At 37.1% G+C, this 72089-nt stretch overlaps 1 long non-coding RNA gene across 1 annotated transcript; it reads right to left on the bottom strand.

Moving 5' to 3' along the window:
* Window positions 1–25114: 25114 nt before the first annotated feature.
* Window positions 25115–57126, bottom strand: LOC119622200 (uncharacterized). Its single transcript, XR_005238851.2, has 3 exons — window positions 57079–57126; window positions 26037–26186; window positions 25115–25434 (listed from the first exon to the last, which is right to left on the bottom strand). It is a non-coding gene; the product is annotated as an uncharacterized lncRNA (long non-coding RNA).
* Window positions 57127–72089: the final 14963 nt, after the last annotated feature.

Here is a 72089-nt window from a genome sequence, read left to right as displayed (position 1 = left end):
ATCGCTGATGTTAGATTTTTAAATTTGAAAACACAATTTTATCATTATGTTGTCCCAAATGATGCCTCCTCCCTTTTAATCAGATAAGATGAGAAAAGTCGAATTTAACATTTTAGTAAGCTTGTTACCCACAACTTTAATGGAACTTAGCCTAGATGAGAGCTCACACTGGATTCTTATCTAGTTCTTACTCTATGAATCATGTTTAAAGAACAATTTCTGGACGGGCGTGGTGACTCATGCCTGTAATCCCAGCACTTTGGGAGGCCAAGGCCGGTGGATTTCCTGAGGTCGGGAGTTTGAGACCAGCCTGACCAACAGGGAGAAACCCCATCTCTACTAAAAAATACAAAATTAGCCAGACGTGGTGGCACATGCCTGTAATCCCAGCTACTTGGGAGACTGAGGCAGGAGAATTGCTTGAACCCAGGAGACAGAGGTTACTGTGAGTCGAGATCGTGCCATTGCACTCCAGTCTGGACAACAAGAGTGAAACTCCATCTCAAACAAAAACAAAAACAAAAACAAGCAAACAAACAAAAACTTCCATAATGCAAAAGCTGCTCTTACAGATAGACTGAAATTACTTTTATATGCAGCGATGATAAAGAGAAAAGATTATGTTATGGCCCCAATACACGCATAATTTTCTTATCTCAAAATTTTAATTATTAAAGAGATATCTTGCTTTGGGAGCTACTCAGAAATAACGTTTATTATGTTCATTATATGTTATCATAATATGATTGTTTAAAGGTTATTAAATCACTCCGAAGAATGATTCAATCTCCTTTCTAATGAGATATAAAACGCAGCAGCTAGTCTTTTCTGTGAGCAAGAAGCAAAAGAGAAAGGAGATGGGAGAGGCTAAGAAAATCTAGGGCAGTACATAAGAAAGCCGCATCCATTCCTCATTCTCTATCTAGCTCCCTGCTAGGCGTTTCACTCCTGACTCCTTCTGTGGAATCACCTCACCTTTACCTGAGGCAGGTCCAATGACAGGTCCATTTGTTGGCAACTCATCCACCTTCCCAGCCCCATCCCTGGGCCTGTGGGAACTTCTTGGTGTTATCCAGACTATTTCTTAGGTGCAATCTACAGTAGCCCAAGAAAGCGTTTCATCAAGACTTTCTTCTGCCTGATTGCAAGGAGCCACCAAATTTACTTTGAGCTGGCCATGTTTCAGAGTGGCACAGGGCAGTCTAAAAGGCAATCTTTCCCCAGGAATTTGAATGGAAAACAGGAAAATGTACCTTTCTCTGTGTCTTAATATCCATACGTGCTCTTGAGAGATCAGTTAGAAGATAAAATAAGTTAACCACATTTTTTTTCTTTATGTCTAAGTTGTAGTGTTGATAAATTTGTGTAATTATAGTGTGAGTAAATTTACTGCAATAGTAATAGAGTTGGTCTTTGGGTCCGAGTGCAGAAACACATTGGAGTTTTCCCCTAAAGCCATCCTCATTCCCAGATAGATTCCAGGTGGCTCACACATCCTCCTTGGTGGCAATTTACCTCTTTATGCTGCTGCCCATGTCACTTATCTTCACTCAACCACTTGTCAGCCCTGATGGGTAGCTAATGTTACCCATCATCTCATCTAGATCCCCTTGGTGAGTGACACTATCTTCATCTCAATCCCAGGTGTAGGGACTGTGATTAGGAATGTCATGCTCAAACCTCAGGGCCAGCCCTATCGCAAGGGTGTGTAGCTAGGGCGGTCCCCCAGGCTCCCCTCTGCCCTTACAACTTGTTGTCAAAGTCCCAAAGTGCTTCCCAGTTGACTTCTCCCGCCCTGATTTTCAAGTCTCTTGGAAGAGCTATCTCTTTCTTTTGGTTTTCTAATGCCCCTCACTCAAGGAACTTGTCACAAGCTTTCCCAAGGCTGAGTCAGAGGACATTTCAGTGGTACCAAAAAAGCACTCACTTAACAGGGTAGTGCACTCTGCCTTCAACTCAATCAACAGCCTAGGATAAAACTGACATCTCATTATTTCTTATTGCTAAATGAACTTCCTGTCTATCTGAGATACTCCTGGAAAGCTCCTTCTGTCATCTTTTCAATCTTAATTCCTGCATTCCAGGGCCTGATCATTCCTTCCAAGATCCTCTTTGATCCTGTTCCCAGTGGGGTCATTTAGTCCTCATGCAAGTTAGACTCCTGTTTCTGCCCCCATGTTTTGAACACATGCTCTGTGCTAAGCATCATACTAGACATTTAGGATTTCATCTCTAACCTGAAGGACTTCATAGGTCCTAATGGGGGGCAAACACAGAACATTAAAACTCCTAAAGTAATTTATATTCCCACAGAGTTAATGTAAGAAACATAAATGAAATCTTAATCCAGTGATCATAGAACATCCTTAGTTAAATCTGACAATATTTTCCCTTATAGAAATTGGAATTATTACCCCAAATGTCTCACTGGTTCTGCTCAAAACTGTTAACAATTTATCCAGCTTTTAAAAATTCCGAGCTAAAGTTTAAGTTAGTGGTCTCGAAGCACACCTCAGATGTCTATATTCAGCCCATGTTCAGAACCACTGTGATGTGAAGGAATGATGAAATATGCATGGCATCTCTTGCCTCCGGGATTATCAACTAATGGTAGCATAGTTGACATAACAAAATTAATTTTACTTAAGGAATCAGAGGCAACCAAAACTGAGATCTGAGAGGTGAAAAATGAGTGTTTTATCTTCTACAGTACTCAGCAACAAACTCCCTTGCTTATTAAGTACAGTGTCATCAAAGTAATGAATTGCTATTTTTTGGTGTTACATTGCATGCCTACCCATCCTGTCATAATTAAAAATTCCTGAGCAACCTAAGAGCTGTTTAATGGTCATCCCAATGCTTGTAAAATGAAACATACCCAACAAAGTAGATTCTTGAGAATCTCTCAAAGGACTAAATGTGACATGGATATCACATATATGGGCTTAAAAGATGAAATGGTAGAGGATAATCTTCAATGATTAGTGCACTTGAGTTTTCTTCTGTTGTTTTTGATGTTTAGATAATTTAATCTTTGTTAAATTTGATTATATTTTAAATCGGGAGCTAAGATAATCAAACTTATATCTTTTACCCTTAAACCATGATTCATTTTGATATGTGATAGCATGATCTGATTACCAGCTGTTGTGTATAATTATTATAATCTATAACTTTAAGACCCTATGCTTGGGGGCTTTTAAATTTATGAGGCCTGAAATGCCCATGTCGAGCAAGAAATTAGCTTAACCAGCCTGTCATTGTAGCTAGAGAGCCAGCACACAACCAAGGCTCGGTCATTCAGACACATCCATGGAAGACATAGATTTAAAAGAGTAAGATGATATAATAAATATAGAAGCATCAAGTCAAAGGCAAAACTGTGGGATATTATGCTTTATGATAGCCTTTGCTTTTGTGGACCTTTAGAGTGACTTTGAGGAAATCCAGAACATGGTAACTTTTTGGTTCCACTTTACTTCTTTAGGAAATTAGAATACCCAGCACCTTTGTGTTTTTGACAGTTGTATAAAAAATTCCTAAAGTAGGCTTTGCAAATTAATATTTTATAATTTTATAAGCACTGAGAAAACATAGTTTTAGAAAAACAAGTAGATGTTCCTTTGGGGTAACCTTTAAAGAATATGGGAAATGAGTACAACTTTGACTTAAATATACTTTTAAAATGTATTACCTTATAATAGCATGTTCTAATTATTTCTTATCTGCTTACTGCCCTGGTTTTGCTGTAAGTTTAAGAATTGTTAGGCTTGTTATTTGTTCTGTTTTAAACTAACAATTCCCTCAGAGAAAATATGAAGTGTTTATATTTTTAAAGTCAAGCTATTCTCTTATAATGAAATGAGAAACACTTCATGTCAAGTTCCATTTTAATGGACACAGTAACTATCGTAAATATCAATTACCTGTAACCTTTAGGAATGTGTTTTCTCTGGAGCCATTCTATTTTGCTGGATTGCTGGATGAACTAGTGCTTCCATTCTATGAATACAATAGAGTGACTGCTGCTTGGAGGCCACTGAGGGTTCCCACCCCACCTACAAGCTTTGGCTCTAGGATCCCATGCACTCCCGTGGTCACTGCTTGAATCATTTTCAAATCAAGAATCAGGTGCATTTTTCTAAACTTATTTATGCTGGTTGTACTTGTTATTATATATATATAATTCAATTAGAAGTTATACAAATCAATGAAATAGCACAAAAAGATTTTTTTTTCTATGAAAAATAAAAGGAGTGCTTTGGAAAGAGTTAGTAAAGCAAGTCACTGAATTGACTGCTGTAGAATGTGATATAGGTAATACATCTTGAGAGGTTGGAAAAAACAAAATGTAGCCATGTTTTTAAAATCATATTGTTTTGGAATTGTTTTTAAGTTTTGAATTCACTTAAGGAAACACTTGGAATTGTAAATAGGGCTGTACTTGTGTGATTTACACAAAAAACGGATGATTTAGACCCCCCAGTAAATATATTCATGAAAGGAAATCTTGGAATTGGATTAAATATTGGTAAAGTCATGAACATTTATTATTTTCAAAATGACTAAAAATGTTTAAACTACATTTATGTATTATTTTTCTAATAAGTTCCCTTTTTAACTGACTCACTTATACAACCAAACACTAACATCTATTGTATCAGATAAGATATCTTCTCCTGTGTAATCAAATAAATTATAAAACTGTTTTTTCAAATCAAACAATTATCACTGAACTTTTCCACTAGATCTCACAGATCTAATGAGTCCTCAGGTTCTGTTTTTCCCTTTTAAATATGTACTATCATCTTCTTGGACCAGAATTCATCACCTTAAGCCTAACTCGTCCTAATTATCCTCTAAACTGTATAGCCAACTATAGTCCTTTTTGGTCCCACAAATATTTTTAAACACTGCCATCCTTATGACTCTTTAGTATTCATAAAATTCTGATATTATCTTCTTTGCTTATGTCACTAAGTCCAGACTCTCCAGCTGGAATTTCAAGCCTAGTCAATCTGGTCATCTCTCTACTTGTCACTATCAGGACACATTGTTAGTGCTGGGGAGCTTCCCTATCGTCAGCGGAATGCCCAGTACAGAGCTCCAACTCCAAGTTGGTGATAGCTTCTGCCTTCTTCTCATACAGTGCTGCTCATCCTTGGGACCTGGTTTGATTGCCTTTCCTCCAAGAGGTTTTCCATAGATGCATGCTGATCTAGTTTTCTTTACTCCTATTTGCCCTACTTATTTGGGCAAATAACCACATTCTGGTTTATAGAGTGACATGATTATTGAGGGGATGAATTGTGTGTCTTCTTTCTCCAATCAAATTATAAAATCTTTGAAGATGAGAATCCTATTTTTCACTTTTTTAAGTGCATGTCACAAGGCACTGTACACACTAAGCCCTTAATAAATCTAGATTTAAAAAATAATGATACTAAAAATAAGTAGCTTGCTTAAAATATTCATAAAGTATTTCTATATTAGAAAAGTGGAATATTTAGTTGCTTCATTCTAGAAAAAAATCTCATCTCTTACACACATAATGCATGACCTTAGATAATTCCTTTGTTTCCTTTCCTTAACAACTTAGTAACTCACTTACAGGCTTGTTGTAGGGTTTAAGTAAAATAATCCAAATAAAGAATAATACCTGATAAGTATTAGGTTATTTAAAAAATTATTTCCACTCTTATCATTTATTCCTATTTACATACTTTGTTAAGTTTGGTTTAAATATAACTGTTTAAATTGTGATTTATTAAAAACTCTAAACCTTTTCCAAAAACAATTTATATCAAATATTTTTGGGGGCAGGGTATCTCAAAGGAAGAAATGGTTAATTGGGTAAATGTAAGCATTATCATATTTATCTAAAAACTTCAAGCAGTTCACATTCCTTTAAAACACAGGAAGCGGGTGATGAGTTGCTAACGTGACTAGAGACTTCTAGCTGCGGGAAAACCAGTGCCTCAGCTTCAGGCTCTCCATGGCTCCCTAGGAACAGTGAAGGGGTATGAATTCATGAAACTGCTTCAACAGCAGGTTTTAGAAGAGCGAAGACACAGAAATAATTTTCTATCTAAGATGTAAAGCTGCAAGGACGTACTTTTTAAACTATCACGTAGACCCGAAGTAACCTAGGTCAAAGAGTATTTTTTACAAAAGAAAATTTCACTTTTGAGTTGATGAAAGATCTCTTTTTAAGCCTGCTGGAAATCAAGGTTACAGTGGCCATGATGCCAAATATTTCAGAATTAATAACCAAAAATGTTAATTTGGGAGTTAGTATTTCTTTAAATCTTGCTTAATTATGTTACTCAATTCATGCCTTTCTCTTCTTTTAACACCCGATAAGGCTGATTGTTCAGCCCCAGAATTCCAAATCCAGGCACTATTTATCTCTCTAAAGTGCATCATAATTGTAGAAAAAGAGCCTGCAAGAAAATAAACATTTTAATATAGTTTTTATGAACTCAAAGCAACTCCAATTATAAAACAAAATGATATAGCTATGTAAGAGTTTTTGGTAGGAGGGAAATAGAGCACTAACAAGTATGATAGGTATGTATATTCTATCACCCAAGAGAATAGATATTAAACATGGAGTCTATATCCTTTCAGGTTTAGTGCCCCACCTATCTCCAAGATTTCGGAGAGGCCAGATACTTGTCTATGATTATACTCTTAGAATAACAGCTTAAAATGAACCTTGAGGCAATTAGAGCCTGTTAGTGGGGCTGCAAGTTCTCATTTCCTGAAGAGTTTGAGCCCAAGATGCTCATGTCTTCTGAAAGAGACGGGAACACAGACCTGATCCTCTCTGTGGATAAACTAGTAAAGCCTGAAATTTATTAAACTATACATCTTTGCCATGTGCAGTATTAAGATGATCTGATCTGAATGTTTGTTATTTCACATGAAATAAATTTCATTTACACATAGAAATTGCATTCAAGGCCGTGTTGGAACAGAAATCTTCCGTCTGGCTATGCTGAGTTTCATTCCTTAATATTGATAGCAAATAAATACATGCACTTACTATGCATCGAGCACTGTTCTGAATGGCTTATTCCTGATTTGTAAATCGGGAATAATAATAGTATCTATCTCAATCTTGTAAGATAGAGTCCCAATTTACAAATGAGGAGACAGAGGCACAAATGCTTAGTAATTTATCCAAGGTCACACAGCTACCGTGTAGCGGAGGTGGGATTTAAACTCAATCTTCTAGTTGCAAATTGATGTTGTTGGCCTTTAAGCTAAGAGAAAAAGCTTCCTGTGCTATATATAAAAGATTTAAAATAAAATGTCTTTCCTGGAGAGCACAGAATCATGCTCAAGTATAGCTGCAGAACTGTCAGTCATACATAACTGCAAAGATTAAGTGAATTGTGTGTTTACGCTTCAGGTAGATAATGAGCGTCCATGAATATGCATGTGTGTGAGCACAGATGAGTGAGCATCTATTTGAACATATGCATGAGGAGTGTGTGACTGTATTCATGCATGCATGTGTGAATGTCTGTGTATGTGAATGCATACATGCATGCTTGAACTGTACCTATGTGTGAGTAAATGGCAGAGCCAGGATTTGAGACCAGATCTGTCCGATCCAAAGCATATATGATTATGCTATATTTTCTCAAACAAAAAAATATAATAGCAACTGATATTTCTGGCTGACTTTAAGATTTATAGATTTCTTTTGTGTACATTGCTTCAGTTGAAGAAAGAAAATATGCACCACAGAATCTTCCATCCGCAGTTCCCATAGTTTTCCCAGAAAGTGGATGTGAAGAGGGTTAGGAATTGCGGTAAATTTTACATTTATACCTAGGTCAAGAGGATGAGAAGGGATGGAAAGGAACACATTATAGAGTTAATAATTTTATGTATACCTAATCCTTTCATCAAAAAGTTTCAAAGCACATTATGGGTATTTCTATCCAATATTCTCATGCATCAGTGAAGTACGCAGCATTTCACTTATATTTTAAGGGAAATACATTGACATCAAGAGAGCATATATGATTCTCCAGAACAGACCACTTTTTTCTTATTTCCACTCTTATCATTTATTCCTATTTACATACTTTGTTAAGTTTGGTTTAAATATAACTGCTTAAATTGTGATTTATTAAAAACTCTAAACCTTTTCCAAAAACAATTTATATCAAATATTTTTGGGGGCAGGGTATCTCAAAGGAAGAAATGGTTAATTGGGTAAATATAAGCATTATCATATTTATCTAAAAACTTCAAGCAGTTCACATTCCTTTAAAACACAGGACGCGGGTGTGGGGGGCATCATGAAAAATTAGCCTTGAGGAAAATGGCTACTTTGCTTGCCAGGAGACCCCAAGGCATCCTCTAAACAAGTCAGTGATTTTACCACGTTTGTCTAGAAATGTCGTTGCACATCTGCATGCTTGACTTTTGATGCTGGCTGAGTTTCCTGTTGGTAGCTCATCTTCACCTATTACCAAACTCCATAAATAGCTTCAAAAGATTCTCTTGGAAAGAATCAAAGGCAATTCCAGCTGAAGCTTTCCAAAGGAAACTTGAAGCAAACACTCTTGCCTCCTGGTAACTCTGACACATTAATTTCCCTCAGTAACCTCCCTTAAAGTAGTAAGTCTGGCACCACTGTGGCGGGGAGTCCTAATCAGATACCAAACCAGCACTGGCTGTGTCAGAAATGATGTCAGATGAACAGCAGTCCCCGGACCACTGCCTCATTTGGAGCGAACACTGAAACACTTGTGTTTTAGGCTACTTTATGACTTGCTTGAAAAATGACTTTGTTCACCATGGAAGGCCACTAATGTATGAGGTGTTACCCCAGGATTTTAGCACTTCTACTATGTGCACAACATTCTTTTTATATGCAGAGCTACACAAACAGTGGAAGTATCATTGAACTACTTATATTATCAATGCCATATATCAGGGAGAAACTAAATGGCAAAAGGTGTGTTAATACTTTCCTGTATATAAAATCCAGTAAGAAACCATTTTGCCAAAGGTAGAGGGAGAAAATATATTCATTTTATACCATATGGTTTGGCTTATATCGGATTTACACATTTGGAGTTTCTTACTTATTTTTAACGGTGGTCCTTCACCTCAGGTACATAAATGTGGTTTTCACTTCTCTTCTTTGGGGACAGTGGCTCTATCGAATGGGGTCCTGGGAACTTGCTGGTTCATCAGTGGGTGGATCCTCATTGCCTCCTATCTCTTGTCAATAAACCTCTGTCCTCTGAGGAGCAGCCAGGAGCACTGCAATTTATCCTGTGACTAGCGCTGGGGGAGAGTGGCCTTTTTTCCTGACACTACTCGTGTTCTCACAATCAGTCACTAAGAACAGCACTCCTCCTTTCCAAACTCTTTTTCTCCCCTGCACAGCTACTGGAAAATCAGGCTCAAGCCTGGTCTCCTTCTGGAAATTATTTGGTAATAAGAAACAGGCCCAAGGCAGTGTTGTGAGGTGAGGCTGTGACCTTTCACCTCTAGAGACATGGGTTCCAGGCCCATCCAGAGGCTGGTGGTCTCTGCATAGTGCACAGCAGGTACCTTTTAATGCCACAGAACTGAATGACATTTGGGAGCAATATTACCTTGACCTCAAGAAGGCACAGGATTATGGGGAACGACTCATCATTTTCCTGCACCACCATGGTTTCAGATCTGTTGACTTTCCATTTTGACTTCAGTGACATTCACTTTTGTAGATAATAATTTGTAGAGGGCCAGGTGCCAGTGGACATGGTAGATCAACTTTTCTGTATAGGCCACGGTACTCTTGGATGCATGGTTTTCATTTAGAATATTTTTACATAGGCCGGGCGCGGTGGCTCAAGCCTGTAATCCCAGCACTTTGGGAGGCCGAGATGGGCGGATCACGAGGTCAGGAGATCGAGACCATCCTGGCTAACACGGTGAAACCCCGTCTCTACTAAAAAATACAAAAAAACTAGCCGGGCGAGGTAGCGGGCGCCTGTAGTCCCTGCTACTTGGGAGGCTGAGGCAGGAGAATGGCGTGAACCCGGGAGGCGGAGCTTGCAGTGAGCCGGGATCGCGCCACTGCACTCCAGCCTGGGTGACAGAGCGAGACTCCGTCTCAAAAAAAAAAAAATAAAAATAAAAAATAAAAAATAATAGAATATTTTTACATATTAAAATTAATTAGTCCAGATTCTAATTCATACTTCATTGTAATTAGTCCAGATTCTAATTCATACTTTCTAACACGAATATCATTCCTTTGATTCAGGCTTCCAAATCCTTATTTTGTCATTTTTTCAACTTAAATCTCAGAAACTTTAACTAATACAAAATACACTTGCTATGATGACACTATGATATATATTTTTCCACTTTATTTACCTTCAAGGAAACCTACAATATCAATTTTATTTATCAGAGACCTATATATATGTTGCTCGGTTTACTTTAGAAAGGAGTTCAGTCCATTATAGTAACTGAGAATGGCTTTGTACTATTACCACAGTGTCAAAATTAAACTCCAGACAATTGAAAGACAAAGCCCCAGGTCTTTCTGACCCCTCAGGGCATCAGCTCACAGAAGCTAATTATATATCTAACTCACTTTGAGTGGCTCTGAGACTAGTGGGAGCCACATTGCTTGGGTTGAAATCACAGTCCTGCCCCTAATTGTTTGTGTGATGCTGAGCCTGTTACTTCACCTCTAGGCATTGCAATTTTCTTATCTATAAAATGGGACTGATAACAGTATCCTTGTCACAGGGCTATTGTGGAGTGATCTATGCAAAGTGCTTAGGACTGTGTCTGTCACACAGAATAAGTGTTGTGTAAGGGTTTGTTATTATTTCATAAGACAAAAGTAACAACAAACTTCCTCTAATTTGAAAAGTATTTTCAGAAGGCCACAAGAGACTCTATTTGATAACGAAAAGTTCTGCACATGAAATGTAAAAATGAAAGACTTATATGAATCTTTTTCAAAGGACAATGAGGCAGGATCATGCATAGTTAGGTCAATTTCAGGACTACAGGCTTTCATGGACCTGACAGTACCCTAGAGCCAAAATTAAATATAGAGAAAACCGTAGACCACTACCTCTTCTCCTTTCTAAATCAGGTCTCACCCATTGGTATCTTCCAATGCTGATGCTCATTTTTATTCTAAAATAATAGTTCACAGATTCCTAAAGGCTCAAATAGCACACATTCTAGAAATGTACCTATTGAGGCTCAAGTCATCAAAATAAGTAAGGCAGCAACAACAACAACAAAAAGACAGAGTTATGTGGAGACATATGCATCTTGGACAGTGAATAGAACTTAGGAATTTCAGAAGATTCTAATTGTAGAGAAGTTTCCAGAGCTTTTGATTAAGGGATTGCACTGTTTTCAAAGACATCCAGAAAGAATAGAAATCTTTGCATGCCAGGCCCAGGGATTTTCTGAAGACAACTGAGCTGAGAAATTCCTTCTTTGGTACAAAAGCTTTATCTTTCTGATCCTAACCGTAGCATAGAACCACAAAGAAGTTCAGGCAGTAGATGAAATAGAGTCTTTCCTCTGTGTCCCTCTGTTTTCTGCATCCTATGGGGCCTCTTCCAAGAGAATGAAGAACACACACGTAGCAACAGAGAGGTGGGAGCTGTGCCCCATGTGCTGCATTTCTGATTGTAGGCAATAAATCTGGATTTCAAACTGTTTTTATACAAATGGATTTGATTTATCCAAATTGTAGCTAAAACCCTACTTCAAACTTACACCTGGGAGCTGAGCACTAAATTTGTCATCATAAAAACACTAGTGTAAGAAGAGCATATTCACAAATTATTTTTATAATTAAAAGTAAGAAAAAATAATCATATAATTAAAAACATCATTCCTCAAACTATATTGCACTTACATTTTGAGACTCATGGATGAGCACTGGTGTACATGGTTCCTGTTTCAGAAAACTGAAGTATTATTTTTTAAATAAAATTTGTAAAGACATAAGATGAAAACACTTGTGCATGCTATCCACACATTATGTAAAAATTTTAAGTTGTTACAGAGGTAACAGATTGGTTTGCTAAACTTCTAAAGTTCCATTTGAAGGTTCTACAATGTCTAGCATTTTCAAATACTTTGGGAAATTTGAAAAAAAAAAAAAGAGAGAATGATACTATGTGCCATGTTTATGCCCATGACTCAAGGGCAATATTTCTTAGAAAAGTCAAAATTTGGTGGTCAGATTTCCCACTAATAAGAACCAGGGTTTCTTAGAGAAATGGCTGATAGTAGGTCTAGGAAATATATACGATGAGGCTGGAAGAAACTAGAAATCTATTAAAAAGAAACTCAGTCATGTCAAAGGGACATGGGAGACAACTTGAAGAGGATTCCACTGGCCTAGAATGGGAGAGTTTTAGTATAAAAATAATAACTGCAATGGATTAAAACACATCACATATATAAAACTCTATGTACTCATTATGATAACTTTAAAACTCAAAACAAAAAACACTTGCAGCATCTTTAGGATTGGGGTTACTAGGACCATAACACATTATCTTGAGCATCAATAAACAAATAAAAACAGTTGTGACTGTCTCAGATGATCTGTATTTTAGAGTAACTAAATAATTAATAAGGTAAAATTCCTATTATAGAAAATTTCAGAAATGACAGAATTAGGGAATCATTATTTTGCAAACTCCAGTAAAATAATGGATATGTGTAGCCATAGTCAATATATGCTTAAAAAAAAAAAAAAAAAAATTAAGTGAAGGTGTGATGGGGATCATTATAATGGAGAATTGGGCTGACCTCATCTGACCCCACTGATCAATCTTAGCAATACTAAGAATACCAAGTACTCAACACCATGTTTGAATAATTGAAGCTGAATGTAATCAAGCTTCTTGACCTAAGTACCAGTATATAAGGAAAACCCCAAAACCAAAACCAATAGGAAGCAACTGGCCATACCCAGAACACAGGGAATTCTAATCTCTTTATCAAAACAATGATGCGAAACCAGTAGGGTGAAGAAGGACTATAACAAAATAAAAGAAACTTAATTGACTAACAATAAAGCATAGTGTATTGATCTTATATGAGTCCTTATTGGAACAAACTAGCTGTAGAAAGACAATTTTTAAGACAATCAGGGTAGTTTGACTACAGATTAGAAATATGAATATAAATCATACTTAGCAACTGTTAGTTTTGTTGGCATAGGAGCATGGTGGTTAATAGAAAAAAGTTCATAGCATTTAGAGTGTATGCTGAAAATATTTACAGGTGAAATGACATGTCTGGAATTTGTTTTAATACTCCTGAAAAAATGTTGTTGGAAAATGTCTAAGGATAAAATGGTTATCACCACTGAAACTCAGTAAGGGGTAAAGTAGTACGTTGTAGGATTGTCTGTATCATTATTTACACTTGAATTTTTAAAAATTGGTAGACAGGGTCACAGTGATGACCTCGAATGTCTTCATTCTGCATCTCAGAATATGTTTCACACCTCTGGATACCCATAATACTAAAAAGCATGCAAAATGGACCAATGAGTTTTCTAGAAAGATTTCCAGGTTATTTTTTTTACTGCCACAGTGTAATACAATATTGGGTCCTTATTAAGTATTCCTGAGGTTTTATGCACTTTTGGTACTTATTTATTAGGCAATGGTATGACTTAAGCTATACATATTTTAGGTATTTTATCACTAATATCCTTGGCAACAAATGAACACATATTCTGAGCAGTTTCCTTTAAAAATAAAGTTGATGGAAAGAGCATTAAGCTCTTGGTGAGGCATTCTGGGGCAGCATATAAATCCACAATAACAAATTTCAAAATCTCTGTCCAAACTTTGGGGTCAGAAGCAGTGACATCCTTAGACAAAACTCAGGAGTCAGGCGGTAAGAACACCACCTCTCACCTCAGATTCACAACTACGGGAGGACGACTTGTTTCTTACATTTTCTACTAAAACGGCAGCCTCTAGAAGCTCTCAGTTTCTCCTGGATGACAGCTGCCCAGACTTTTATCCGAGGAAGGGCTAGCTCCAAGTACTAAACCCATTCTCAGAAAGACGCAGTCTGTTAGTGAAACAGTCACAAGCTTGTCAACAGCAGTGACGTCTGGTGTCAGCACGTGGTACAATACTGATATCATTCATCATTTTGACACTTGTATTAGGATATATCTTTACTTGGCTGGTTTATAACTCAAACCCTAAAAGTGAACAAATGTTTCACTGAAATTTCCTGGAGTTTAGTAGTATACACCTGAGACAAACTAAATATATCTCTATCTCACACAAACACAAAGAGAAAATAATTTAACATTATTTTCTATAAAGTCATAGACTCCATTTAGAATCTTGATTATTTGAATTCAGGAATTATACTATTGTTGTCCAGCTTTAGTTTATCCAAACAGCTAAAACACAAATCCTGCTTTGTTGTGAAGCACCAAAGCTATTCAAGAATAAGTGGAAACAAATGCATCTTTCACTTTATGCTGGGCTAGCTAACTCTCTTAAAAATATATTGGGTGGGCCGGGTGCGGTGGCTCAAGCCTGTAATCCCAACACTTTGGGAGGCCGAGTCGGGCGGATCACGAGGTCAGGAGATAGAGACCATCCTGGCTAACACGGTGAAACCCCGTCTCTACTAAAAAATACAAAAAACTAGCCAGGCGAGGTGGTGGGCGCCTGTAGTCCCAGCTACTCGGGAGGCTGAGGCAGGAGAACTGCAAGAACCCGGGAGGCGGAGCTTGCAGTGAGCTGAGATCCGGCCACTGCACTCCAGCCTGGACGACAGAGCGAGACTCCATCTCAAAAAAAAAAAAACATATATATATGGTGACTTTTAACCTCCAGTTCACCCTGTGCCTTTGATAGCCTTTAGTTTGGCCATACACTGTCAGAGAGTGTGCGTTTTTTAAGAGGAGAGAAAGTCTCTGTGTCTGTGATGGGTCACTTTTTCCTTGTATGAGCTGAACCCACTGTTCAAAGTTCAAAGAGGGTAACAAATAGAGCGAAGGACAGCTATCACCCCTCTGAACCCCAAGAGAGTCGGGGGATGTCCACTGGGTGCATGAACGGAGCTTGGATAATCTCTGGACTCCCATAGGGCTTTTGGCTGCTGGTGACAAAAAGTTCCGGATTTCCTGCTCAGCCTGATCTCTGAGGTTCAATCCGGCTCCCATTTACCTGACACTCCCCCGACTGACTCCCTTCCCAAGTCCAGGAGTCTGACAGTATGAAAAACCCTAACCCTCAAATCCTTGCTCTCCTTCATGTGGGCCAAGGCTGAGTCTCCTAGTATTCTATATCGAAGCACTGAGTGACAGCCAAGCCAAGCCAAGCCAAGTGGAGATGAGAACCTCACCATCTATGTACATTGAAGGCAAAGCTTGGGGGACAGTGAAACCATTGCTATAATTATTACCTTAACATTTTATCCTATCATACATTTTATAAAAATAGAATACTTCCCACTCTAAAGTTTTTGTTGTCACAACTGCACCATGTGAAGTAGATATCTGGTCCTCAGGCCCTCCAGCCATCCCACCTCACCCCCAGTCTTCAATCTTAGCAACCTACTGGGTTTGGTCATCCTGGATATATCCTAACCCCTGAGGTTTTCCATCACCTTTCCCCCAGTTCTCTAAGAATGTACCAATCTTGACTCCAGGAAAGTCTTATGAACAGCTGGTGAAATGCAGTACATTACTAATTTCATGAATGTGAATGTGGTAATGCAGACCAAGAACACTCTGCCACTAAACAAAATCAGTGACTTTGAATAAAGTTACTTTTAAAAGTTTTTTATTTTATTTTATTTTTTATTTTTAAGACACCTAACCTCAGAGGGCTATGGAGGTTAAATTTAATGCATGGAACATCATAAGTGTTGCTCATATATAAAGTCAGCACCAAGCCTTTGCCTAATATGGACAGAAGATACTCAGTAAATGTTTGAAAAAAAAGATACCATTTGGTTGAGCCTGTGTTTGGCCACGTTCCACACAAATGAACTTTTGTCTTATTGTACTCAAGGCTCATATATCTTATTTCTCAGCACAATATTTTTAAGACATGGAAAACATTTTCAAAATAATTAACACCCTTTCTGATAAAGCCTCTTAACAGAGTACATGCAAAAATTATAAATCATACAGAGATTTAAGAATATTGATTCATTATATGTACTGTTTGTATTGTTATTCATGTTATAACTAACATAAAGTTAGTCCATGCCAACTGACTTGTGTGTTGTTGAGTATACGTGAATCCAGAAGACAGCATTTATACCTAAGATAATGCCATGGGCAGGGGATATCCTTGAATGAGGGAAAAGGAACTGCGTAACAAGATTATCTAATTATACTAATACAAACGTGAATAGATATAAAATGAATTTAAAATGAGGGTGCTAATCTGAGACAACATACTTACATAATCACGAAAAAATACAAAAAAGTAAAAAGGAAGACATACATTGGAAAAGACACAGCAAGATTTAAAGAAAAGGGAAAACGAAAAACAGCAACAAAACAAAATGATGATCTTATTTCTTAAAAGCATTGTTCAACCACCTATATATGAACTCAAGAAAAATATCTGATTGCTGCATTTCAGTAAAGGTTGGATGTCCCTGTCCTCTGATGACAGCACTATGCAGAGAATAATATTTTGTACACAGGACTTCCAGTGATGTCTCTTTTCCATGCTTAGTGCCAGGGATCATATGCCAGTGTGGCGATGAGAAAACAAGTATAAATATTTTTGTGTTGTGCTTTTAGTAGTTTTTTAAAATTGAGGTTAAAAAGTGGGAACATAAATAAAGTGAAAATGTTTTTATAGGGAAAATGAACTCTTTTATAGTCAATTGTACAGAAACAGGAAGCTTCAGAAGCTGAAGTTCCAGGAGCCCCAGTTCAACTCCTGGCCTACTTTTCTCAGCTGCCCAATGTGTAGAGTGAATACACTAAGGAATTTAAGAGCTTACAAGCTGATTTTTATTGAAGTCGTCAAAAGTGGAGAAGGCTGATTTAAAATCAACCACGATTTTAAACAGGGACTGAAAACTGTGGCTTATGAGGCAAGATTGCAAGTTTGTGAAAAGTTTGAGCCAAAGAAAGTATTCTTTATGAAGGCAAGTAATTCGATTTAAAAGGAAAATTTAAATGAGGCATTAAGAACTGAACGGCGAATTCAATTAGGCTGTATATTGGACTTTCAAAAGAAGCAGTGAAAAACTCTATAGCTTTTATTGAGGCAAAGAAAGGACATGCATTAAGGTAGATAATGACCCTCTGATGTAATTGATTATATATATATATGAAATAAATATTCAATATTTTCTTCAGCAAATATTTATTGATTGCTGACTGTATTCCAGGCATTAAGATACAAGATACTTCAATGAATAAAACAAAGACCTTTGCTTTCCTAAAACTTGAGAGCAAATGGAGGACACACAAAGACAACGCACCTACAAATCACCATGTTGTGTGTCAGGAGGTAAGAAGGGAAAAGGGGGGTAGGAATGAGGGTGGGTGTCATTGCAGTTCAGGGAGGGTGTACAATGCAGACCTCATTAAGCAGGTGACAATTTGCACAAAAATGGTAGAAGAGTTATGGGCAGAACGCTTTCAGGAGGAGGAGTGATCCAGACAGAAGGACCACAGTGGGAGGAGATGAAGATTTGCATTGCATGTGGAGGAAAGGCAAGGAAATCTGTGTGACTAGATTAGGGGGAGGGAGAGTGGGGAGAAGTAGGAGAAGTGGACTGAAAGGTTAATTAGGGAACAGATTGTCTAGGCCTTTGGGCATGGAGAGAACTTGGCCATTAACTGAGTTCATTATATGCTCACCTAGACACAGGGCACACAGAACTGGAAAATAATACCCACCTGTAAGAGGCTCTCTGCTAGTGGATACAAAAAACTCAAATGCAATGTAGAAAATGTTGAAGGAGTGCAGTGGGTGCTATAAGACCCTGTGAAGATGATATTTTATCCAGTTTTGCAGATGGGAGGTAGAAGACATCCGTAAAGTGACACAATTTTGAAATTGAAGTAAAAATTCGAGCAGGGGAAGAAAGGAGAAGAGTTTTCCAAATTCAGGGAGGAGCATGTGTACATTATTTGGTTAACAAAATATTATTTGATTATTTAGCAAGTTCTAGGAACAGTTTTAGGCTTTGGAAATATAGCAGTGATCAAAACCGATATTTTAAAACTCCTTGCTCTCCTGGACAAGGGTAAAATCAATAAAGTATAAAAGCATCAAATAATCAAGAATTTCAGGTGCTTTAGTGTGCCTTCTGTGAAAAGTGCCTGTGGGAAAGTGACAATGGAGGAGGTCAGATGAGTAAACAGTGGCCAATCCTAAAGGTCTAGTTTAGGAAGGTTCCAACTTGCTAGGAAGTTTAGATTTTATCCTGAAGGAAGGTGGGTGGAGAGGAGGTCACAGAAGGATATTACTGAAGGGAAATACATAGTCAGTTTCTATGAGTTCATGTCAGATAACAAAAAGATTACATAGTTGAGAATAGAGGAGATAGACTCCCATTGTTTTCAAAAGATAGCTCCAAACGCCTCTCCCTGGCCCCTACTTCTCTTCTTATGGTGTTTGGAAAGAAAACACTACTGGGAGAGAAGATATTAGAACATAACCTTACACATATAAGAAGCTTGGGAGTGTTTACGCTGTTTATGATTCATTGCTATTCCCTTCTCCATGGGAACATTTCACTTGTGAAACACTCACATTCTTCCATTGTAAAATAAAGGCTTAAAAATAATACCCATCCATCCTTGTAAAACGACAAGCCAATTTAAACTTAGGGGGAAACAACTTGAAATAGGTTGGGGACGGGGACCGCGGGCTTTCATTTACTGACTGTGTTCGTTTACTAGATAAGGATACACTCCCTTGCTTTTATGTCAGCTAATCTCCCACTGACCCCCAGAGCTGTCCTACAGCATCCATCACAGAAAACAGGGTCTTTTTTTTTTTTTTTTTTTTGCTTTCTAATTGCATCCACTGACACTCTTTTTCTCCCTCAAGACAGATTTTTCTTCTTCATTTCTTTTTATTATCTGAAGTCAATGTTTTATTCAGAAAATTAATTTGTAGAACGTTTTCTTTTTAGATGCGTTTGGGTAGGATGATGTATGCGATTTTCATATTAACACATTTTTAGGTATGTAATTTTTAAAACAGAGTCAAGCGTCCCTGTCATTAGAGGCATCAAGCCTCGCTTTGTGTTTCCAAAAGGGTAGCATAGTTTTATGCAGGTGATGTCAAGAATTAACCATGGAATAGAGCCCACAAGCTGCTTTATAGCCTCACAGTTTACGAAGCCAGATGGGAGTGTTTTAAAGCAGCATCCATCGCTAAGCTAACCTTCTGCAAGAGGTGAAATAAAGTTCTTTTTAAAAGTCGCCAAAGAATCTGCCTCACTTAAGAAACCTGTGGCATCTGAGGTGATAACAGAACCAAGTCATTTCAGGCTGGCTGAAAACTTAGCGACAGATAAAACATAAATCAGAGCCCTTATCATTCCCTTCCCTGCTTGCCAAATGGGGAGTTAGTTTATCAGCGACCTATGGGCTCACTGCCTGCTTTCCCCCTTAGTACTGGGCAGTAGGGTAGAACTGGCTGGAAGCTATATGGCTGTTCTAAAACGTGTTCATGTAAACAAGCTAGGCTAAGACTTCCTTGAACTGCCAGTGAGTGAAGTGTCATCCATCTCACTAAACTGTACATTGGATAGGGGCATATCATCTATATCTTGAAAAGACAACAAATAAAAAGAAAAAAAAGTTCCCTGGTTTAGGCTGAGAACTGTCATGTTGATAAAAGTCCTAAGAATTAAATTGCCTGGCTCAAACAATGGCTGTTCATTCAAAGGAGGATGGGGGTTGAGATGGGGAAGAAGAATTTTTTTTAGGACACTTGGAAATATCACTGGGGTCTTCCAAAAAAAGCATGTAGTAGTTGCTTTAATTTTTACTAGGTAGTATACTAGTTGGAGTGCTTTCCTAATATTTAAAGGAACAGTTCCAATAACTTGTTGGAAAGACCTTTAAAAATATATTATTTTTCATCTTTTTATAATAGATTTCTTGCAGCATCAATGTGGTTTTCTAGACATGGATGTAAACCTTACAACCCCATCCAACACTGATACTCTGACTAGCAAAGTAATTTGTTGAAACCTGGAAAGAACTGAGAATATTCTGTACAGACACCAGTAGTTTTTTTGTTGTTTTCAAAAAACATTATCAAGAGCCTGTGTGGCTCACTCTGGCCTCATCATCAGTGAGGCTATAAGGCCCTCCCCTCATTTGGAAGAGTACATATGCATGTTTTCTGACATAGCGAGGGCAACTCTACTCAGAAGAAAACTATGCAACTTTATAAAAGTCCAAATAGTTATGCGTTGGCACTGAAATTAAAGGAATACATCCAGCCAAAGGTAGAGTCAACGGCTGAAAATTAACTTTTTTTCTCATTTTACAAGTATTTTCAGGTGAAGTTGATAGTTCAGGAAGAAGAAACAAAAGATTCCTTACAGGAAAGACTCATTAAAATTGCTTTTCCTCAGTAATAGAGTCAGTATAAGTGCAAATACATTCTGATAAGTGATAAACTCTACTATAAATTCCTTATGTGGCAGAAACTCGACATGCATATGGATGTGCATTATTTTGCCTACACCTGGTTATTATACCAAGTTTTGTGTGAGTATGGCTTCCTCACTCAAGACTGGCTCATAGCCACTGAAAGCTCAGATGTTTCCATTTAAAAATTGATGTGTAGTTATAAATATAGAGAAACTACACCCGTGATCCACCAAAGACCTCAGCATATAAATTGACTAGGCTTTATAAAAATGGAAGCCAGAAACCTTTGTCCAAAAAAGCCCAAAGGCTTCCACTCCAGAAGTTACCTTGGATGTAGATCAGACAAAGCATCATGAGTTATAAACTAGGCTTTTAACTTGATCAGGAACTTCCATTTAGGTAGAATTTTTAGAAACAGATTTGTGGTTCCATTTGATTTTCTCATATTGACCCATGTAGTGACTATTCCTTTACTTATTAATATAAAGCCATGCTCTCCGAGGAAGCTATCTTGTAAGAGATTTTAAAATATTGATATTTTTAGAGAAGTTATTGATAATTTACCAAGGCATAAAATTGTTCTAACGCTAAATCTCATTGGTAAAATTTCCAAACTTTATTATACCCATGTGCAGCATTTACTTATTAAAGTTTTGCAATATAAATACACTGGACCAGAACTGGAGAGGATGGGCTTCCTGCCACACTTCAGCTGCTTTCTCTACCTCAGCTGTGGAAATGGAGACTTTGGTTTGTTTTTTTAACTGTGAGTCAACATATATTCACTCATCAAGTATTTTTGAATGGATACTATATCCTATAGTGCACATACACATTTAGTTACATAACACGTATGATATAGTTACATGCATACAAGGGTATATTATAATAAAAAGGTAATTTTTACTATTATAAATAAAGACACGGTTTCAGCTTGTAAGGTGCTTCCAATCAATTTCCAGGTATAAGATTTTGATAAGCTTTTAAATGCAAATTTTGTAAGAGAGTGTTGAGATATTGTAAAGTTTTAAGTTTAAAAACAAATTTTAAGATGAATTTTATTAACACCTAAGGAGAGAAATTAAAGATGACTCCGACTGAGGCTCAGTGTTTGAAAGGGCTGGTAATCTAGTCCTGTCTCATCACCAACTTTCAGAGGCACTCAAAGTATCTGAATAAGTGCTGATACAGCATAGCTATCTTAAATTGTCTTCTCCAATCGTATGCTTATCTAGGACTTCAGAGGAGGCCTTGCCTTATTATCATTGCCCTCCAGGAAAAGAAGAATCACAACCTGTATCAAGTGTTAAACAACGCTGACTCTTAAGAAATCATTTAAGTGAATCTCCAGCCTTCATGCTGCAATCTTAACCTGTCTCATATGTCCCCAGGAGACATTTATTAAATTTCGTCTTGTTATTTTTTCCTTCAATCTGAATAATGCCAGTTCCTGTCTTTCTAAAAGTAATCCTTCATTTTTTCAAGTGTACCATTGGGGTTATTATATTTATTTTCCATTTGATATTATAACAACACTAGCTCTTTGATTAAAAGCCTGTTTGACTTAGGGGATTAGAACAGGTCAGAAGTGTTTCTCCTCTGGTTTACCGGATCACATCTGGTCTAGGTCAATGGTGATACCAATGAAAGTGACTCTTCTCATTGGTCTATACCAACACTGTCCAACAGAACTATGATATGAGCTATAATATAATTTTAAATGTCCTAGTAGCCACATTAAAAAGAGTGAAAAGAAACAGATGAAATTAATTTTAATAACATATTTCATTTAACACAGTATACTCCAAAATTGGTATTTCACCATGTAATCAACAAAAAATTATTAATGAGTTTACATTCTTTTTTTATACTCAGTCTTTGAAATCTAGTGTGTATTTCATCTTTGCAGTGCATGTCAATTTATGCTACTCACATTTCATGTGGCTAGTGGACTGCACTGTTCCACATGGGTCTGCAGGACACTGTTTGAGTGAGCCTTGCTCAAACACTGACATCTTCTCTACCAAGCTTCATAGGCTCGGCGGGTATGAAAACTGAAATTCATTTTTCCTGTCGGAGGTGGTCATTGTTTCCAGTGTCTGTGCTATTTATTTATTTAAGTTTGAAGAGTGGTCATTATAGTGAGTTTTTTTAAAAAAGTATTTATTACTGAGGAGATGCATATATACAATTTACCATCTTTACCATTTTAAGTATACAGTTCATGGTAATAAATACATTAATATTCTTTTTTCCCCTTCAACTTCTTTCCCCCTACACTTCCTGGCCTCTGGTAATCACCATTCTAGTTCCTGTTTTCTAAGATCCACTTCTTTTGCTCCCACACATGAGTGAAAACATGCAATATTTGTCTGTCTGGGCTTGGCTTGTTTCATTTAACATAATGGCCTCCAGTTCCATCCACGTTGTTGAAAAAAAAAAAAAAAATTACCTACTACTCCCTAACAAAGAGAGACCTTAAGTGTGCCTTTTGTCTGCATACACTTTACCACGGCTCTGTTTTCAGAGTCAGTCAGCTAGTGGAACAATATTTCTTAGGTCTGGGCAGGGTTAAAGCATAAGGAATGAGCCATGGGTGACAGAGTCCTGGCCCTCCAGGTGAAATTGTCTCTACTTCTTACAAGTTTTGTCCTGTGAGGGGCTAACAGGGGTCTTTCAGACTGGCATAGTACCCCTTGAGTATTAAAAACTTTTTTAAAAGCCTTCAGTCATTTTCTTTTTGTACATAACATTCGATTTGGCAAGTTTTCTGGGAAATAAAATCTTCCTGGCAAACAAGTGAATCGAATTGCTCCTTTTTATAAATATCTTGTAAGTGACTGTGCAAAATGATGCTATTTATTTCATCTTGTCTTCAGTACCATGTCATATCTGATTTCTTTCCTTCTTAAAAGTAGTAGGAAAGGGAAAAATGCCAGAAAGCCAAAGAATAATATAAATAAAAATCATGAATCTATAAAATTTCAGGTGTTCTGTGGGCAGGAGTACCCTATTTATAGACAGAAGCCCACTAAGAATGGGCAGAATAGCCTCCTGCTTAACCAAGTGAGTCACCTTGTTCTGATCTCAGCTGAAAGTTAAGACTGAATTCTCATTAAATGTTCTACCAGCTTCTAATGAAAAAGAGCGCTCAGCACTTCCCTTGGCACACCACGCTCTTTTCCTCTATCAGCTGACTCTAATGTTCTTTTTTCTTTTAGCCTTCAAGTTTCTGTGACCTTAATATGACATTTTAGTTGAGTGATTAATTGCTATTAAATGGCACTGTGCTGATTAAAAGAAGGCCTTGTTGGCATAATAGTCAGTTACAATGCTGCAATTCAGCATGATAAGCTTAAACATACACAATTAGAGGTAGTAATATCTAATTTGTCAAGGCTCTTGTGGCTTAATTTTCTGCCACAAAGCTTGAAAACAACAATGACTGGACAAAAAGCTCCAGATTTACTGCTTAAGTACCTTCCAGTAAATTGATCTTGTCCATCATGTAATCTCATTTTGAACATTTTGGGAGACAGTGAAGCTCAGCTAGCCTGAAACCTCTTTAAAAATGGGCCTGAGGGTTCCTGATCACAAAACTCAAAAGCTAAGCGACACGATACGAATGTCTCTTCAGAGGCAGACAACAACCAATTTGCCTGGCCAGGGCTTTCCTTTTAGGATAATTAGATAAAATGAATAAATGTCAGTAAGAGGATGAAAGATTCATGTAGAAAAATAAAAATATATGCCAGATCCTAAAAACATCATACTGAGACAGGCCACAGCTCTATCCTGTGAAAAGTAAAACTGGAGAAATTGACATTTCTTTTAAACTAGCTGTTACAATAGTAATTATGTTATCCCAACAATAGTCACTTTTCCTGTCATATGTTTTAAAGACAGTCTATTTAAAAAAGAGAGAGAAGACACTCTTCTACTGCAATCTGTGAAATAACAATTACCCTTTCATTTGGTAAATAGGAAAGGAGAAAATGTGAGCATTTTCTGTTGACTAAATATGAAAGACGTCTGTTTTAGCTAAATAAATACGGAGTACGGCTTATAGTCCGTGCATATCTCACAAACATTTATGGGATTACTGAGGGCCTATTATGTATAAGACATTGCTCTAGATATCAGGGAGAAAAAAAATACTAAGATGATAGTCTCTGTTCTGAAGCACCAGTGGAATCTATCCACACATGCAAATAGTTATTACATTAGACAAAAAAGTATGTTCTGTGAAAGAAGCACAAAGGAAGAGATTAATATTGCCTGAAACAGCATAGAAGGCATAGAGTCAGCTCAGGAGGAGAGGCAAAATTGGTAAGAGCTCCTTAAGTAGATAATATTTGAGCAAACCTTGGATGGAAAATATAATTTCTACCCAGGGATAAGGGACATTACAGGGAGAGAAAAGGGCATGAATAATACCTGATGTTGTAAAGGTATGAGGTAGAATTATTTCATACCTAAGGTAATGTTTTATTAAACCATTTACACAAATTTCCTTACTTTGATATCCATTTATGATGGCCTATTCATTATGGTATAGACCAAGAGATTCTCAAAAGTACAGTTGCTTAAACAAGAGGGAGGTTTCCTTCTCTCTCCTGGAGAGGCCCATTGTGAGCTGGCACCCAGGCCAGGTAGGTGTCTATGCTCCACAAGCTTGTTCAGGGACCCAGGCTGCTTCTGTCCTATTGTTCTTCTAGCCTCTGGGTTACCCTCATCCATAGGGTTGAAGCTAAGTCACCGGAATCACATCTGCATTCCTGTAACTGTATAAGAAGAAAGAAGGTGGAAGGTAAGAAGTTTTCCTTCTAAGGAAATGTTGCACACATAACCCAACAGCGAGCATCTAGTTGGGGGACTTGTGTCCTGTAGAAAGTTCAAGGAGTTCTATTACTAATAAGAAGGAGAGATTGCATATATGGGATAATTAAGCAGCTTCTGATATAGTTGGTGCTTAATCAATGTTCATTGCTGAAATAATGAATGAATAATTAAGTGAACAATTAACCATGTTTTTACATTCCATCCAAATACAATCTAATATGGTCATCAGTAACCTCTCAGTTCCTTTTGTGAATCAAAGGAATTGAAGATGATTAGTTACACCAGATGCCTCAGTGGAGGGTGCCGTGTGTGTGTGTGTGTGTGTGTGTGTGTGTGTGTGTCTGTGTGCGCGCGCGTGTGTGCGTGTTTGGAGGTGGAGGGTGAAGAGAAAGATGAAAAACTGAACTGCCAGAGAAAGACTTGGATGTTATGGTAATAGCAGCTTCTCTTAGGAAGTATTATGTCTTCTTAATTAGGGAAACAATTTCTCAACTAGAATACAGGAAACAGTTTCTAATATTTGGGACCCTGGAGTGACACTAACTGTACAATTTCTCTCTGGCAGCCATGTCTTTTCTTCATCTTCAGGGGCTCCATGTTCATTTCATGCCTTTGATCCAGCTGTTATGAAAAGGGCTCTCCCTTCGGAGGAAGCACGAAGTGCCACCTGTCTCCAAGTCTCCACATCTTCATTCTTAACTTGTATCGATATCATATTTTCATTAGAAAAAATTGTCTATGGTTTTGGAGGGAGATTTCCAGACTTTCAAACTGGATTCTAACTATATTATTTTCTATCTATTTCCAAAAAGAAACCTCATACCAAAAATAAAATACATATATGCATATATAACTTAAAGCTTACAAAATTATAGTAAGTACGAATTCCTTAAATACAAAGTACATCTCATAAGTATTCTGGTATAGAACTCAAAGTAGGTAGAATTGAATAAAAGTGGATTGAATTTAATGGAGCACACAATTTCAATGTCATGGATTTGTCGTCATAAATTACCACATGTGAACTCTTTATACATCGTGATTAATCAATGAAGAACTATGAGTCAAAGAAAATAGGTAAAGTATATGAGTCTAGAAGTAACCATAGATGTACAGATAATTTTAAAAACAAACTAAGGGTGTTGTCTTTTTATAAGTTAAGTCATTTCTTTTTCTTTCCTTTTTTTTAGTGATAGGATCTCATTCTGTCACCCAGGCTGGAGTGCAATGGCATGTCATTGGCTCACTGCAGCCTCTATCTCCCAGGCTCAGTCAGTCCTCTCGCCTCAGCCTCCTGAGTAGCTTGAACTATAGGTACACACCACTTTTTCTTTTTCTTTTTTTTTTTTTTTTTTCAGAGATAGAGGTCTCACTATTGTTGCCCAGGCTGGTCTTGAACTTCTATGCTCAAGCAATCCTTCCGCCTCTGTCTCACAAAGTGCTAGGATTACAGGCATGTGCCACCATGCCCTACTAATTTTATTTATCTATATTTTTTTAGAAATGGGGTCTTGCTATATTGCCCAGGCTGGCCTCAAACTCCTGGCCTCAAACAATCCTTCTGCCTCAGCCTCACAAAGTTCTGAGATTGCAAGTGTGAACCACTGCAATTGGCTTTCCTTTTTTAGATTAAAAAATAAATACAAAAAGAAGTTCAAATATTATTGTCCCCCAGTGGATTGTTTTGTGCATTGCACTTTGGAGACCACAGTAGTAGAGAACTGGAATTAAAACAACTATTCAAAAAAACTTGAGTCATGTTTATTTCAAGGAACCAAGGAATCATGGTGGTAAAGTTTTTTTTAATTTTTAATTGCTGTGGATACATAATAGTTGTACATGTGATATTTTGAAACAAGCATACAACGTGTAAGGGTAATTGGGATATCCATCACCTCAAGCATTTTATCATTTATTTGTGTTAGGAAGAATCCAATTCTACACCCGAAGTTATTTTGAAAAATTCAGGCAGGTCGCGGTCGCTCACGCCTGTAATCCCAGCACTTTGGGAGGTCGAGGTAGGCGGATAACTTAGGGTCAGGAGTTTGAGACCACCCTGGCCAACATGGTGAAACCCTGTCTCTATTGAAAATACAAAAATTAGCCTGGCGTGGTGGTGCATGCTTGTAATCCCAGCTACTTGGGAGACTGAGGCAGGAGAATCACTTGAACCCAGTAGGCGGAGCTTGCAGTGAGCCGAAATGTGCCACCGCACTCCAACCTGGGTGAGCGAGACTCCATAAATAAAGAAAAAAGAAAGAAAGAAAAAAGAAAAATTTAGTATGTTTTTCCTAATTGTAGTCATCCTTATGGTGCTATTGCACACTACCTCTTATTCCTTCTATCAAACTGTATTTTTGTGCTCATTAACGATGCCTTTTTATCCCTCCTCCCCACTGCCCTTCCCAATTTTCGTTGTAATAAGTGCTACATCTTAGGCCAAGAAACAGTGACCACAGCAGCAAGACACTGGTTTCAGAAAGAGTTTTCATTGGAACACTTGGTTCAAGTCCTAGAGCTCACAGGTCAGATTATAAACATAAAGCTACTAGAGAAAAAATATAAAAGATTAAATAATCCACTAGTGCAAATAATCACAAACTGTGGGTTGTGAATGAAGAGTCAATTTGGAATTAGTGAATGGAAGTGGCCATTTAAAAGGAGTATTAACCAGGACCAGCAACATTTTGGCTTGGAGAGATACTTCCTTTTGGGAAATGAAAACAACATGCATGTTAATAGAGGGCAAGAAGGAAGGATAATAAAGAGAGTATTTTTATTTATGTGATTAATATCTTTCACCTATAGATACAGAATTGAAATGTGAATTGCAAGTGCAACTTGGGGAATGGCCAAAGCTGAGAAAGTCTGATTTAGTTGGTGTAGACTGATGAGAAGACTCAGATTAAAAGTATCTCTTTCATCTAATCTTAAAAATTGTTATATTGGTGACAAATATGGCTTGTGGTAAACAATTTTGTAGATTTTTAAAAAATTGCTTCTCCCAGTTCCTAACTTCTTTACAAGAACAAGATTGTTTTAAAAACTTAATAATTAATATCTATTAGGCATTACATAATTCATTCATTACGTAACCACACGGTAAGAAAATCCCTATCTCGCAAATGAGAAAATGGAAGCCTGGAAAGATTAAATGACTTGCTGAGGGCCATAGAAACTGGTGACACCAACGTGGCCTACCTTCAAAGCCCATGATTGTTCCTGTTTTCGGAAGCTGTGAGATCAGGGGAAGGCAATACAGGATGTGATACATTGTCTTCCTTAAAAATAAGAACAGAAACATAAAACAAAGGAAAGCAACAGAAAAATGTTTAAAAGACATGTAATTTGGACTTTTATAGGCTTTAAAGAGAAAGTATAATTATTCTTACCACAGGTAAGGATGCTATGAAAACCTTTTGGGAAAACAAAGTCACCTTGGGGGCCATTGAGAACTCCTGACAAAGAGGGCTCAGCTCCCAGAACTGTTCAAGAAAGACCTCAGAAATCTCTAGGGGGCTGTCAGAAGAAAAGGTCTGAAAAGGGTCTGGAGAGACTGAAATTTGTCTGCCTTGGACTTTTCTTTTGACAATTCACATCCATCTTAAGCAGAATCATTGTTTATTCTTATTATGCCAGGTTTCCTTTTCTGGTCTGCAGGTTCTCCAGGGTTTCATAGGGTAGTAGTTTGAATTTTCAAATTTCAAAAGCATTGGGGATTTTGCAAAAACAAAATATAAAGGATACTCAGCAGCACAGTTTACTTAGGAGGTTTCAATCATAATAATCTGCATAATGTATGAGAATTTCTACCTCAGCTGCCTCTTTTCTTTCTCTTTCGTGTCTGGGAAAAAAAACAGGGATTTTTTCCCTTCCTCTGATTTAAATACCTTATAAAATTTTGGTGGAAGCATTTTGTCCTATTCTGTCTTCCTGATTCATTTTCTGCTGTAAGAAGCGAAATTAATTTGCAAGAGTTGCCACTGACACAGTGTAATAAACTGGGTCATAGGTAGAATCAGTGCCACCTTATGACCCTTAGCTGTCATTACTTTAAGGAATTTGGCATGGTCCTCAAAGGCCAGAATGCAATGTGGGTTTGCATCTTATAGCTTTTGAGATCTCAGAGACTTACTGCACCCATGGCTGGGAATGAACTGCAAATGCTGATACCAGTAACTAGGTGCCAAACTGAGGTGATCAGAATCTAATCTGAGCCAAAAGGCATTTCTTTGCAGCAGGCATAAAGCAAGATCAGACTCCCATAACCCACACACAACACAGAAATCATTACTGAAGAGGTTCAACGTCATCATGCCAGACACTAAGTGAGTTATTTCTCTCCTTCCCTGTCTCACCACAGTTTCCTCCCACTTGGTCACACATGGTAAGCGTTCATCTCACCCCGACCACAGTCCCCTAGTCTTATCAGAGATCTGCACTCCCCACCATTTGAGCACGATGGGGTACATATCTCCAATGTGAAAAGAATGATATTGTGATTTTCATTAACCAGTTGCCAGCCTGCATCCTTTTTTCTCCCTTTTTTTCTCTCTCAATAGTGCTTCTGTCCTCTGCCCAACCCCAGCCAGAAAAGATGTTGCTACATTCAGTGAAAAATTATTAGTACTATACACATGAAATTTGATGATAATGTAGATTATTTTGTGTCATCTGCAGGCTGTCGCAAAACACTCGGCATCACTAAAACGTGTTGACCAGAAGGATGATGGTGTTGTCACGATACTGAGGTCTTTTAATTACTTTGTGACTTTCATAGCATTTAGAAAACGCAGAACAGGGTATTTTCTTGAACAGTCTAGCCAAATGAAAAACTGGTTACTAATGTATGTTATCTTCATCAATGAAGGCATAAAATAATAAAATCAAACAAATTAAAAATTGTCAATAAAGTAATTACTAATAAAAATAAATAAAATAAAAATTGTTAGCATGTTTCATCCATGACAATCATGTATACAATTCTGTGATGTGCAAAATAATTTTGTAGTCAGGTATCAGTGCATATTTTTACACATACTACCTTTTTTAAAGGACTGTATAAATTGACTAAAATATTTTCAGAGAGTTAATGAAGATACAATATAGGAACTTGTTATTTCCACAAAGGACCTTTTAAATTTTTCATTGCATTTGTTTTAAAGAGGGCTTTGACCACACACGTACATTTTCTAACTTGGAAAAGCAGCTTCCTGTTATAATCAATACAGATTACTTTTGGACTTAAAAAAAAATCAGACAAATATTCTAAATTGTTGAACTCTCTGGGCACATGTATCTTCTGCTTTGTTAAGTTTATTTACTTTATACAATTCCCCTTCTTTCCTTGCTGTAGAGCCTGTTCAGTATCACTGACTACATTACAGAAAGAACTCCAAGATCATCTAGCTCACCCACAATCACTGAAGCAAGCAAAGGCTTGTTTAAAGAATCAGGGTAGGTGACAATCTCTTCTATTTTTAAATCATTATATGGGTAAAAAATTATAAACATGATTTTTCATTATAAAATGCCTTCGCACACTTTATATATTTACAATTCACCAACAAGTCATTTGAAAGCCTCTGCACACTCCAGTACTCATAATTTTAAAAATCAGATTTTATATTTTTATTTTCTTCTCCTTTCCCTGATACAGCTTTAAGACCCACATTTTACAGGATGCTTTATCCTCCTAAGTTCTATTTTGTTTTGCACATACATGCAGAATGCTTACTTATAAAGTGATGAGCACATAAATCCAGTAGAGTATATGTGCTCAATTAAGTACTATCCTTCAGGGTAGACATCTTAGAGGGAATGAACTTGTTATGGATTTGTCCTAACCTCAGTAACACCCATCCAGTAACACCCCCCAGGTTGCTGCTTTTTGCAGTAGAACTCAAATTGAAGAGAGGAGATTCTTCAAGGATAAGATACCTGGTGATGAATAGCATGTCCCAGAAGAAGGCAGAAAGTAGAAGATGAGGGGAGGATGGCTCCAACTCTTGTCGGACCTAGGGGGTATGATGAGATTAGCCCGTGGGCAGTACAGGAGGCCAGCAGGCTTAGGCAAAAGTGTGCATTATAAAGAAGATAATATGAGACAAGAAACCTGGGATTAAAGTCCCAGTGAGCAAACAAATCACTCTTTTTTCCCTTTGGTTCTTCATAAAATGAGAATGGTTATATTCTGTTGAAAACCTTGGTGCCCCAGATATGAATCGCTATAAGCATCTGCCATTTTTGTAAAGAAAAAATATATATGTTTTATTATGGAATTTCCCACATGTTGCCTTCTCCCTCCTAAATTATTTGTGAGACTTTAGAAAGCAAATAACAGAATATTTTCTTGGCTATTTTGGCAAAAGGAAAATCTGATTATCAACTTACGTTACCTTCATCAGTGAGATCCAAAATAAAGAATACCTGGCCATATTGCTAGCTCATTTTATCAATATACAGTTGCACAAAATTTGGTCTCCAAAGAACAAATCATCAAAGAACATAGTTCCCTGGTGAGGGAATTCAAACCTGCTTAGTCATCTGCCTCAAATAACCAGAATATTAAATACTTTAAAATGTGCCAACAGTTCTGGGCTGCTAAAAAGCAAATCCCTAAATCATTTTTGTTGACTATAGATTTTATCTCTGGATTAGAAATGCTGTCTGATTCTTTCCCTTATTAGATTGCAAAGTGGAATAACTATGTATTCATTCGATATTCATTTGTCCTCCACCATGAAACGGGCTAATTTTTAGGCATTGAGGATATAGCAGTGAAGGAGACTCAGTTTCTACTCTCGGGAACTGTGTGATGCAATTGGGATGTGGAGACAGCAGTGGGTATATGTAAGAAGACGACGGCCTAAATACGCACTTCCAAAACAAGGAGATAGATGCTATCATTCAGGGAGACACAGACTGCTCTGCAATTTATAATACTGCTAAGCACTTTAAGAGTGTTTGCTGCCGGGCACTGTGGTGTGCACTTGTAGTCCCAACTATTCAGGAAGCTGAAGAGGGAGGATCTCTTGAGCCTAAGAGTTGGAGGTTGTAGTGAGCCGTGGTCACTCCTGTGAATAGCCCCACCACTCTAGTCTGGGCAACAGAGTGAGACCCTCTCTCTTTAAAAAAAAAAAAAAAAAAGTGTTTGCTATATGGCAGGCACAGAGCCAGCATTGTACATGTAACATCTCATTTAAACCTCTTAGCAATCCCTAAGGAGTAGGTCCTTGTTCCCATTTTACCAATGAAAAAACAGACTTAATAGCTTACCCCAAGCTACCTGTTATTTAAAGTGATTGATAGAATCAGAATTTGAACCTAGGTGCTCTGACTCTAGATGTTTTATGTACCTTTGTGAGACTAAACTGAGAATTGAAGAATAAAAAATTACCCCAAGAATGGGGACAGTGGTTATAGCAGGAATATAGAGATTAGTGGGGAAAGAAACAAACAACCCAGAGAAGGAAGAGAGCATGGTATTTTCATGGCACAGTCACCAGCAGAGAATGGCTGAAGCAGAGTTCAGAGAGAGGGAGAAGAAAGGGAAAGTCGATGAGCTGGTGGGCTCACACCGTGCACGGGGCCTGCTTACCAGCTGCTGCTTCACACTCCTGCACTGTAGAAGGGAGCCCTGACGCTGGGTATCACAAAAGGCAATTTATGTAAGTTGTAAAGTTCTTTATTTTTGATGAAATAGTAGTTTTTTCCCAAAATTTTTGTTTTAGAGCATAAAAAGACAGTATGACTGGCTTAATTTTTATTTTATAGATCATAAAGCTAAATTTCAGCATGGGATAGTGACTTCAACATTCTGATTAGAGAGTAAATTCAAGCTAGAACTGATGTCTTTCCTTATCTCCTATTGTCTTTTCACTCTACCATGTAACTATCTTATTATAATACATTTAAGGCTGAATATCTAATTTTTAGAAACACTATGTTTATCACTAAAACTAAAGTGCCTGTTTCCACTGCCAGTCTCGCTCCTTTCTTAGCACAGGTGATGCCAGATTAGCACTCCTAAAGTACAATCCTCTGCACATTGCTTCTTTATTTCTATGTAATCATACAATAGTCAATTACGATCAATAAAAAAACAAGCTTTTATATTGAAAGAGTATGTTATTTTCATCTCACTTTATTCCACATACTCACTAAATCACTTAAGAGATAATAAATACATAAGTAGAATATATTTCCTTCCCCACAGAGTTGATAGTATTATATATTTTTTTAGATTTTGGCACTTTGTCACAAATTTGGTTTTATCAGAGAGTTCAAAGAGTGCTTCAGAAAATAAGAAAACAAAGCGATTCCTTCCATCATTCTGTATTTTCCTTCTGATAACCTTCACCTATCAACTTAGTCACCATTTAACTCTTAGTGATAGTTACCTTTCATCTTATCTCTACAAATTTCCTTCGCAAAAAAAGGAGTCCATTTGTCTTGTAGATAGAACTAGTTTTGAATGGAAATACAAAAGAAATGTATTGTGTTCTTACATAACATCTACAGATACTGACTATGTCAAAAAAGAGACAGTTTGAAAAAAAAAAAAATGAGCCAGTATATACTTACAAATTTTAAGAATGATTTTATAAAGTCATTTCCATTTAAAATCTGCATTTACAAATTTTACATGTTTGTAAAACATGGTTCATGTTTTTCACAAATGAAATTGGAGAAGTCTTCCTCCCAGGTACTGTGGCCTAAGGAGTGTGTGCACCTTAGCGACTTGTGCTGTTCTCAGTGACAGCCTCTATAGTTTGGGAGGCCTTGTGTCCTGGGAGCCACGGCACAGCCCCTGGGAAACCCCTGTGAGCTCTGACACCCAAAACGGAGGGCACCCATGGATCTATCTGCCTCAGATTCCTCTCAAGGTATGAATGGAGACCCCAGGTGTCAACTGCCCCAAACACTAAGTTCAGAAACGCGATCTCAGTCAGCCTCCAGTGTTTCCCACAGCCTGAACGTGATTTTTTGGTAATCTACTACACTTAAATTTCCTGGACATTTCTGTGCTCCCCTAAGGGTATCGCAGTAATGGATCTCTTCTCAGTTTCCATGGAGAGCAAGTAGAAAACGACAGCCTTCCCATTCCACTGGTCATTGCAGGCTATTCTCAAGGGTTGCCATTCACTAATGCAAACTTGAAAGAAGCCATTAACAAAATGGCACACTACATTAAACATTTAAAAACATTATGCAATTCATCTGTATCAATGTTTTATGTGTATCTGAAGTTTATATAACTTGAGATTTGAGAGATAGCTGAGAAAAAAAATCTTATGTTTATTTAGACATGAAACATTATTTTTTTAATACCAAAGAATGCTGAAAGTCAGAGAGTTGATACTTGAAATAGTTAAACTTGCAAAGAGACTCATTCATTACTTTTCAGAGAAGAAAATCTTCTTAAAGCTAAAACATTCAATTCTTGGTTTAAGTCCAAAGGTTCTGTTCAGTTGTTTTGAAGTTACAGGGAAAAAAATGTACTTTTCCTATCTTACCCATTGACATTTTTAAACAAAAATAATTCAAAGATATTTAAACAGTATGACTTCAAATGTCTGTGGTTAATCCATTGCGGAGAAGTATCTGTAGGAGAAAAAAAAAAACTATGAAAAAATAAACTTGGAGTTTGATCATGCTTTCAAACACTGGAATCAAACTAAAATTCTTCTAGGTTTATAATTGTACTATCGAAGTTTGGTCTATTTTTAACTAAAAGAGAATATAGGTTCCTGTATTGTATTTTTAAAAAGTATTTTAAGGGTAAATTAAAAATAAACTATTTAGACTCACAGAATAAAATAGTCACATAACAGGGAGTTCTGTTTCATTAATTCTGTAGAATTAACATGTGATCTTCCCCCATCTATTTTTGAGTTGTAATTTAAACCCAAATTCTATTCTGAAGTGGTCTAACATGCACAATTTAGTTTAAAGGGATGACTATTTGGTACAACAGCCCAGAGGTAAAAGCTAACAGATATGTCAGTGTTATCAATGTTTATGGTTATTTAGCCTCCTGCATTCAGGGACAATAAAAAAATAGGTAGGATTGAATTCTTGGGTAAAATACTTTATGTCTTTCAACTTTCATTTCTTTATCTGTAGAATGGGGGTAATAGTAGGATTATCATGACTGTTAAAAGAGGAGATATATGTAGAACAGCATAGGTAATATCTGAAACACAGTGTATACTTAGGAATTGTTAGTTTCTTTCACCTTTCCCTGAGGCATTCATTAATGGAATTATAAAGTATCAAAGTAAAATGAGACTTAATAGCTGATGTGAAACAAATTTTTGTAATAAATTCATTTACTCTGATTCGAGTCAATGTCTTTTTCAAGTTGTTCTTTATACACTATTAGTGGGTGTAAAATCAACGTAGTTGTTTCTGACCAGAAGGGAAGGGAAGAAAAGGTAAAGTATCAGAGTATATCACACATAGAAGAGTGGTTTCATTCAGTTTTCATTTCAGTTATGCATATGCCCTGTATATGTATTGCAGACTAGGTCACAATGTAAAATGTATTTCCAACTAGGGGTTACTATTTTGTTTTGTTTTTTAAAGAGAAATATTGCATTATCTGTTATTTCTGTTCTCACTGACATCTTTTTCTGTTTTTGAGTTCACAAAATATATATGGAGATGGCCTTAAACATGCCAATGTTCAAAAATTCAATGATTCATTTTAATCAACTGAGCACATTTTTCAAATGAAAGAAAATATTCTGTCAGATCACATACTATAATTTTTTGAGCCATTACCAATTATGAGGCATTATGCTATCCACATACTCTATTCTTCAAAACTACCTCAAGAAGTATTGCTTATTCCATTTATGTTACAATGAGGAAACTGAGTCTCAGGGACGTGAACTCAAAGCCAGGGCTAGATTCCAGTTTGGTCTCACTCCATGCCCAGGCTTTTCACCACCAACCCATAAACACGTTTGCAGGTGGAACAAAAATTGTGTGGCCTGGTCAGTGGACAAACGGCTCCCACGGCTCTTGCTGAGTGACAGACATGGGAAGGAATGCACCACACAAAGGAAATGGAGCTGAGATGGTAAAGAACGCTTCTCTCACAGAGCAAGTTGGGTCTATCAGTGACTAGTTTAGTCATAACACAATTTAGCCTTTTAAAGAGGCAGAATTGTATAAATACAGTACAGGAAGTTCAAAAAGTAATATTTTAGAAACCACATTCTTTTCTCCAGAACAGACAGCACAAAAGGTTCCATTCCCCACATTAAAACACTCTGTCTTCTCCTTGGGACACAGTGAAACGTTTACTAAGAAGTCTGAACAGTCTTAGGAGCATGAACCCTGATTTTTTTCCCACTGTGTTCACAAGAGCAATGGATTCAATGGCAGTCCAGGACTCTGAAACAGTCTGTTCAGATTTCTTTGCTCATGCTCAGCTAATATGAATAACTTTAACTGAGTATTGCCCTGCTTTGCAGAATGGTATTCTGACATTGCTAATAGTTGGCACAGTTGAGTTGACCACAATAAGAGCTTTCTCCAGACTGAGAGAGAGCCAATCAAACCCTTGTGAATGTCAGCATTTAGTTTGGAGATGGATTCAGATCCAAATTTTAAAATATAGTAAACAATCTCCAAAGATACATTACAACAGGCCAGCTACTAAAAGCTGTCATAACAGGGCAATTGTGGAACGCCGGATGAAACCTAAACTTTGTATCATACGAGAGCATGCTATAATGGAACTTCTTAAGGGGCTTTTCACAGTTCCTACTAAAGAATGTATTCGTCTATTCCTTTTTCATTGTTTTGCTTCCTTGAAGCTAATAAATTCAAATCTGAATCAACTTATTCTTATAAGATATTAGACGGTCTCAAAAATGTCTTCTATTTCAAAATTCCTTCCTTATTAATGGTAGGTACTCTGCAATAAAATATTGTAAAGAGCTTTTAGAAAGTACTGTGAGAGTCACCAAGAGGCATGCTGCACTTGGGCCCTGTGTAGCACTGCCATTGACAGAAGAAGAGACACTCAGAGTGGCTTGGGAGATTGAATATAAACAACCTCCACGTATCTTGAATTAACTTTCTTTCTAACAAATGAAACTATTGCATAGAGTTCCAATCAAATTGGCCAAAGCCACTATATTTAGACCAGAACAACCCCCTTAAATCACTTAATTCATATTCTACTGAAAAGGGTAATTCTCTATTGAGGAATCTATGATTTGTCTGCTTTGTAGGAATCCAAGAAGAAATAATGATTTACTTTTTAATAACAAAATTTAGACTATTGACAACCTTTCTTGCAACCACCTCCCACTCCCCTTAGCCCACATTTCATTTATAATTGCATACTTAAGACAATAACACCATTCAGCTCATGCTTTCTCATACTGAGTGTAGAAAAAGAATCCTAACAGTTTTAAAATTATTATATTTTATATAATATTTTGGCAGATGGTCTCAAAATCATTTCTATCAAAGTTCATTTTCTGTTGATTTCTTAAAAATTGATTCATTATTTACGTATTTTTATAGTTCTTTTCTTGGGTATAGTTTCTGACTGTGTAATATAGGCTCAGTAGAGGAAAATTAGAGAATCAAGAAAAAAATAAAAATGAAAACAAAAAGTTCCCACAACGTTGCCATGCATAAGAAATCACTGTTAACAGTTAGGATTCTATCATTACAAAATTAGTTTCAATGCATATATGCATGCATTAAGTTTTACAAAATGTGTCATCATATAATATACACCCCCTCCAAAACTATCAGTTACAACTAATTGCCTTTGTTATCAAAAGTTGTTCAAAAATATTTTTGACAGTTACAAATTTTGTATTCCTGGAATGTGTAATAATTTATTTTATTATCTTATATATTAGGCATTTAGGTTTCCTCCAGATTTTCATCATTATAGTTTATGCTGCTGGGAATATATTTTATACATGCCTCATATTCATTATTTCTTTTGTTTTTTTGTTTTTTTGTTTTTTTGTTTGAGAAGGAGTCTTGCTCTGTCGCCCAGGCTGGAGCACAGGGGCGCCATCTCAATTCACTGCAACCTCCAACTCCCGGGTTCACGCCATTCTCCTGCCTCAGCCTCCTGAGTAGCTGGGACTACAGGCGCCCGCCACCACGCCCGGCTAATTTTTTATATTTTTAGTAGAGACGGGGTTTCAGCATGTTAGCCAGGATGGTCTCAATCTCCTGACCTTGTGATCCACCCGCCTTGGCCTCCCAAAGTGCTGGGATTACTGGCATGAGCCACTGCGCCCAGCCTTCATTATTTCTTAGAGGTAGCATTGCTGTGACACAAGGACCAAGGAGATGTTAAACGTTTTGTATGTGTTGCCAAATTGCCCTCCAGAGAACTAGAAACAATACCTTCTCCCACCTGTTTCACTGCAGTCTGCCACATTGGAGGTTCTTATTGTTAGGCAGCCTTTAAGGTGGTCCCCAGTGATTCTCTCCTCTCCAGTGTGGGCTGCACATAGTAATTTGTTTCTAGTGAGCAGAATATGGCAGAAATAATGGGCTATGGCTTCAGAGATTCAGTAATGAAAAGACTGCTTCTGTCTTGTGTGCTCTCTGTCTCTTTCTCAAATCACTTGAGCTGGGGGAAGCACAGTGCCGTGTTGTTGGCAGCCCACTGAAAAGGTGGACAACTCATCACCAGGAGCTGAAGTCCTCGGACTAACAACCCAGAGGGACTCAAACTTGCCAACAACCATGTACATGAGCTTGAAGCCAAACCTGCAACTCCAGTCCGACCTTGAGGTGAATGCAACTTCATGAGAAGCCTTGAGCCAGAACCACCCAACTAAACTGTCCCCAGATTCCTGATGCACATCACCGTCGGAGTTTGTTGTAAGCTGCTAAGAATTGGGGTGAGCTGTTAAACAGAAATAGACAACAAACAACCATTTTTCCCATCCTCACTAATTTTCATTTGAATGCCTTTTACCTAATAGAAAGGTTGAGTGCGGTTTTTATTTGTTCCTTGATCACCTGTAGTTCTTTTGTTGAGAATTATCTGTCATCATATTTTCATTTTCTCTTATTAATTCACAAGAGCTCCTTATGTATGAAAGGTACAATTCTTCATTTTTTGTGTATGTTGCAATTAGTGTTTTCTCAGTTTTCCATTTTGTTTGTATTTCTCTAGACACTGAGGTTGTTTGATATTTTTTAAAAGTTTCAATTTGTTGTAGAAAAATCTATCCATATTTCCTTCTGTGGATTTTTCTTTTGAGATAATACAGAGAAAAATCTTACTCAACCCTAAATTAAATATATGTCTACCTATATTTTGCTAACAGTATTAGATAATAAAACCATAAACATGTGCTATTTAATCTACTAAAATGTATTTGCATAAAATTCAGTACAAATAAATTTTTTTTCTTCGAAATAGATTTACAGTAGTCCTAGAAATATTTATTCAGAAAATTTTTTCAGACTGATTTAAATTCCACCTTTACTGCATAGTAAATTCTTAGATTAGCAGTTCTCAAAGTGTATTCCATGGACCTTGGGGGTTCCTTAGAAATTTTCATGGGTTCCTCAAGGTCAAAATTATTTTTATGATAATACTAAAGTATTGTTTGACCTTTTCACTGTCTTGACATTTGCACTGATGGGGTCAAACTGTGGATGCCTTAGCACATATCAAGGAGGTTTGACCATCTGAGCTAATGGTCATTATGTTGTTCAATTCCACACACTTGCACTTTTAAATAAAAAGGTAGTTTCACCTAAGAATGACTTAAGTAAGGCAGTAGAAAGTATTAATTTTATTAAACCTTGAACCTTGAGTACACGTCTTTTTGATATGCTGTGTGACATAATAGAAAATATACACAAAACACTTCTACTGCATGGTGGGGAAATATGGTTGTCTTGAGAAAAAAATGTAATTGTTTGAATTGAGAGCTTTTTAATGAAATATTATTTTACGTGAAAAATTGTCTTATTCAGGCTTAGGTGTCTGGCAGACATTTTGTTGAAAATGAACTGAGTGAAATTATCACTTCAAGGAAAACAACTGAAACTAATTTTTGCTAATGATACAATTCAGGCTTTCAAGTGAATATTGGAATTTTGGGCAAGTTGCATCTATCATCATAAACTTGACAACTTCCCAGTACTTAAAGATGTTTCTCACTTTGGGAGTCTGACGTAGGCAGATCACAAGGTCAGGAGTTCGAGACCAGCCTGGCCAACACAGTAAAACCCCGTCTGTACTAAAATTACAAAAATTAGTCAGATGTGGTGGTGTGCACCTCTATTCCTGCTACTCGGGAGGCTGAGGCAGGAGAATCGCTTGAACCCAGGAGGCAGAGCTTGCAGTCAGCTGAGATCATGCCATTGCACTCCAGCCTGGGCAACAGAGTGAGACTCTATCTCAAAAAAAAAAAAGTTTCTGATGAGATCAGTGATAATATTAAGTGTAATTTTTGACATTGTATGATAAAATGTTAGCATTTAGAAGATCTACATGACTTGATTCAAAGTACAAGACAGACAAATTGTTTTTAGAATACAAAATCTTCGTTGATATCATTACAGATTCCGCATTGCAGCTAATCACCATTAAACTACCATGTGGTGAATTTTAATGTAGTATCCAAGAAGCACACTGACACCTTCCCCATTGTCCCACTATGTATCTGTGTGAGGCCAGATTTTCTTCATATGCATTAACCAAAGCAACAAATGGCAACAGACTGAATGCAGAGGCAGGTATGAGAATCCAGCTCTCTTTTATTAAGCACAACATTAAGGAGATTTGAAAATATGTACAACAGTGCCATTCTTATCACTCACTTATTTTTACTTTGGAATATACAGTTTTTTAAAATAAAAATATTTATGTGTAATGAATTTATTACGGCTAATTTTAAATGAATTGATAAAGTTATTTTAATAATTGTTCAGTTATGATTTCTCATATGGTAAGTATTGATATGTATGTATATAACCCAAATAAAGAAGACCACTTTGGGATTCCACTTTCCTTCTTTCCTTTTCCATGTCATGTCTACAACATTCTTCCTATTTAAATATGTTCAAGGGCTAAACATTTAAATATGTTCAAGGTCTAAAATACTCCTCATCCCACTTCCCCCTGATGCAGCTTGTTATCTCCTCTTCAAACCAAACATTCTCCTTTCTTGTCTTCAGTTAACTCTGATAACTCACTATCCTCTATTCTGTTTTTGAATTGTGAAGTCATGCAGGGTCCTATATTTCAGCCATTCAGGTCCCTTCTTGTCGTCTTATGTCTTTTTTCTGTCAATCAGTTCACCTGCTTTTATGCTTGTATAAAAGCTCATCAATATTTATGCCTCTAAAGTATTTCATTTTATGCAGGAACATGATCTTTTTCTCCTCTATTTTTCATGTTGCTATAAACATTTAGTTGAAAGTAACTGCTGAAAAATTAAAATGCTTCATCCATTTTCTTTGAGGCTCTTTAAGCACATTAGATAACATTAGATGGGGATAGTGGTTTAGATCCAAAGTTCTGCCAGTTGTGTTTCATCCTGGCATGTTTGCAATGGCTGATCAAGGGTATATAAAAGAGTTTGGAAAGGGCAGGCCCTTCCAATTTACATAAAAGGCTTAAGCTGCTGCTAGTGGAAACGAACTCTGTAAATGAACCAAAACAGTCTACTATGAAGATCTATACTTCCCTTAGATAAATTTATAAGTTTTCATTATCAGTAGCATAAATCACTCAAACCACATCAACTAAACCAAATTTTGTGTAAATTGTAATAAGGGGCCCAATGGCTGGAATAATTCTAGAGCAATTTAACTCATTAGAGCTGTTTAACTTGTTAGAGCTGTTTATCTTATACCAAAAGTTTTCCTCAATCTTGCTTTTATAAATGATCATTTCTTTGTTGTCAGGTTTCCCGGGGCTCTATTGCATCAAATTCTACTCCTAGCCATCAATTTTAAAGCATTTCATCAGCTGGACCTACCAAATCTCAAGTCAGGATTTGGCCATCTCTGCTCTTGCCATTCCACCTCTCACGACTCTATCCCCAAAGTAAGGAAAACTTCATTTTCAAATTCCAGCTGCTACAGTTATTCACCTCTTATGTATGTGGACTTCCATTAAAATGATTTAGACTCTTAATGCTTGTTCTTTAAAGGGTAGTTTTCTCTAAGTACTATCTTTTAAAAATATGTAGTTGACGCAAATCATCCCAGTATAAGTCTTGACTGCTGAATCTCTGAATATACCAAGCAAGCTCAGAAAAACAATGCCAGTAAATTATTTATTCTCTGTGAGAGTTGCTAAAATACAGGAGTTATAAGGAGCATAATTTTATTTTAAAGGTAGGAGACATGTCTGGGGAACACTTGGCACATGCACACACACACACACACACACACACACACACACACACACACAGAGATCTCAACGCAAGACCCCGCCACACCATATATATATGTATATGTGTGTGTGTGTGTGTGCGCGCATACATATGTGAATCTCTGTCTCTCTAAATACATATACACACACACACATATATATATGGTTTTACGTGTGTGTGTATATATATAGTGCTGTTTTTTATATATACATATATAATTATAAGGGAATAGTCTCACATTAAGACAGGGACTCACTCTGTTGCCCAGGCTGGAATGCAGTGGTGCAATTGTGACTCACTGCAACCTCAAATTTCTGGGCTCAAGCGATCCTTCTGCCTAGGCCTCCCAAAGTGCTAGGATTACAGGTATGAGCCACTGTGCCCAGCCACTTGGTGTATTTCATAAGCTATTTGAAAACCACAGTGTGAGAAGAAAAAGATGAACACAATTTTTAAAGAGACTTCCAAGTGAAAAAGTGCCTCTGTGCTTTAAAATGCACCATTTTATTTTACCTTCTCAGAATCACTGTGAGGTAGGTATCTTTTTGCTCTTTTAGCAAATAAGACAGTGAAACTGAAAGGTTCAGTAACATACCTAATATTACATATTACATTTGAAGTCAATCAGAATGATAACTTTGAATATTTTCCAATGCAGTTTCTCTGTCTTTAATGTCACCTGTTCTACTAATAAGGATAAAGCCAAAACTTACTGTCCTAAGAAGGAAAAGGGTTAGCATAGTTCAGATTCTAGAAAAAAAGAGGTCCTGGTTCAACTTTGATTTCCAAGGTGAATTTTTTTAAGTCCATGATAAGATAAAAGTTTGCTCATTTTATTTCCCCAAAACATTTCTATCTTCCTATATTCTCCACAATTTTCAATGGCATCTGCCTTATGCCACCCAACCTGGACATCTGGTGATCACCCTCAACACTCTAACCTTTCCATCACCTTCCAGGTTCAGTGGTTACCAAATCTGTTGATTTCACTTTGAAAAAGTAGTATATATAGACTTTTATTCTTCCTCTGTGTTCCAAGTCTAGCATCCTAAATCAGAGTCTCATGATCTCTAAACTGGCTGCTAACACATTCTCCTATGTCGTCCTTGTCTTCATTGTGTAATGTTCCATATCCCCGATCATCCTCTTCACCATGCTGAGAATAATCTGAAAAACAAAACTGATGTTGTCCTGCATCCTCTAGTTAAACTTAGTTAATTGTCCAATTGTCTACAGTATAAGGTCCAGATTGTTTTGGATGGAAATAAAACACCTTTCTGATCTGGCGGCTGCCTCTTTCTCATTGCACTTCCTCCTCCTTCCTGTGCACTGCGAAGTCACACCAAATTATCAAGAGGTACAAGAATTTACCCTAATCTTTCTCAACTACTGCACACATTACTTCTTTTGTTCAGAATGCCTCTAATCACGTGGGAAACTCCTAGCTTAAATGTCCTTTACCCTTAGATGTTTCCTGGACTCTACTACTTGCTCTCTCTCCATTTCCCCTTCCAGAATTCAGTCCTTCCTCTTCTATCTCCTATAGAATTATAAATGCCTCTTTTTGTAATGAAGTTCATCTCTTTAAATGTAAGGTAAAAGGCAGATTCCATGTTCTACTTTTGTTTTTAGTTCCACTTAATAGAAACTTGTCATTTGAATGAAGAGAGAAAGGAGAAGAGTGCAGTGGTATAATTTTGAGCCTTTTGTGAACCCACATCTGAATTTGAGGTGCATATATGATATAAGGTGGAGATATGCAGCACATCATTGAAGCTTGTTTTCAAGAGACTGATTAATGCTGGAGATAGAGATTTAGGAATCATCAACGGTGATAGATGAGGCCATGAGTGTGGGGCAAATTTTAAGAAAAGGTAGTTAAGAATTGGATGCTAGAGAACATTGGTATAAAAGGATTAGAGAAGTCAGAGAAACTTAGAGAGATGACTTAGGAGTGCTCTGAAAAGTTGGAGAAAATAATATTGAGGAAGTCAAGATAGAATAGAGTTTCCAGAAAGAAGAAGTGTCTAATAAAGATAATTGAAAAATATTCATTTGTGTAGACATTCAGTTTAGTTATAATCTTAGTAAGAATATCACTTTTAAGGGTGGAGACAAAATTTAAGTAGTTGAGGAATAAAGATAAAAATGTTGAAATGATGAATTGTGATTTTTTTTTCATCTAGGATTTGTTGGTCTTAGAATTATAGTTTTGGGTGTATGGAGACACGGTGGTGAGAAAAATGTTAACAGTATCTCTTGATGGGGGAATGCTACTGGCCTTGGGGACAGGACAGGGTTCAGAGTGAGGGACTGGTGCCGAGCATCTCTGACCTTGTCCATTAGTGGCCCTTGTCATTGTGAAAGCCAAAAATTATCCCCATTGTTTCCTAAAGTCTGTACGTAGGAGAGTCTAACTCCTGGTTGAGAAAAGCTAATACCTGGGTTTGCTGTGACAACAGTAGCAGGATGCTGCAGAGAGTTTCGGAATTTTCTTGACTGAGAAGTCTTTTAGAGGTGGAGGTTATCAGAAGCCTTTCTTTCCTAATCAAGACATATTATTAGTTTACTGTTAGACTACTGAGAGCCTTTATCTTTCAGCCACTGCTCATATCTCACAAAAAAGTTTTGATACTTCTTGCCTGTTTCCAGCAGCACTTTCACATCTGCTTCCTCATAAATATTTACATGTTTTGTTCTTAATACATCTTTAATACTACTTTTCCTGTTGCAAGAACACCAATAGCAATTCATTATTTTTAACATAACCTTAATCTGTGTGAACATACAGGTGTTCATAAATGTAACTCTGTGTATATAGTAAAATCTATTTAAGATTTTTCTCGTTTATTCTTGTGTGAAGACATACTGTAAAATGTATGTAATATATTTTATTATGAACACACACTGCTCATTTCTACCTTTATACTTTCCTCATGCTGATGTCCTTCATGGAATATCATTTACTCTTCTGCTGTATCCAACTTCTTCTGGTACTTAGAAGCCCTGCTCAAATAACTCTTACAAAAGGCTTGCTGTACTGCCCTACACTGCTGTAGGAACTTACTACTTCCGTAATCTTAGACAAACCCTGACATCTTTGATCTTTTATTTCTGAAACTTTAAATATTATTATCAGCATGGCCTACATCACACACATTGACTCTGAGGTTCAAATAAATTACTGTATGTAAAAGCAACTATGCAAATATGAAGCCTACTATACATAGTAAAAGAAAATTCATGAATCTTCTATTATTTCATGTCAATGATTTCAATATACCTTTTTCTATTTAGAAATACATTTCTTTTGGAGGTACACTTTGTCTGAGACACAGTTGTTTTGCCATTACCTTCAAACAGCATGTTTTTTACTGAGTTGTCCAACAGGGTAGCAAAAAGCCACCATAGATTTGATGATCCGTACAATTGCACATGAGAAACTGATAACAGACCACCAACTTACTTCATATTGAGACCAAACAGCTCTCAGATGGAAACAATGACTTTTGGTCATTAACAGCCCGATTAAACAGAAACCATTGACCTGGAGGTGAAAGGCTCCAATCCCCCATTCCCTATTCTTAGATCTGAGTAACCTATCCATGTGCTTTGCTTAATTACTTCACTCATTAATGGAATGCCACACTAAACTGCAGCATGTGTGTGTTCACACACACACGCACATGCACACACAGATGCATGTATCCCACCAGAGCAGAGCTTTATATTTGTTGTCCAGTTTCTCAGCAATTTTTGGAGATAATCTAGGGAATTTGTGGCTTTGCTTAAGCCACACATATCACACAGGGAAATACCTGGAACACTGAAAGGATGTTTAAAAAGATCAGAGGAGATTATATTATAAAATAATATTTATACCACTCACATATACCAACATAGTCCTAAAATGATTAGGGCCATGTTTCAGGTTTCAGAGTGAGGCATTTCTGGCAGGAATGAGTTATTGCAGCACTAAGAGCCCCGTGGCTGCTGAAAGACTACCAGCCTGTGATAGGTTTGTGAACTGATAGGGTCTTTTTTTCCCTTTCTCCAGATGAGTGCTATCAAAAACACAGTAAGAACCTTTAGTATATTGCTGTATAGCACTACAGGGGATATATTCACATGAAGTGATTATCTCTGATAGTTCTGGACAATCTAAAGATACATTACATTTTCCTAATAATACTTACCTTCTTTTTGATATGATGTTTTAGAAGAACAGCTTGAGCTTATAATCAGTACAATTTATCACCTATCCCCAAAGTGCCCTGCCGTTGAAATGCCTGACATATATATTGGGTGTCATGGATTTAGCAAAAATTGAATTATAAATTGCCCTGCCAGTTTTTGCCTCTGGAAATAATGAAAAAGTAAGCTAAAGAAATGTTCTCCTAAAGGATTTGCTTTTAAAGCGACTACGAAGAAAGAAACAAGCAATATGAATTCCCAAAATATTATCTCTCTGAGCATAGATTATTTAGACAACTGAGAAAATATAACAATAGCATTAAGAAAAAGTGTAAATTCCACTTCCAGGAAACAAAAGCAGTTGTAATATAATATTCATTTTAAACAATGGAAGAATTTGACGTTTAACAGTCTCAGGGACCACTTAAAACCAAATCAAACGTCATGCAAAATTCTTTTTAGAGATTATAATTTATTATTATAAATGAAATGATGTCCTATTGGAGTTAATTACTTACTTTAGTAATTAGCAGTCAAAATAGGTTTATTGCTCAGCATCACTCAATTCATTCAAACTTTATTTAATATTCTTATGAATAATTTTATGTGAGCTTTTTACTATATGCTCATTGTATAAAACTGGGACATGCAAAAGCTTATAAAGAAAAACTAAATTTTATGTCTCCACTCAAATTTGGGGTAAATTTTTCTAGTATTTTTTCCTCTGCTGTATGATTTCAAACAAAATTATGTGTATACTTTGTATGTACTTTTAGATTTGTTTTTCCTACCCAAATATAAGCCATTATATTATATGATATTAAAAATATGTTATTTAATGCCATATGAAAGTATACTCACTAAAATATTTCTCTATTTTTGAACATTGTGTTTTTCTAACTTTTGACTATGAAAATAACAATAAAATGTATTTATATTTAATCCATGCTTCAATTCTGACTATTTGCTTAGAAATAGAATTACTGGCTGAAAAATCTCAAAGTTTTAAAGTTGCTTGATAATATTTTCAAATATCTTTTCATAAAGATTACATTGCCTTTCCTCCCAACAGCAGCCAGTATGACTGCCAGTAACAGAAAGAAAGCCTTATCAAATTTAAATTTTTTAAGCTTTTGTCACTGTGGTAGGTAAAATATTTTATTTTTTTAATTTGAATGTTTAGATAGCAAAATGGAGGTTCTTTTTTTGTATTTGTTTACTGGCTGTTTGAAGTTTTTCTATGAATTGCCTTCATAGTGATCTTTACTTTTATTGAAATGAGTTATTTCTTTAAATTTACTCTTTGTTGAATCCATGTTTCAATAATTTTTTCCTCTTAGTAATATCTTACAGTAGATATCATAATTGATTATATAGGGTATTTTTCCATTATATATATTTATAGTTTTTTAAGAACATGGTTTTAATGTTCTGAAAGAGGCTGCATCCTTATTTAAGTATGCTTATTACATTTTTTAATATTTGTAAAAATGAGCTTGATCTTTCAAAATTTCAGTCATTTTAGGACTTATTTCAGTCCCATTCACTGGGAGAGAAGGAAGATCTCACAATTCACTGATATTTTCCAATTGGTAACATTTTATAAAGTCATTTTATTATTTTCCTCTGACATTAGCCTCACTAATGCACTTAATGTAGGTAGAAGCATTTTCAATAAGGTTATTTTGGAAACTTACAGAAGCACACAACATATATAATATGCTTATTACTAGTATTCTGTATACGTTATAGGCTCAGCTGTTCATAAAGACCTTGGAAGTTTCAAAGAGTCTTTCCCAGTCATGCTAATGTCAAAAAAATTAGAGAGAAGTGAGGGTCCAGTCTGTGTGTGTACTCTCTTGCATCCTAATGCAAAAGGTGGAAATATGAAATTAGGAATGTAAAAATAACTGCCCCAAGTAGGAAGAAAAACAAAGTACTGAAAAATAGTTAAAATCTGCATCCCTTTTTTCTTCTCAGATAAATGTAAAATGCATCTACTGGGATTTGACATTATTCTGTACTTACTTGCTGAGGGGCCTTGGGCATATTGTTTCACTTTTCTCTGAAACCCAGTTTTTTCATTTATAATATTGGGGCTTTTAAAAAAAATCTACTTTACAAAGTTATTATAACTATTAAAGAAGTGTATATAAGGATTCTGACACTTAGAATAGGTTTTACTGTATATTAGATGTTCAAGAAATGATGGCAACTACTGCTGTAATTCTACTACAATTTCTACTACAACACTACTACTGCTACTATTTCTATTTGAATTTCTTAATTTATTTGAAATGTTCATTTGGCTATCTCAATAAAAATACTTTAAAATTTATATAAAATCTTCGAGTTTCATAGTTCTTTTCTAAAATATCTCACTTGATCTTTACACAATCCTTGTAGAATAAGCAGGAAAGGGGTTACTATCTCAGTTTTATAGACATGGAAACTAAGTTTCAGAGGCCATCAGTGGCAGGACTAGACCTCAAATTTTTGTAATTTAATTTAGCCCTACTTCCATCACCATTTCATCATCCATCCATTCCATCACCTCCTGAGGAATTCAAAGGAAGCCAAACAAGGTCAATATTAGAATGCAAGACTTTTCTTTCTGTTCAGTATTCTTCTTTACCTCTTTTGCTACCCCACTCATCAAACAAATGCCATTTGAGTTCTAGGAAAAACATATGTTCTTCTCAAGGTGAACAATGTAAATGAAATGCATGGAGGTACAACAGCCCTTATGAGAAGCGTTAGTCATTAATGCTGAAGGTTAAATAGGGTCAGCTGCTGCCATGAAATCCAGATGCCTTTGGGTAACTAGCTCTTCCCTAAAGCTTACGGCGACATAGCTCTATACATCATTACATTCAGATTTGGTCAATGCAAACCTCATTGGCCTGTCTCTGAATCAAGTAGTCCATGTCTGTACCACGAACTGCCCAAAGGTGGACTTTTCAATACAATGTTAAGTTCAAATTTCAGTTTTTTTAAATCATTGCCTTTATTGGTGATTTTAAGTAGGCAAAATGACGAAGGCAGGATACTTGACTACATTTCTGAGAGTTCAAACTCCTTCCATGGTTGGAGAAATGAGCCTCACAGGGCACAGAAGCTCAACTCTGCTTCTAATGCCATCACGGCCTCTCGATCTTCCAGGAGGTAAGATTTCTCTCCAGAGAATTATGAATCAGACATTCAAAGTAACATCTCAGAGACAGTGCAAACCATAAATCTGCTAACTCGTCTCTTCTGGGTTTACGTATGGTATGACAGACAAGGAATTCAGACCTACATAATAAAAGTAGCCAATATATTCTTGCTAATGGTGGACTTGCTGCCACTGGAATTACTGTACTAAATAAATGCTATAAAAAAAAGTCTCCTGGACTTCATTTTGTTCTGGCTGACTTCCTGGCTTTCCAAAATAGTGATAGAAGTCAAGACCCAAAAGGGAGACTAGAGCCAAAAAAGAAGGAGGATACATGTCACACAGACATAACACAGATCAGCTAAGCCCACCTTCACTTAACAAACACTAGATAGTGAAGGCAGAAAATAGAACCATCAAACCTTATAGAATAAACTCAGGCAATTTCAAACAAACATGTAGACATGGGAAGTGCAGTGTGTATGTTCATACTATTTAATTCTTTCCTTTAAACTGTAAATCTGCAAACAAATAACTACAGAAATTGCTTTTGATCACAACAAATCTTGTCTGACTTGCACTTGGGGTCTAAGGCTGTGACACCGAATGTAAATGTGTTTTCTCTTCCCTTTCAGACCTGGGCTTGGCTGGGAACAAGAGCTTCAAATCAGACTCTTAGGTTTTCCTAAAAAGACTGCTGCAAATAAGGTAAACCACAACAAAAGTCGAAAAGCAATACTAAACTTCACAGAAAATAATATCTCAACCTGCATGCAATCTTCATAACTTCGTCTTACTTGCTGCTTATGATTTGAAATTATCCCTTTCTGACAGTCAAATGCCATGTCAGTAAAACAGTTCTGGTGCCGTTTCCATTTATGAGGCTAGAATTTTTTTATCTCTAGCCTCTCAAATTGGTTAAAATGTATTTATTTGGCTGACAGGGCATTGTTTAATTAAGGGAGACAATATTTTAAATACAGAAAGAGCAAAAGTAATTCTAACTGTTGAATACCTTATAGTTTGGTAAAATGTATGGCAAACCCTCATGTGTATAAATTCATATGGAATAAAGATACTGATGTCTTCAAAAGTAATACGAAATGTGGGAATATAAAGTTGTTTAGTGAGGCTGACTCTTAAGTCTGTAGCAGAGGGTTTGAGAGCATCAGTTTGTTTTTGTTTTTGTTTTTGTTTTCATGCAAACAGATATCTTACAGAGTGCATCAGTTTTGATTCAGACCCTGCAATTTCTATTGTTCCCCTTCTGCTTTTATCCTCCTTCTTGGTCTCCACACCCCCACCATTCCTCACCCCACACCTTTAAATGCTAGAATTCCTTTAAATTCGGTCTATATTCTAATCTTTCTCAAATCTATCTGATCATACGAAGCAACAAAAGTGCTTATTAAAAACACATTGAGCTGGGCATGGTAATGGGCACCTGTAGTCCCAGATATTTGTGAAGTTGAGGCAGAAAGGTCGCTTGAGCCCAGGAGTCTGAGACTGCAGCACATTATGATCCTGCCTGAATAACCACTGTATGCCAGCGTGAGCAATATAAAGAGATACCGGTCTCTAAACGAAACAATACAGATTGCCACTTCTCCACACTGGAAACTTTTACTCAGTAGGTCTGGGGTAGAGTTTAGGAATGTGTATTTTAAATAATTGCCCAGAGATCCCTATGATCCAAGAAGTTTGAAAGCACTGCACAAGGCCATCTTATTCATCCCTCTGGTTTTAGAAATCATCTACATTCTGGGGATGTCTAAATTTACAGATCCTATCCAGACATCTCTTATATATCTATTTGACAACTTTGCTTAGATGTCCTATATGCATCCTAAATTTAACATGTCTAAAACTTATCTGAGGATTATCTACCCCATATTTACTCCTATTTCAGTCTTTCTTTTCTCTACAAATGACACTAGAATCCACCTGGTTACTAAAAACCTTATAGCAATCATTGACACCTCTTTCATGCTTAACTCCTCCAGCTAAACCATCACCAAGATCTGTGAACCAGACATCCAAAACATATGGCACCCATCCACTCTCATCTTTCACATTTTCACTGCCGCTGCCCCTGGAAATAAGTCAACACTTTTCTTGCCTGAAGTACTGTGATAGCCCCTTGATTTTTCTCCCCTATTTTACTCTTGTTGCTTTCCTACTCATTCTCCATGCAGCAACCAGATGATCTTCTTAAAATGTAACTTGGATCACTCCTTGCTTAAGAATCTTTAATGAAGTTTCTTAGTACTGAGGATATATTCCAGTTCTTATCCCATGTTGGATGAGTTACCCCATTTACCTCTCCAGCCACATCTCGTGCTATGCTTCTACTCACCGCACTCTAGGCTGTTTCTCTCCAACGAATCGTTAGTAAGCACCTAGTCTTAGTCTCACTTAAATGTCATTGCCGTAGAGAAGCCTTCCCTGACCACCAGTCCCTCAAACTAAATTACCATGTCTCTCAGAATCTCTTGTGCTTTTTTTTCCTTCTTAATGGTTGTATGTTTGTTATTTGTTATTTTGGTAATGTGTTTAATGCCTGTTTATCCCACTAAACTAAATACCCTTGAAATCAGGAGTCATTCATATTTTACTAATGACTTACCTACCAGTGTTTGATAGGTTTGGTGCATATTAAGGTTTGGTGCATATTAAGTTCTCAATAAGTGCTTTTTGAATAAATAAGTGATTGTTAAGTATTGAAGACACTTAAGGGAATAAAAAATAATAATAATCCCTGCTTATAGGGAGTTAACATTCCATGAGAGAGCTATTATTACCTGGGGCATTAACATTTTTGTGACAAAGAAAAATGGAAGGAATTTTTTGTTTTGTTTGAGACAGAATTGCAACCTTGTTGCCCAAGCTGGAGTGCAATGGCACAATCTCTGCTCACTGCAGCCTCTGCCTCCCAGGTTCAAGGGATTTTCCTGCCTCAACCTCCCAAGTAGCTGGGATTACAGACACGCGCCACCATGCTCAGCTCATTTTTTGTATTTTTGTATTTTTAGTAGAAATAGTTTTGTTTCAACAGGTAAGCCAGGTTGGTCTTGAACTCCTGACCTCAGGTGATCCACCTGCCTTGTCCTCCCAAAGTGCTGGGATTCTAGGCATGATCCACTGCACCCAGCCGAAATAGAAATTTTTAATACAAAACAAAACAAAACACTTGAACAACATGAAAACACGTTTTAAAACATTCATTTGTTCTCTGTAATAGTGGTAATTACTGATCGTGTCAGCATCTGTACCATTTTGATTATTTTAAAACTTGTAAATGAGTAGAAATTTCTAAATAATTTGTGTGTAGAAACTATTTAGAAGAGATTTTAATTGTATTCCCAACTACTCCAGTTGGATGATTGATCCTAACCTCAAGAGATATTCTTCAATTGTGCAGGGTTGAGCCCTAGCTGAAGGCCTCATGCTTCCATGCCCTTTGTTTGTCCACCCACCAACAAGCCAGAGTGAGGGGAAGCAAAGACGGCAGCATTTACCTACAGAACCCTTTGCTGGCAGGAGCAAAAATTGATAGTGGAACACATGAGGGCAGTTCCACAAGGTCCTTGCATGAAGAGTTGAATTTGTCAAGAAAAATATGATTCTTTAGTGAGCAAGAAAGAAAACAAGACAATTTAAAAATATCTAGATTAAAGATGAGCATGTCAATTTCAAGTGAGTCATGAGCTTATGGAACTAAATTAACAGAATTCTCAAAAAACTTACCACTTACTCATATTTTACTAAAACAACACCATAAACGTTTTACAAAAATTTTAGAAAAGGGAGAAAGCCTGTATGTACAAACCCTAGAGTGTGTTTAGTGTGAACTCCAGGTCTATAGCAATGTAAATCATACAACTGTAGCCAACTAATACCTCATGGGAGAAAGGAACCCATAATGTCATTTTAAATCAGAAACCAGAGTCAGGTGTGGTGGCGTGCACCTGTAGTTCCAGATACTGGGGAGGCTGAGGTAGGAGAATTGCTTGAGCCTGGGAGATTGAGGCTACAGTGAGCCATGAGTGTGCCAGTGCACTCCAGCCTGGGCAATAAAGCAAGACCCCTGTCTCAAAAGTAAATAAATAAAATTAAAATAATTAGAAACTAGTAAATATGGTCCATTTGAATCTGAGATTTTCCTTACACTCTAAAGGAAAACATTGTTCAGCTTTTGATTGCCTTGGAAGCACAAGGTCCTGCATAAAAATGTCAGCTGCAGATTTCTAAGCAAATGTTCCTTTTATAATATGGTGCATATCATAATTCCTTTGTCCTGGTCCTCCCTGAAAAAGAGGGGGAGTATAACCCACTAACTAGCAGCTAAGCACTCTTTCATTCAAAATGCAGAAAAAGAAGGAAGGAGGGAAGGAAGGAAGGAAGGAAGGAAGGAAGGAAGGAAGGAAGGAGAGAGAGAGAGAAAGAAAAGAAAGAAAGAAAGAAAGAAAGAAAGAAAGAAAGAAAGAAAGAAAGAAAGAAAGAAAGAAAGAAAGAAAGAAAGAAAGAAAGAGAAAGAGAGAAAGAGAGGGAGGGAGGAAGGGAGGGAGGGAGGGAGGGAGGGAGGAAGGAAGAAAGGGAGGGAAGGCAACCACAACAAAACAAGGTATTCAGAGCAAAGGTTATGCCCTGAATTGATAATTTCTTTGTATTTCTCTAGTCTTTTAAAATATCTCTAGGTACATCCTTTTTGCAAATAATTAAATGTCAGTTAGTAAAATCACTGTAAAGGCATTTTCCTTCAATAAACTAATGCAATTCGGCCCCTAACATACAAACACTGGTTAACTTTTACTGTGCACGTTATCTCATGATTAGTACAGCAAGTGTGAAATTCTAACACTTAGTCCTATTTTGTTTTAATGGAGAAATACTCATTGCACAAAGAAAGTTATTTAAAAAGAATTCACTCCTCTAAAAGCCCATATATGTCTGGTTCTTTCCTTTTCCTCAGAACTTATCTATTCTCACATTAAGGTATAATTTGCCAATTTCCAGACAAGAGTTAATTTTGCTAAAAATATTACAAGCATTTGAAAAAAAATCTACTGTAAAAATGTTCAGATCCTTAACCAAGCAGCATGAACAACATCACTGCCATAAACAATCATTTAAGGGCTATCTTTTAGTTAACTCCAAAAGCACAGGGAAACTTTCATCTCTATTCTGTTCCTTTGTCCCCATATTGACTGAAAAAGGAAATATATCTTAACATAATATTATTCTGCCTTCTACTCATGATAGTGGCAACTTTAAGATAAGTGTGCATAATTATTTTGTCCCAGGGAGGCCTCTCTAATCCAGCAGATCCTACAGAGGGGACATTCTTTCATCAGCTCTTACATTTGCCTCAGCTGTACACTAGGAAATTAGAAAATGTTGCATCAATCATTCCTACCATTCAGCTAGCCAAGAGGAAAATATTCCCAGACAAATAAAAATGCAACTGATGCCTGTGAGTTCCCAAAACACATAAACAACAACAAAGAGTACCCTTCATAATTTGTTATTAATAATATTAGTATTTTTCCTCTTCCTCTAAAGGATTCTTCATAAAACTAATCTTCATGATTTCTCTTATGACCCCACATCTTTCTTCAATGAACAAGAAGCCCAAAAACAAACTAGTTAGATGTGGGCAAGAATACCCTTATGTTTATGAAATTTAAAAATATGTATATTGATACTATTCCCATCCAGAATAAAGAATGAAAATACACTTACCAAAGAACACCTCAGAGGTATGGCTAAACTCCCAAATGATGTTAATAATTAAAGGAAACAAAAAATTTGTGATTCCACTTGAATTCAACTCTGCTGAAGATACAATTGACATTAAATGTAGCCATTTTAACAGCCAGTTGCCAGGCATATTTGTCCTATGTCCAAGAACAAATATGCTATATATTTTTTCCAATCTCTGTAGTACTCTAGTTGTTCTTACCAACGAAGAAAGATGATTGGAAGGTGGCATGTGTAGGCAACACTAGACCTACCTAATTTTTCAGATTTTAAGTATTGTCAAACCTGTGAAGCAAACTTTTATAAATGATATCCAGGTAAAAATTTGAAATGCCAATTACGTGAGTACAATGAATTGTACCATTTCAGAAAAGAAAATGTAACATTTGACACCTTAATGGTTAAATAAATTTTAATTCATGAAAGAAAACATCCTCAAGTCCCTCTTTAAATGAAGGAAGGAAGGAATGAGGATAAGAGGAGAGTACCTGAGATTTCATGACTGAGAAGGGCTTTTATAGTGTGGCTAACACAAAATGGTTATGATATACACCATTAAATGATATGATCTTAAGGCATAAAACAAACAAACAAACAAACAAAAAAGCCTAGAATGAAAACTGTACAAAAAAGTCTTAAATAAAAAGCCCAAAGTCAAAACTGTGCATGGAACACGATACTAATGTGTTTACAAATGCACAGTACCCTAGGTAAATGCATCCATGATCAGGATGATTATCTTTAGAACATCACATTATAGTTGTTTTTATTTCTTTTAACTTTTTTTTTTTTTTACAATGAGCATATTTTATATTGAGAAAACAAAACAATAAGGCTAATTTTCTAATGGGCATTTTTCTTGTCATCAAGAAATTATTTGTATTGAATACCATAACATGTAATAGCATAATAGTATCATTATAATTGTTACCATATCATCACTCGTGCTCCAGAAATGATATTGAAGTCTTGGGGACCCTAGAAGTGGAAATTATTCATACCAGATGGAATAATAAGGAAATTCTCATATGAGGGAGAATTTAGAATTGGTTCTAAAGAATGAGAAGAGTACTTACTCTCTGTTTGTAGAAAGGGCATGGTGAGAACACCCTGGTCAAGAGATGTGTTTAAGAAGTGTGATTAATTTGACATGCTTGGAGAGGGAAGTCAGATGGTCAAAGGTCTTGTAAGCCACCTTTACATCATAATAGCTGACATTTTAAAAAATTCCAGACTATGTATCGGATGCCATTCTAATACTATAACTTACTTTTCATCTTATCTAATTTTTGACATAACGCTGGGGGGTAGGTACTCATCCACATTTTGTAGATGAGATGCTAAGGCAGATTGAGTAAGTAATTTACCCAGGATAACATTAAACAGTTCCATTAAACGATACCAGTTTAGTGAGAATATTTTAAGGATCAAATGTATGTACCAGATTCATATTCATTGCACAAGTAGAACTACTTGTTCATTCTTTATTAGAAGTTTTCCTATTGTTGTCTCACCCTACACACCATTTTCGAACTCAAAAGCCCAAAGCTGTTATCATTTTTCCATCACTGACTATTCTTTATCTTTTGCCATCCATACATTATCATTTCACTGAGAGTTTCCTACATTTGTCCTTGTCTTCTCTTCTTCCCATCTCCACTCAGGTGTAAGTGGCCTAGCAGGAATGAAAGACTGTGCTGTGTGTATACAAAGCTGGACCGCTGCACTGTTGCCTCCCTGGATAACTTTATGCTTTACCCTGGAAGCACCTTATCTTCAAAGTAGGGGTGTTTGAGAATTCATTTCCATAACAGTGTGAAGCACATCGAGAAAGACTGTATTGAAACTGCCAGATAGAACTTATGAGGACCCAGACTGAGCAGTGGCTGTGAGTATGAAGAGGCAATGGGATGTAGGACCTCAGACAGATCCAAGATATATGCAGCAGTGGGGATCAACAGCATTGTATAGATCCTTGATGTTAGAAGGAAAAGTGAGATGAATGACGATGATATGCATTAAAAAAAAAAAAGAAAGAAAGAAAAAAAAAAAAGAAAGAAAGAAAAAAAAAGAAAGAACTTTTATTTTAGGAAAACATTTTTCAAACTAAATGGCCTAAAGGACTTCAGAGTGATTACAGATGCTATTAGGGTGACCTCATTTACACCAAGAAAATATCCAGAAAAGACTTTCTTTTTGCACCATCATCCATCAAAATTATCTATATAAAGTACATCCTAGAAAAAAAATGTGCAGAATTAAAAAGAAGGCACACATGCTGTCTGACCTCAAAGAGTTTAAAAGCCTGGTTGAGAGAGAGATTATGAACAGAGAAAGCATGAGGTAGAGGAGAAAGAATACAAGGAACAGGAGGCACTTTAAAACAAATGAACGAATGCATGTCCTCCCTTGTACCAGACAGGATTTATGGCATATTCGTGGTTGCAACCAGGGAGGTATTCCAGGAGCTGCAGCATATATAACTTCTTTTAAAAGCCTGGAGGAAGGAAAAGACAAGGTTTACTTGAGAGATGGTAAGTTTGACTGTAATGGAGATCTCAGGAAAAGAGGTTGGAAGTGAGTCTTGAGAGGAGAAAGCTTGTGAAGGATCTCGAAGGCGGAATTAGGAGTTTGAGATGTGGGCAAAGAAAATTCATTGAGAAAGTTTGATCAAGGCAAAGAATCTCATTGAAGTAGCCCCTTGAAAAGAGGGCCTGTGGGTCTGACGAAGGACTACCCAGAAAAGGCAGAAAGTGGAGGCATGATCCAAGCACAGGAGAATTCACATCTAGGCTCCATGGTATCATGAGGAGGAAGAATGAGACTAAATTAAGAGGTGTTTCAAAGAAAGAATCAATAGGAAACCAGTTGCATTTAGGGTTAAGAAGAAGAAAGAGTCAAAAAAGAATCCTGGAGCTATGTACAGGTTATAAAATTGGAAATCATATGCTAGAGTCAATCAGTTCTCATGTCCTTTCATTCCTTTCCCCCAATGCAGTACCCTGCTGTCTCTGTGAGGGTAGAGTTTTGGACTTTCCTCAGTTAGAACCTGAGTTTATGTTGTAAATTGGTACTATTGACATGGAAATGCATTCACAGTATACAATTATTAGTTTGTTGTTTTTGTTTTTGTAGAGATGGGGTCTCTCTATCTTGCCCAGGCTGGTCTCAAACCTCCTGGGCTCAAGTGATCCTCCCATCTCAGTCTCCCAAATTGCTGGTATTATAGGCATGAGCTACAACACCTGGCCATAAGTTATTTTTAAAATGGTTAAGTTCCATTTTTAATCCTTGGAGTCTTATAATGGCGTTTGATCTCAGAACAGTAAAATGGTGATTGGACCAATATCTTGAGCAACAGAAAAGCCAACAGTTGTACAAGCTGTAGATTTCTTACTCTTAAACAAAATACTACTTCCTTATGAAACTTAGTATGTTTTTACTGCTATAACAAAATACTGAAGACTGGATATTTCATAAAGAACAGAAATTTATTTCTGACAGTTCTAGAGGCTGGGAAATCCAAGACGAAGGTGCCAGCAGATTCAATGTTTTTTTAGGTTTTTTTGTTTGTTTGTTTTGTTTTGTTTTTTGAGACACAGTCTCATTCTGTCCCCCAGGCTGGAGTGCAGTGGCACGATCTTGGCTCGCTGCATCCTTTGCCTCCTGGCTTCAACCTATTCTCCTGCCTCAGCTTCCCAAATAGCTAGGATTACAGGCGTGTGCCACCACACCCAGCTAATTTTTTGTTATTGTTGTATTTTTTTTAGTAGAGATGAGGTTTCACCATGTTGGCCAGGCTGGTCCCGAACCCCTGACCTCAAGTGATCCACCCGCATTGGCCTCCCAAAGTGCTGGGATTACAGGCGTGAGCCACCGCTCCTGTCCAGATTCAATGTCTTGTGAGGGCTGATGTCTGCTTCCAAGAGGTGCTATGTGAGGTGTCTCACATGGCAGAAGGCAGAAGGCTAAAACACTAGGGTATTCCCTTCAACCTCTTTTATAAAATCACTAATCCATTCCTGAGGACAGAGCCCTTGTGACTTAATCCTTCTTAAAAGTCCCCACCTCTTAACACCATCATCTTGAGATCTAAGTTCTAACATATGAATTTTGGAGGGACACACACATTCAAACCATAGCACCGTGGAAGCAAATGTCCCGAGATCTTAGAATAGTGATGTTGGGTTGAATTTCTGAACTCACAAAACTGCCATTATAAGTCCATTTTAGTGCCAATCTACATAAAAATAAAAATTTTAACAATTAATTTGCCCTAGTGCCTTTTAATAATCAAAAATTAGGGAAAGATAAATTATCTATTAGAGAAGAATGCATATTCCTAGTTCCTCTTGGTATCATATGAACTTTCCCACAAAAAACTCTGTCCTCTCTTTGTTACCTATAATCCATGAAGAAGACTGCCTTGTCTAATATGCAAGTTTGAAAGAAAGGGATAAGATGCTTTGTCTCAGCTTCTGAGCCTCATTCTCTGATATGAAATCAGCATGACTGCTGGAATCATGAGTTCTGATCTGCTCTGAGCCATCTGCCTTGCAGAGGACAGTAGTCATCCAGGCAGATACAGACCTGGTCCTATTGGATACCTATTGGGTATGCCTGGATACACTCTAGACACACCAAAAATATTTTTGCATATACCACCCAAATAAAAGTTTTAAAACAATATGTGTGAGACTCTGTGAAATTTTTTAAAATTCTATTTTTTTTTTTTTTGATTTCCAGTCATAACCCTCTAGATTGATTTCACAACCCACTAATGGGCCTTGATTCAAAGTCTCAAAGTACATCCCAGGCTCTTCCTGCCTTGCCCCATTATCTAAGGAGAATCTTCCTAATTCAAGTCTCTTCCACCCCACACCCTGATAGTTCCAGAATCTAGGTTTCCTCCCCATCACCACTTCTGGAACATTGGCACATGTTCTAATAATTTCTCATTTCTCACCAAGACTATTGTAATAGTACAAATAGGAGTAATCAAATGCTAATAATAGTAAATCTAGAACCCACATTCATTAAAAGCCTACTACATACCAGAGGCTGTTCTTGGAGCTCTTCATGTAGCAACACTTTATTGAATCCAAACAACAACGTAGGCTATTCTCTCCACACGGGTCATCTTGCCTCCAGACATGCTGACTCTTTCCTCCATCTGTGCTCCCTCCATACTACTTTCAGTATGATTCTAAAATACAAGTGGAATCACATCATTCTAATTTTTGATATAGCTCAATTTATAGGACAAGCTCCTTAGCAAAACCACCAGTCCCATCAGGACTTGCACCTAGAATTATCTACCGGCATTCCACCAGCAGCTTCTGCTAGGAATGCTCCCCATCCCCTATCTGTACCATGTTCTGCTTTGAAGATTTGTGAGCTCCTTACTCCACATTCAGCCATCCTCTGTGCTCGCAGGGGCTCCAGTTCATATCTCTCATCGATCATTTCTTTTGTTGTACTAGGTTATTAATGTGCCTGTCTCTCCCACTGAACTGCAAACCCCTGGAGGGTCAGCACTGCAACTGTTTTATGTTTGCATTACCGTTTTCACTGCTAATATTCTGGTAGCTATCTAACCACATCATGCCAGAACCACTGTGGTGTTAGTCTTCTTCCTGCTCTTCTTGACTCTGTTACTTCAATAATATTTAGCCTGCAATTGCCAAATGTATTGATTACGTTCTACTTCTGCTCAAACAGTACCTCCCCATTACTTGTCCCATTATATCCAAATTTCCTGGAGTGCATTTTAGAGCCCTTTATAATGGGGTCACTGTGTACAAGTACAACCTTATTCCTCACTTCGGTAGGCCTAAAAATTCTCAGCTTTCACCTTTATAGATTTTACTATATTTGGTGATAACAGTGTTCCACGACATGGAGTCATTTGAAAGTTATTGCGGCAGAATCTTTAAAACAAAGGGGACATTTGAGAACAAAAGGCTTACACTGAGTGAACCTAGCCAACTGCTCAACATCCTTGTGACTGACTTTGTTCAATATCATGAAAAAGATAACTCTAACTCTACCTAGAATCACGAAATCATGAATACAGGAGTGAGATGACTAAATATTTTTAATTATACGTTACTTTATTTTATGGAGTAAACAATATGCTATGATGGTATTCTTAAATTTGAGACTATACAAGATTTGGCATATATCACCCTCTAATGCATTATAAGTGCAGGTGCTCCTCAGGGTCCTCAACTATCTTTTTCTGTTGTTAACATTGCCTAGAGAATTCAGATTCCTTGCATGTAATTTTCCCTCTACATTCTTGTCAAATGAATGGATGAGTCAGTTGATCAGAGGACAAAATGGAACTCAAATAATTTAAACTTAAGACACGATGAATTTAACAGCTGTTTACAAATCAAGTAATGACTGAAACAGTCTATTAGATCCAGAAGACATATATATGTGAGAGAGAAGCAAAAAAAAAAAAAAAGGATAAGTAATGCCGTGAATATGCTAGATTAAGGATTTCTAGGCAGGTGGTGAACGGAAATAACATTAAGGGAAACAAATAGAAATATTTCACTTCAAAGAGGTAAGAAGTGATTCTTTCTTCATTTTATTATTTCTCAAGTAGTATGAAGAGAAATAATTAAATTATTACACAATAAAAACAATTGATGATAAAAAAAATTGATGACATAATCTTAACATTTCTTCTCATCCTTGATAATGGCTTTATTTGATATTGAAATCAGACTTGCTGTTTACCACATCAAGTCTAGCCTATTTGGTTGACTTTCAGGGTCTTCTATAATATGGACCAACCTGATGTTTCCAAATGTATTCCCTTTTCCTACTCATCTGAATGCCTGATACTCCAGTCTAGTCAAAGAGTATCCTCAGTGTCTGCCAAAACTGCCCTATTCGTGAGTGTTCCCTTTGCAAAAGACAAAGGTATGCATTCCATATTATGCCTAGTACAGCACTGGATACATAGCAAGAATTCAACAAATAATTGAAGTTCAGCCAGCAAAATAAGTTGACAAGTACTCAAAAATCTGTACTCTTTGTTGAGAACTTGATAGGTATGGTTGAGCATTCAAATGTAGACTACATAGAATCTGTCCTCAAGAAGTGTTATTTGTCTTAAAGCAATGAACAGTAAAATGCAAAACAACGCATAAATAAATGCTAGATATCATTATACTTTTTTTTCTTTTTGCCATTTCTGTGGTCCTTGGCTTAATATCAGAAGACTATTCCTTCTTCAAGAACCGTGTCACAATTATTTGATGTGCCAATCAGTATTTAGGTCCAGTACCTTACACACATAATTGAATTATGTTGTGCAGATCAATTATGCATTAGGAATTGAAAGAGTGGTGAATTGGGGGTGGGGCCAAGATGGCCGATCCAAGCAACAGCCATCAGCGGTTCCCATTGAAAAGATCCAAACAGCATGCGAAATCTGCACTGGTAACCGAAGTATCCACGTTCTGTCATTAGGACTGACTAGGCAGCTAGCGTGACCCACAGAGAGGAAGGAAGAGCAGTGTGGTGTGGCAGCCCACCTGAGTGCCACATGGGGCAGGGGAGCCCCAAACCCCAGCCAAGGGAGGTGGTGAGTGAGGGTGCTACCCAGCCTGGGAAACAGTGCTTTTTCCACAGAATTGTGCAACCTACGGATGAAAAGATCCCACTTGGGAGCCAGTGCCACCAGGGTCTTGGGCCCCAGCCATGGAGTCACGTAGATTCTCAACACCCACTCAACTAGAATCGGCCTAAGCCTACCAAGTTCCCCAGAGGAAGGGCAGCCATAACTACTGCTGCAGCTGCCTGTGGTCTAAGCCATCTGCGCTGCTTGGGGGAGGGGGCGGCAGCCAACACTGAGGCTGCAGGGCTTCCCTGCAGGAACTCCAATTCCAGCTGGAGGCTCAGGGACAGAACTCTGATCTCCCTGGGCCTGAGCCCCTAGGGGGACGGCTGGCCATAGACTCCGTGGACCAACAGACTTCATCTTTCTCTTGCTAGCTCAGAGGAATCAGGACAGCCCAGAGGAATGGGTTTCCCCCCAGGGCAGCACACTCCCTCCACCAAGGGACAGCCAAAGTGCCTCGTTAAACAGGCCCTGCTTGCCATGCCACCCAATTGGGTGAGACCCCCTACAGGGGTTGTCAGACATTCTATACAGGAGCGTTCCTGCCGGCTTCAGCTCAGTACCCCTTGAGGTCAGATATCCCAGAGTGAAAAAACGGGCACCCATCTTTGCTGTAGTTCAACCTCCTCGAGTGACATCTCTAGGCACGGGAGCGAACCAGATCAATAGGGTGTGAAGTGAACCCCCAGCAAACCACAGCTGCACTACAGAAGAGGGAACTGACTATTGAAAGAAAAACAAACAAAGAGAAAGCAACAACAGCATCAACAAAACAGTCCCCACAAAAACCTCATCCAAGTGTCAGCTGCCTCAAAGATCGAAACTAGATGAACTCACGAAGATGAGAAAGAATCAACGAAAAAAATGCTGAAAACCCAAAAGGCCAGAGTGACTCTTCTCCTCCAAATGATCTCAACAACTTCTCAGCAAGAGCACAAAACTGGTGGGAGGATGAGATGGACGAATGAACAGAAGTAGGCTTCAGAAGGTGGGTAATAACAAACTTTACTGAGGTAAAGGAGCACGTTCTAACCCACTACAAAGAAGCTAAGAACCTTGATAAAGTTTACAGGAGCAGTTAACTAGAATGACCAAGTTAGAGAGGAATATAGATGACCTGATGGAGCTGAAAAATGCAGCACAAGAACTTCGCAAAGCATACATGAGTATTAATAGCCAAATGAATCAAGCAGAAAAAAGAATAGCAGAGATGGGAGTTTATCTTTCTGAAATACGACAGGTGGACAAGATTAGAGAAAAAAGAATAAAAAGGAATGAACAAATCCTCTGAGAAATATGGAGCTATTTAAAAAAAATGAACCTATGATGGATTGGAGTACCTGAAAGAGATGGGAAGAATAGAACCAAGTTGGAAAATACACTTCAGGATATTATTCAGGAGTACTTCCCCAACCTAGGAAGAGAAGCCAACATTCAAATTCAGGAAATACAGATAACAACTCTAAGATACTCCATGAGAAGATCAACCCCCAAAAACATAATCATCAGATTCTCCAAGGCCAACATGAAGGAAAAAAATGTTAGAGAGAAAAGCCAGGTCACTTACAAAGAGAAGCCAATCAAACTAACATCATATTTCTCAGCAGAAACTCTACAAGCCAAAAGAGAGTGGGGGGCCAATATTCAACATTCTTAAAGAAAAGAATTTTCAACCCAGAATTTCATATCCAGCCAAACTAAGTTTCATAAGGGAAAGATAAATAAAATCCTTTTCAGACAAGAAAATGCTGAGGGAGTTCATCACCACCAGGCCTGTCTTGCAAGAGCTCCTGACGGAAGCACTAAACATGGAAAGGAAAACTGGTAGCAGCCACTGCAAAACACATGAAAATATAAAGACCAATAATACTATGAAGAAATGGCATCAACTAGTGTACAAAATAACCAGCTGGTATCATGATGACAGGATCAAATTCACACATAACAATATTAACCTTAAATATATATGAGTTAAATGCCCCGATTGAAAGACAGAGACTGGCAAATTGGATAAGGTAAGTCAAAACTTATCAGTGTGCTGTATTCAAGAGACCAACCTCATGGGCAAAGGCACACGTGGGCTCAAAATGAAGGATGGATGAAAATTTACCAAGTAAATGGAAAGCAGAAAAAAGCTGCAGTTGCAATCCTAGTCTCTGACAAACCAGACTTTAAACCAACAAAGATCCAAAAAGACAAAGAAGGGCATTACCTAATGGTAAAGGGATCAATTAAACAAGAAGAGCGAACTATCCTAAATATATAGGCACCCAATACAGGAGCACCCAGATTCATAAAACAAGTTCTTAGAGACCTACAAAGTGACTTAGACTCCCACACAATAATAGTGGGAGACTTTAACACCCCACTGTTAGTATTAGACAGATCAATGAGACAGAAAATTAGCAAGGATATTCAGGACTTGAACGCAGCTCTGGATCAAGTGGACCTAATAGATACCTACAGAACTCTCCACCACAAAACAGCAGAATATACATTCTTCTCAGTGCCACATGGCACTTGCTATAATATCAACCACATAATTGGAAGTAAAACACTCCTCAGCAAATGCAAAAGAACTGAAATTATAACAGTCTCTCAGACCACAGTGCAATCAAATTAGAAATAAGGATTAAGAAACTCACTCAAAACCACACAACTACATGGGAATTGAACAACCTGTTCCTGACTAACTTCTGGGTAAATAATGAAATTAAGGCAGAAATCAGGAAGTTCTTTGAAACCAATGAGAACAAAGAGACAACATACCAGAATCTCTGGGACACAGAAAAGCAGTGTTAAGAGGGAAAGTTATAGCGCTACATGCCCACGTCAGAAAGCTAGAAATATCTCAAATTGACATCCTAACATCACAATTAAAGAACTAGAGAAGCAAGAGCCAATAAATCCAAAAGCTAACAGAAGACAAGAATTAACTAAGATCAGAGCGGAACTGAAGGAGACAGAGACATGAAAAACCCTTCAGAAAATCAATGAATCCAGGAGCTGGTTTTTTGGAAAAAAAAAATTAATAAAGAAGAGACAAGAATCAAATAGACACAATAGAAAATGATGAAGGGGATATCACCATTCACCCCACAGAAATACAAATTACTATCAGAGAATACTATAAACACCTCTATGCAAATGAACTAGAAAACCTAGAATAAATAGATAAATTCCTGTACACATACACCCACCCATGACTAAACCAGGAAGAAGTTGAATCCCTGAAGAGACCGATAACAAATTCTGAAACTGAGGCAGTAATTAATAACCTACCCACCAAAAAACAAGCCCAGGGCCAGATGAATGCACAGCCTAATTCTATCAGAGGTACAAAGAGGAGCTGGTACCATTCTTTCAGAATATATTTCAAAAAATTGAAAAGGAGGGACTCCTCCCTAACTAATTTTATGAAGCCAGCATCATCCTGATACCCAAATCTGGCAGAGACACAACAAAAATAGAAAATGTCAGGCCAATATCCCTGATGAGCATTGATGCAAAAAATCCTCAAGAAAATACTGGCAAACCAAATCCAGCAGCACATCAAAATGATTATCCACCATGATCAAGTCAGTGTCATCACTGGGATGCCAGGATGGTTCAACATTCACAAATCAATAAACATAATCCATCACATAAACAGAACCAATGACAAAAACCGCATGATTATTTCAGTACATGCATAAAAGGCCTTTCATAAAATTCAACATCCCTTTATGCTAAAAATTCTCAATAAACTACGTATTAATGGATCATATCTCAAAATAGTAAGAGCTATTTATGACAAACCCACAGTCATTATCATACTGAATGGGCAAAAGCTGGAAGCATTCCCTTTGAAAACTGACACAAGATAAGGATGCCCTCTCTCACCACTCCTATTCAACATAGTATTGGAAGTTCTGGCCAGGGTAATCAGGCAAGAGAAAGGTATTCATATAGAAAGAGAAGAAGTCAAATTTTCTGTATTTGCAGATTGACATAATCCTATATTTAGAAAACTCCATCGTCTCAGCCCCAAAACTCCTTATGCTGATAAGCAACTTCAACAAAGTCTCAGGATACAAAGTCAATGTGCAAAAATCACAAGCATTCCTATACACCAATAGACAAGAAGGGAGCCAAATTATGAATGAACTCCCATTCACAATTGCTACAGAATGAATAAAATACCTAGGAATAAAGCTAATAAAAGATGTGAAGGACCTCTTTAAGGAGAACGACAAACCACTTCTCAAGGAAATCAGAGATGACACAAACAAATAGAAAAACATTCCATCCTTAAGGATAGGAAGAATCAATATTGTGAAAATGGCCATACTGCCCAAAGTAATTTATAGATTCAATGCTATCCCATCAAACTATCACTGATATTCTTCACAGAGTTAGAAAAAACTTCTTTAAAATTCATATGGAACAACAACAACAAAAAAGCCTGTATAGCCAAGACAATCCTAAGCAAAAGGAACAAAGCTGGAGCCATCACAGTACCTGACTTCAAATTATACTACAAGGCTACAGTAACCAAAACAGCATGGTACTGGTACCAAAACAGACATACAGACCAATGAAACAAAATGGAGACCTCAGAAATAGGGCCACCTATCTACAATGATCTGATCTTCAACAAACCTGACAAAAACAAGCAATGGGGAAAGGATTCCCTATTTAATAAATGGTACTGGGAAAACTGGCTAGCCTTATGCAGAAAACTGAAACTGCACCCCTTCCTTATACCTTGTAAAAAAATTCACTCAAGATGGATAAAGACGTAAATGTAAAGCCCAAAACCATAAAAACCCTAGAAGAAAATGTAGGCAATACCATTCAGGGCATATGCATAGGCAAAGGTTTTATGATGAAATCACCAGAAGCAATTGCAACGAAAGCTAAAATTGACAAATGGGATCTAATTAAACGAAAGAACTTCTGCACAGCAAAAGAGACTATCTACAGAGCGAACAGACAGCCTACAGAATGGGAGAAAATTTTTGCAATTTACTCATCAGACAAAGGTCTAATATTCAGAATTTATAAGGAACTTAAACAAATTTACAAGAAAAAAAGCAACGTCATCAAAAAGTGGGCCAGGGATATGAACAGATATTTCTCAAAAGAAGACATTTATGCAGCCAACAAACATATGAAAAAAAGCTCAACAGCACTGATTATTAGAGAAATGCAAGTCAAAACCACAATGATATACCATCTCACACCAGTCAGAATGGCAATTTTTAAAAAGTCAAGAAACAACAGATATTGGCGAAGCTGTGGAGAAATAGGAAGAGTTTTGCATTATTTGGTGGGAATGTAAATTAATTCAACCATTGTGGAAGACAGTGTGGCAATTCCCCAACGATTTAGAACCAGAAATACCATTTGACCCAGCAATCCCATAACTGGGGATATGGCCAAAGGAATGTAAATCATTCTATTATAAAGATACATGCACATGTATGTTTGTTGCAGCACTATTCACAATAGCAAAGACATGGAACGAACCGAAATGCCCATCAATCATAGACCGAATAAGAAAATTTGAAACATATACACCATGGAATAGTATGCAGCCATAAAAAGCAATGATATCATTTTCTTTGCAGGGACATGGATGAAGTTGGAAGTCATCATCCTCAGCAAATTAACACAGGAACAGGAAACCAAACACCACATCTTCTCACTTATAAGTGGAAGTTGAACAATGAGAACACATGGACACAGGGAGGGGAACACACACCGGAGCCTGATGGAAGGAGGGTGAGGGACGGGGGAGAAGCAGAACAAATAGCTAATGCATGAGGGGCTTAAAACCCAGGTGGTGAGTTGATAGGTCCAGCAAACCGCTGTAGCACAGCATATACCTATGTAACAAACCTGCACATTCTGCACATGTATCCTGGAACTTAAAGTTAAAAAATAAATAAATAAAATATAAAAATTTTAAAAATTTAAAATATTTTTTTAAAAGGCTGGTGAAATCAACTTTGGAAGAGATTTGTCAGCAATTTTTAATAAAGCTTTCAATTTAGATGAAGCCACATATTAATATACAAATGGAACAGTTCAACATGGTAGAGTAGCAAGGACATTGGCTTTGAAGTCAGAAGATACACACTTCAGAGCTGGTTCTACTAATTGCTGGCTGAGTGACCTTGTTAAGTCACTTATTCTGAGACTCAGCTTCCATACCTTTGAAATAGCACTAAAGATAACTTCTCTTCTTCCTGTCTCACAGGGATATCTAACCAGCAAATTAAGTAATACGGGATGGAGAAAAAGTTTTGTAAGCATAATAGTACACCGGCATATGTTATTGTATTATTAGCTATTATTTAAACTCTTTTGCTACTAGATGAGAATACAAATTTGTTAGAAAATATTCAAGAAGAGTCAATTATCAATGATAAAATTTCAGCTTAAAGGACGTGAATGCTTTTTCAAAGGAATGATCCTGGGTCAGAAGTATTTAGTAACATCTTTAATGACACAGATGAATTTTAGGAGGAGCTCATTAAGTTACTAGTGGCACCAAGCTGAATTATCTTTTCCAACCTTAGCAACTTAGAAAAGATAATTATACTTTTAAATGACCTTGAAAATAAACAGAATTAACGGAAATAAAAATTTAATCAGAACAAGTGAAAAAAGGAAAAGCAAACCATACAGAAATGATGTTAAAGTCATGGTCACAGGCAAATACAGCATAAACAAAAGACAGAATTACAGAGGATCATACATGAGTCACCAATGCCATGTTGATGTTTAAAAATGTGTTGATAATAAAGTGAAATAACTAGGATTTTAGCAAGTGGGAGTTACTAGACAGTCTTCCCACCATCCTTAGGATTTTATCATTTTGGAAAAAAAAAAAAAAAACTTATCAAACACCTACAGCATTCAAGGCGCAGTCATAGAGAAATGTGTCTGATCTGAAGGCTTAAATATGAAGTATGGGCTCCCTGGATGGGATCCCAAGAGAAGAAGCAAAATGATTCATAGTTTGCAAACTAAGGTCTCTGAGTAAAAGTTAAAAGGATTAGGTTTATTTAGAGTGGAGCAAGGGAAAGCAGGGATGTGGAGGTTGGGCGAGATTAGTAAGTATCTAAAATTACAAGAAACAACATATAGATAGAATAAGAGAAAATGCACGCATCTGTCCAGGAAGAGTTTGTCTTGGGCAACACCAAGAAGCTGCTCACCTGAGCATTGTGAGACTTGCACCATTTTGCCAGAGAGGGTTCTTGTTACCAGCATCCTGGACAATTACAAGTTCAGTAAGTGCCATTTCACGTGGATAGCAATGAAGTTTACATTTATTGAAAGTTTTTGTTGCACCTAAATTTTTTTCCTAACTCAATTTATGAATGCTTTAGTGCTGTCAATATCTTTATCTCTTCTGATTTTTCCATATTCTATTACATTGTCCAAGACAGAGGCCTAGGAGTCATCCTTGATTTCTTCCTCCCACTTTCCTCCAAATGTTCAATTAAGCATGAAGTTTATTCTTGGTTACCTCCTAAATTCCTCTTAAAAGTTTTTGTCTTCTCTCCAGCACTGAGAGAATCTTAATTGTTCTTATTGACTCTTACCTAAACCATTGCAATTGCTCCCTAATTGGTATGTGTGCCTGGAGTTCTGGCCCTCCCAAACTTTTCTTCCATCTATACATCCCAGTGATATATTGAAACTATAAATCTCTACTAAACTGAGTTACTAAACGGTCTTCCCACCATGTTCAGATTGTGTGGTTCTGAGAAACATTTATGAAACAACTGGATGCTTGGCACAAGTGTAAAGAAAAACTGTCTAATTTGAGGCCTAGACCCCAGATAAGGCCTTTCTAGGAGGATTCCAAAAGAAGCAAGAGTCTTCAATAGCTCCCTTTCACCAACAAAATTAAATTGAAGATTCTTGATGTTCAAACCCCTTGATCTGGCCCCTCCCAGCACTCTGCTCTCAGCTCTTGCTTCTCTCGTTCTTACACTTACACTCCAGCAACATGTTTTTCCCATCCCCTAATTTTGTTCCTGCAGTCCCTCAGCCTGCAAGACTCTTCTTCTATTCTTTGCTCGGTTTGCTCTTAGGGATCCTTACAGTTTCTGCCTGGAACGTCTTCTCTGGCCCCCTGAATTAAGATACTCTGTCGGGGTTCTACTGCCCATGGGTCTCTGTCTCTTAGTCACCTGTTAGTGTGACCATCTCCCGTAGTGAGTGAGTACTTTGAGGACAGGGCCTTGGATGCATTCCTTGGGTCTCCTAAGCCCTTCTTAGAGTACCTGGTAAAGTACATGCTGGATGAATTTTTAAGAATTTCTAAAAATTGAAGGAATGAAAGAATGAAACTATTATCAGTTATTTTGTAAAACGTTACCAAGTAATTTAAATTCTAGCAGAACCATAGCACCTTCTTGTAAGGTATGAAACCTTGATTTAACTGCA

This window comes from Chlorocebus sabaeus, chromosome 7 (assembly GCF_047675955.1).
Source record: "Chlorocebus sabaeus isolate Y175 chromosome 7, mChlSab1.0.hap1, whole genome shotgun sequence".
Lineage (NCBI taxonomy): Eukaryota > Metazoa > Chordata > Mammalia > Primates > Cercopithecidae > Chlorocebus > Chlorocebus sabaeus.
This window is presented reverse-complemented; position numbering and strand designations above follow the sequence as displayed.